The 63,886-nt window shown below is 32.2% G+C and overlaps 3 protein-coding genes across 3 annotated transcripts; all 3 read right to left on the bottom strand.

Moving 5' to 3' along the window:
* Window positions 1-30,077: 30,077 nt before the first annotated feature.
* LOC100805368 (probable carboxylesterase 15) lies at window positions 30,078-35,232 on the bottom strand. The gene is made up of 2 exons (XM_003518974.4): window positions 34,381-35,232; window positions 30,078-30,602 (listed from the first exon to the last, which is right to left on the bottom strand). The coding sequence occupies exons 1-2, from the start codon at window positions 35,070-35,072 to the stop codon at window positions 30,296-30,298; spliced, it is 999 nt and encodes a 332-aa protein (XP_003519022.1). The 5' UTR covers window positions 35,073-35,232; the 3' UTR covers window positions 30,078-30,295.
* A 3,869-nt stretch (window positions 35,233-39,101) lies between these two features.
* Window positions 39,102-47,040, bottom strand: LOC112997613 (uncharacterized). Its single transcript, XM_026125726.2, has 3 exons — window positions 46,652-47,040; window positions 39,638-40,410; window positions 39,102-39,559 (listed from the first exon to the last, which is right to left on the bottom strand). Exons 2-3 carry the CDS (start codon window positions 40,407-40,409, stop codon window positions 39,102-39,104), a joined length of 1,230 nt encoding a protein of 409 aa, XP_025981511.1. The 5' UTR covers window position 40,410; window positions 46,652-47,040.
* Window positions 40,497-46,623, bottom strand: LOC100803756 (L10-interacting MYB domain-containing protein). The gene is made up of 2 exons (XM_026125727.2): window positions 46,246-46,623; window positions 40,497-41,162 (listed from the first exon to the last, which is right to left on the bottom strand). The coding sequence occupies exons 1-2, from the start codon at window positions 46,576-46,578 to the stop codon at window positions 40,626-40,628; spliced, it is 870 nt and encodes a 289-aa protein (XP_025981512.1). The 5' UTR covers window positions 46,579-46,623; the 3' UTR covers window positions 40,497-40,625.
* Window positions 47,041-63,886: the final 16,846 nt, after the last annotated feature.

A 63,886-nucleotide genomic window follows, 5' to 3' on the forward strand; every position in this document is an offset into this window, starting at 1 on the left:
CCACAAGAGATGTATCCTCTCTTGTTCTCAGTCAAACCCAAGTAGATGTACCCTCTACTTGTACCACAAAGGATGTACCCTCCAATGTGTTAAGACAAAGATCTCAGGCTGTTAAACCTTTGATACTTTGTGAATGAGGATACAAAAGAATTCTCAGGCGGTTAGTCCTTTGAACACTTTTGTATTAGGGAAAGGGAAGAATCAAAAGAATTCTCAGACTGTGTCGTTTTGAATTCTTTGACAAGGGAGAAGGGAGACACAAAAGAATTCAGGCGGTTAGTCCTTCGTTCTTTTGGAAAAGGGAGAAGAGAGACACAAAAAGAATTCAGGCGGTTAGTCCTTGGTGAATTCTTTTAGGCAAAGGGAGAAGGGAATGAAAAAGATGAATAGCACAAGTTTTCAAGGTTTAGAAAACCAGAAAAACTTTGGAAAGCTTTTGGCACAAAGCGGAAGAAGAAGAAGAAGAAGAAGAAGAAGAAGTTCAAAGAGATTCAAGGCTTGTAAAGAATTGTAATAGATTGATTGGAAAAGTATATTGAAAAGCAAATCAAAGCCTTGCTTTTATAGACTCTTCATGTCTGGCCAAGAGGACCATTTAGAAGAGTTATAACTTTTAGAAAAACTTAAAACCAATTTGAAAAATTCAAAAACCTTTTGAAGGGTTACATCTTTTGATTTATTCAGAAACAATCACTGGTAATCGATTACCAAATCAGTGTAATCGATTACACAAAGCTTTTATGTGAAAGGATGTGACTCTTCACATTTGAATTTGAATTTCAATGTTCAAAGGTACTGGTAATCGATTACCAAAGCATTGTAATCGATTACAGCTTTTTGAAATTAATTGGAACGTTGTAAATTCAATTTGAAAACTTTTTCAAAACAATTTTGCTACTGGTAATCGATTACAGCAATCTGGTAATCGATTACCAAAGAGTAAAAACTCTTTGGTAAACATGTTTTGTGACAAATTCATGTGCTACTCAGTTTTTGAAAAATCCTTTTCATACTTATCTTGATTAAGTCTTCTCTTGATTCTTGAATCTTGAATCTTGATCTTGATTCTTGAAGCTTGATCCTTGAATCTTGATTCTTGAATTCATCCTTATTCTTGAATCTTGAAGTGTTCTTCAACTTTTCCTCTTGAGTCTTGAATTGTTCTTGATTCCTTCTTGAACATCTTGAACTCATCCTTTGATTGACCTTTGAGCTTTTTGTCATCACTTTTGTCATCACTTTTTGTCATCATTTTTTGTCATCACTTTTGTCATCATTTTTTGTTATCATCTTTGTAAGACTCTTGATTCACCATGAAGCTTTGCTTCTACAATTTCAGCCAGCAATTCAATCCACAAAACTCAAATTCACAATAGACACAATCATAAGGAAACCTAAAAGTTCAAGAAAAGGTTCACAATCAAAGACTCTCTAAGAATTTTGCATGAACATCTTAAGGACTAATTAACATGAAAGATTTGACTCAAATCAAATAATAGGCTAAAAGAATTTCATACACTCATGAACAAATGAGTTAGACAAAGAAACAAGAAAATAAAATTCAGCACAACATAAGAAATCTTATGTGACAAGTTTCATGACTAGACATGACTTCTATGACAAAACTACAATAGGTGAACAAGTCAATCTAGATTTTTTAGGTTTTTTCTACTTTAATATTTTTGTAAGAATTTTATGGTTTAGGTTTCAGCCACAAAAAATAACAACACAAAACTCAAAGGAACCTAAACTCAACACAATTCATGGTTCAAGAACAAGAACGTGAAATTTGAACCATAGAAAATCAAATCTAGCTTCTATAGCAAGTTTAATCGGTGGAAACTCTAAAGAATCATGTTAAAAACATTTAGCACAAGACATGTGAGGAGATACATGGAGAAAAATGAAGAAATAACAATAGAAGAGAAGGTAAAGCAAAAAATTAATGGAGGTTTAAGGAGCACCTACTTGAAGCTCTTGTGCTCTGATTACCACTTGATGGAATCTTGATTGTGGGGATTCTATGGAGGCTGGATCTTTGAGCTTCAATGAGGTCCTTTAATGGTGATTTTCCACCATGGAGATGCAGTAGAAGACAAAGGAGAAGAGGTGAGAGGAGGTGCCAACCACTAGGGAATAAGCCATGGAAGAAGGAGCTTCACCACCAAGATGAGCCTTGGATAAGAAGCTTGGAGAGGATGCTTCAATAGAGGAAAAGAAAGAGAGAGGGGGGAGCACGAAATTGAAGGAAGAAAAAAGGGAGAGAAGTTGAACTTTGAGTTGTGTCTCACAAGACTCTCATTCATCAAAGTTACAACAAGTGTTGCACATGCTTCTATTTATAGACTAGGTAGCTTCCTTGAGAAGCTTTCTTGAGAAAACTTCCTTGAGAATCTTCTTTGAGAAAACTTCCTTGAGAAGCTAGAGCTTAGCTACACACACCCCTCTCATAACTAAGCTCACCCCCTTGAGAAGCTTCCTTAAGAAGATTCCTAAAGAAGCTAGAACTTAGCTACACATACCCTCTAATAGCTAAGCTCACCTCCTTGAGATGAGAAGCTAGAGCTTAGCTACACCCCCTATAATAGCTAAGCTCACCCCCATGACAAAATACAAAAAAAATCCCTACTACAAAGACTACTCAAAATGCCTTGAAATACTAGGCTAAAACCCTATACTACTAGAATGGCCAAAATACAAGGTCCAAATGAAGGAAAAACCTATTCTAATATTTACAAAGATAAGTGGGCTCATACTTAGCCCATGAGCTCGAAATCTACCCTAAGGCTCATGAGAACCCTAGGGTCTTCCCTTGGATCTCTGGCCCAATCTACTTAGAGTCTTCTATCCAATACCCTTGCGGGGTAGGATTGCATCAGTCACAGTGTTTTGTGAGAATGCTCCAACCATATAGGATCAACATAGGCTTAAAGGAGCACTCAAACGGGGTGACCCCCAAGGCCTACACTCCAAAGAGTCCGTCAGGGCCTCTCCGTCCTGATCAGGTCCAACCCAGAAAACATTTTAGCACACAGACTCTATCTATGAACTATACAAAACACACGACTCCTCAATTGTTCTAAAATATTTTTAACTTGTCGCCCTTTAAGGGTCTTAGCATTAACTCGTCGCCCTTAAAGGGTCTTAACATTAACTCGTCGTCCTTAAAGGGACTTATCACTAACTCGTCACCCTTAAAGGGTCTTATAGTCATGTGATTGTACAATCCACAGTTTACAACTCAATGCACACAACATCTCAATCACGTGCATACTCAATTTATCACATACACTCGATCTCAATTACAATGGTATAATCTCAAAATATCATGTTATCACACCTCATGAATCATATTCACTTTACCTATGAACTATGCAATACACACAACTACTCAATTATTTTCAAAATCATTTTAACTCGTCGCGCTTGTGATTAAACTCATCAGGTTCCCACAATGGATCTCATCACAATATTTGTCGCGCAAAACTCGTCGCTCTTAAAGAGTCTTACAGTTGTATGATTACACAATTCATAGCTCACAACACAATACACATCTCAATATACATGTATTCCATCATTCATCACATGCTCAATTCACCACATACTCACAATTTGAATCATCATTTCATATCCTCAATATAACAATTTATACAAAAGACTATCACAACCTGGGGACTAAAACCCCTCAAATAATATTACACAATTATATCAAAATCCTAGGTCAAAATATACAAATATCAAGAGCACAATTTATCAAGCAATTCTCATTAGAACATCAATATTTTATTTATAATCATAAAGGAAAATTTGTAATTTAATAAACATTCCAAAATAAAACCTCAATTTAATCCTCTAAGGATCCCTACACATGTTCTCACTAACTCTCAATTGTAAATAACTCATCATTCAACTCTAAGTGCACGCACTCATGTGTCTTCCGACAGCGATAGTAGCATCTCTAACAATTCCCTAAGATTTTTCCAGTTTTTCATGCGACTGTTTCAATAGAGTTCTCAAACGTCAGCGAGACGGAGAAGGGATTGAAGCCTCCATATATACTGTCTTTGTGCGATTCCTTTTTGTCTCTCTATGAATATTATATAACAAATCCCAACGGTTAAGCTATGTGGAATTGAATCTTTAACCATATATCAAAATTTCATGAAAATCCAACGGTTAACGAAACCAAGATCGTAGTTTTACTTAGACCATTCTGGGTTTCTACGGGAAAAGAGAAAGCTACGGTGTGAACGGTATTTCTCTTAGCTCTGAGATATTTTTGCAATTCCCAACGGTTAGAATGCTGGGAGTTGGGTTGCTAACATGGTACTCAAATTTCACGACGATCCAACGGTGAATGAAACCAAGATCGTTGTTTTTATGAGATAGGTTTGGTGGGCTGTGGGAAAAAGAAAGGGTTTTGAGAGGAAAAAGGGAAAAACGAAAATGAGGGAAAGAAGAGGCATCGTCAGTGTGAAAACTGACCTAACGCTATTTATAGCTAGGTTTACTATATTTACTTTTTAATTATTTTATAAAAAAAACTCTATTTTATTATCTATCAAACAAATAAATGAAATACCCTTTTTATTTTCTCTCAAATCATTATTTTAATTAATAATTATATCTCATTATTTATTTATTTATAAAATATCATCATTTTTCTAAAACTCTATTTATTTATAAATAATTATTATTATTTTTAAAAATTAGCTTACGAAAAATGGGATGTTACACTTAAAATTGGTGTTGTGTGTGCTTAGGAAGGAACAATTGTATGCTAACCTTGAAAAATGCATTTTTTGGAAAGACCATGTTGTGTTTCTTGGTTTTGTAGTGAGTTCCAAAGGGGTTTAAGTTGATGAATAAAAGGTCAAGGCTATCCAAGAGTGGCCTACACCTAAAATTGTGACCGAGGTGAGAAGTTTTCATGGCCTAACAAGTTTTTATAGGCGATTTGTGAAGGATTTTAGTACCTTGGCAGCACCTTTGAATGAGGTAATTAAAAAAAATGTTGTTTTCAAATGGGGGGAGAAACAAGAAGAAGCTTTCAATGCTCTTAAGCAAAAGTTAACCAATGCCCTCATACTTGCTTTGCCAAATTTTTCAAAATCTTATGAAATTAAATGTGATGCTTCAAATGTTGGGATTGGGGTTGTATTGTTACAAGAAGATCATCCAATTGCTTATTTTAGTGAAAAATTAAGTGGCCCTACCCTTAACTATTCTACATATGATAAGGAGTTGTATGCCTTAGTGAGAGTGTTGAAAACGTGGTAACACTATCTTTATCCCAAGGAGTTTGTGATCCATAGTGACCATGAGTCCCTAAAATACTTAAAGGGACAAGGCAAGCTAAACAAAAGGCATGCGAAATGGGTGGAATTTGTTGAGCAATTCCCTTATGTTATTAAAAATAAAAAGAGAAAAGGAAATATTTTTGCGGATGCCTTGTCAAGGAGGCACTTTTTGCTTGCTATGCTTGAAACAAAAATGATTGGATTTGATTGCTTGAAAGAAATGTATGAAGGAGATGACACCTTTGGTGAAATCTTCAAAAATGGTGAAAAGTTTTCTAAAGATGATTTTTATAGATATGAGGGCTATCTTTTCAAAGAAAATAAATTATGTGTGCCCAAGTGTTCTACTATAAACTTGCTTGTGTGTGAAGCCCATGAAGGTGGGTTGATGGGGCATTTTGGGGTCCAAAAGACCTTAGATACATTGAAAGAGCATTTTTATAGGCCTAACATGAAAAAAGATGTGCAGAATTTTTGTGAGTGTTGTATTGTTTGCAAAAAGGTCAAGTCAAAGGTAATGCCTCATGGTTTGCATACCCCTTTACCAATTCCGGATTCTCCATGAATTGATTTATCAATGGACTTTGTTTTAGGGCTGCCTAGAATAAGTAATGGTAAGGATTCCATATTTGTTGTTGTTGATAGGTTTTCTAAAATGACTAATTTTATTCCTTGTAAGAAATTTGATGATGTTAATATGTGGCGGACTTGTTCTTCAAAGAAGTGGTGAAACTCCATGGATTACCAATATGCATTGTTAGTGATAGGGACTTCAAGTTCCTAAGCCATTTTTGGAGGGAAAGTTGAGTACTAAGTTACTATTTTCTACTACTTGTCACCCTCAAACGGATGGACAAACGAAGGTCGTGAATAAGACTTTGGGTACCCTTCTAAGAACTGTCACTACTACAAAAAACACTTTCTACATCGGTTATTCGAGTCATTCTACATCGGTTTTCAACCGTCGTCATAGGGGACGTCGTAAAAAAGGAAAATCTTTTCTACGACAGTTGTGAACGACCGTCTTAGAATGTTGAACATTCTACATCAATTATGTGAGGAACGATGTAGAATGATAATCATTCTAAGATGGTAATTTGGCGAAGACCGTCTTAGAATTATTAGCATTCTACATCGGTCGTCCGATAACCGATGCAAAATGTTCAACATTCCAATACAGTCTTCGATACATGACTGTCTTAGAATCATTAGCATTCTACATTGGTCGTCTCAGAACCGATGTAGAATTCATTTTTGTAAATAGAATTACAGATGCACAAACTGATAATACAAGAGAAACCAACAAACAATACTTTCTTAAATAGAATATTACATTAGGAAAATATGAAACTTGCACACACCAACAGGTTAGATAATTAGATACTGGTCACTGGGCAAATAAATTTAACATAATAATAGCTTAATATTAACAATTCATTTATTTCCAAGAAAATTTAAAAGGTTAAACAAGCTACATTATTAATGCCTTCCATCCATAATTTTCCAGTTTTCCCCCAAAGGAAGCCAACTTTAGAATTCAAATCATCTGGTAGTTAAGGTTATCATGCAAAATGAACTAAATAAAATATAGAGAAATATTTGAATTTTCATGTTTCTGTCAAATTATAATGTAAAGAATTGATTCAATGATAAACGCAAAATAGATAACAAGTTCATCTGGATGATATTTTACAATGGAACTAAATAAACAAAGGTCAAGTAAACAGAAATTTGATATATGCAACTAGATTCCTAAGAGCCAAGTATGTGTGTTCTTGCCTTTAGTTTAGCCGTGGTGCTATCTAAGATATCCTTTCATCTTCTAGGAGTGCGTAAGGGTCCACATATTGTGGAGGTGATATAGCCATCTTGCTTGCATCATGGACAAATGTTGGTCCAAAATACTACAACAGTAAACTAAGGATCAAATTCAAAGTCATCTCTCAAACATTAAAGGCATCATTCACTACAAGGAGACTCAATTCAAAAGTGAGGCTTTAATGAATGAAAATTTATACTGCTTGCTTTGGAGACTAGCTCAAATCATAATTGCAAAAAAAAAAATCATATTTATTTAAAAGAAAATTCATTGTATCCTATATTAACTTAGAAGAAAACAATCACATTTTTTAAGAAATAAATATGATAAAAAATAGAAATTAAGAAAACAAATAGAAGCAATGTTCATCAAGTAAAAGACTAGTATTTTTTGCTAAACTTAGAGTGAGAGAAAACTTCATACCATGTCCAAATCGTATAAAAAATAAGAAGACACTCCCAATAATTATGCATATTAAGGAACACCTGCAAACATCTTAAATTGATTTTGACACATTAATCATTTAAACAATTAAAATTATTTTTTCCAGTAATCAACACTCTAAAAATAATTAGACCTTTAATGTGTCAATTATTATATTCTTTAGTACTAAAATGAATACGCCATGTGTTTCTCCAAACTGCTACCACTAATTAATCCTATATTAATGTGTCAAGAAGTGAGATATTTGAATCTGTACGTAAAAAAAAATTGAGATATTATTTAAGATCAATTTTTGTTGTTGTCAAAATCTAAGATCGATCATTTTAACGCTGGAAACAAAATGTCATTCATGGGAAATACAAAATATAATTATTTAAATAAATATTTTATTTAATAAATATAATACATTATTTATTATTTATATAAATAATTATTAATTTTGAATTGAGAACAAGGAGCACTTGCATCAGCATTTTTTTGGTGGTATTGTTGCCAAGCATTTTCGTTCTCTTCTTCATGTAATCTTGTTGAGGTTGGAATAATTCAAGGCCAAATAATATAATTATTTTGAATGGTGAAATTTATAAAAGGAGTAGTGATATGTGAACAATTTATTGTTCAAAAATAATTTATTATTTCAAATAAATTAACAAGGATAAAAATAAAAGTAAATAACTAGTTGCTTATAATAAGAATAGGGGATCGAATATAGTAAGATAAGAATACTAATAAATTATTTTTGAACAATAATTAGTTGAAACTCATAACTAGTTGATTTTATTAAATAAAATATTTATTTAAATAATTATATTTTGTATTTTCAAATATAAAAATATTATTAAATATTTTTATTGAATCAACTAGCTAGCTTATAAATTTTTATTATTTCAGCTCTTATGAGTTTCAACTAATTTATAAGTTTAATTTTCAACTAGCTTGTAAATTTGTTTTGACAAATACTCTCGTATCAACTATTTTCTATTTTTATCTCAGTATGACCTAGAGAGAAAGTAACTACCAATATTTATTGTTAAAAAATAGAGTAGGGTGAATTTATAAGCAGCTAGATAACGTTGTAGTAATATTTTAAAAACAAATAATAATTATAACTAACCTTTCATGTGTTTAGTTACTAGTATCGTCCATGTTATCACTCTAATTGGTATATTGGACAGAGTTAGCAAAATACATAAACAGTAAAATAAATCATAGTCAGATAACATCAGTGCAACAACCATAAAATAAGCGGTGTTCAGCTATCTGAAACATAATCCTTGGAGTATGCTTTTATTGATATGATATATATTGTTTTAAAATATTTGAAACAAATAAAAAAGTTTGGACACACCAGTAGAATAGTCTTGTTAAAAAAATAGTTCTGGAATGCAAAAGTTTAAAAAGAGTGTGAAACTCAACCTAGAGCAAGTTCACATTCTTTATGAAAGATTCATTTATTAGAAAGAAAAGAAGAAGAATAAAAGTAAAAAAAGAACTCTCCAACATATCCCTTCATTGCAAACCAACATTCTTCAGAAAGATATCTTAATGTTGTGTGGATTTTTGAGCTTTTTTTCTTGGTTAGTAAGTATGTCCTTGGTTAATAAAAATATGATCAATTTCAAAAGCACTATTCCTATAGTTGCATTTCACAGGCAGGTAGGGTCATACAAATCCAACATATCATTGAGATGTTGACGGAGCAGAGTTCAACTTGATTTAGTTAGAAAGCCTAATATTTACAGTGCACAGACAAAAAATGGAAATGCTAAGTATATAGTTTAACTATAGAGACTAAGTATATAGTTTAACTAAAAATGGAAATGTTAATAAGGAATTAATTACCTTAGAATTCCAAGAGCGAAGTAATATGCGTTGTCCACAAGTGAGATGGCATTCGTGTTGATGACACAGTGATAACAAAGCATAGTGAGATCATACAACCTGCAAATGAGAAGGATTATATGTCATTCATGCTGAAGATATGGAGATGATAATTGAGTACCTTTTCTAAGTTCTAATTACAAAGAAGGTATATAAGATTACCAATTGTTGAGTCCAGCGTCAATTTCTGCTAGTCCATAAGCAAACAAGGTAATCACACTGAAGACAAACATTACAGCAACATAGTTGTGGAAAGATGGTCTTGCTGCAAAGATGAAAGAAAATTTAAAGTCAGAATATGAATCCATTTAGAACACAACTGCCAACAGAATTAGAAGTGACACTCACGAGGCAGCTTCTCTCTCCATTTGGAGAAATTTGCAGATAAAATGAAGCCATATGCTGCAGCAAGCAATAATTTATGTATTATCCACAAACTCCACTTGATCGTATGAGTGCTTCCAACATTGTGATTGAACAATGGGATCCCAACTCCAAAAACATATATTGCCTGATAAGGAAATGCTTAATTAGCAAAAGGCGAACCAAGCAATCATGCATAAAATGTGATGCCAGTTAAAAGAAATTTAAAAGAGTAATTAACATCTAAAGAACATAAACATTGTGGCATTGTGCCTTATATGCAATGAGAAATAGCCATGAAAAGAAAACCATTTCAAGTTGAACATAAAAGGAAAAATTGAAATTCATATTGAAAAGAAAAGAAAAATTACAAATCAAGGATAAGTTGTCCTCAAAAGAAATGAGAGAAAATCAAATTATCACCATTTGCAAATATCCTAAATTAAATGACCAAGTCAAATTAACACAAAAACATTTTGAAGTAAGCTTACAAAAAGGAGGTGGCGATAACTCTACATGGCCTTTGGAATTTTAGATCATGGACATTCACTTTAGAAAGAGATTACATAGAAGTAATCGCCATAAACTTGCGAACACATACTAGAAACATACAATCACTACCAAAACAAAATCGGTCATCATTTCATAGGTAAAATTTGTTTAACATCATGTTTGATACTGCATAAGTTTCTTAAAAAAGGGAAAGAAAAAAAAAAAGAACCTTGGCGGGTGTATCAGTGACTCTGTAAGCATCCGCAGTTATCCCTACTAACCATAAGCCAAGGAACACACTCTAGAATAAAAAAAATGAAAAAAAAAATTAGAAAAAAATGATGAAGGAAGATGGAAGAGAGGTAGCGGCATCGAATTTCCCTGCTAACAAAAACTAGCAAATATCATTTGCCAATAAAAAAAAATAAAAAGCATGAAAAGGTTGAAAGGAGAGAAAAAGTGAGGGAAGTGAATAGAAGCAGGCAGGCGTACATGCATTTGTTTCTGGACATTCTTGGGCTGCTTCCTAGGCCGGCGAGCGGGCTTAGGGCTCGTCATGACGAAGATGTCTTCTTTGATCTCTTCACATGAGAGAGCAATCCAGAATTTCCTCTTCTCTTTCTTCACACTGCACAGCATGTCTTAGAACCCGCGAGGCCGCAGCGACTTCGATGCGGGGTTGTTGTTGTCGCTGCTGCCGCCGTCGTGGAATGCTCCATTGTTGGTGGCGTGGTGGTGGTTTTTGGGAAGGTCCAATGCCGATCTTGAGTGTGGCCTTGGGGATTAGCGTGGGCTTGCAAAGGCGCAGGTTCCATGGCTTCTGCATGGCGTCGTCTGCGTCATCGTGTGCGGCTTCGTGCAGTTGTGGTGGTGGTGGTGGCAGTGGTTTGAGAGGGAGTGAGAATCAATTGCGCGCGGTTCTGGATCCGAGGTGGTGGGGGCGGGAGTCAGGGTTGGAGGAGTCGAGTTCAGAGGCATGATCAGAGGGGTGGTGGAAGCGGTGGTGGTGAGCGACAGTGGTGGTGGCGTTGTTCTTGCCGCTGGCGCCCCATTTCAAGAAAGAGAGGGCGAAGTTGTGTAGAGCCTGCAACTTCACCGGAGCATGAGCTGGTGCGGTTGCTATTCAAAAAACATAAAACCTCTCTGAGCAGCTTTGGAAGCTCGAGGAAGCTTTGGTAATGGTCGCTTCGAAACGGTGTCGTAGAGAATGAGAGAGAGAATGAAGAAGCTACGTAGCTTAAGGTGGAGGAAGGAGTGTGGTATGGTATGGATTCTAGGGTTTGCGACGATACGGGAATCCTTATAATTTTTTAATTTATTGCTTTTAAAATTAACAAAGGCGGTTTGCTAAACACACCCATCGTAGAAGGAACTATAAAAATTACGAAAACACCATCGCGTCAAAGATGGGTGTTGAAGACCGTCGTAGTTAGTTACGCCTTAATTACAAAAATGCTACCGAAGCACATTCTAAGACGGTTCTAGGGAACCGCCTCAGAATGTGCGTCGTAAAAAAGTTATTTTTTAGTAGTGCATTTTGAAAAAGAATCTTAAAAATTGGGAAGTTTGCTTACCTCACATTGAATTTGCTTATAATAGGGTTGTGCATAGCACCACTAGTTGTTCTTCTTTTGAGGTTGTTTATGGTTTCAATCCACTAACTCCTCTTGATTTGTTGCCAATGACTAATATTTTAGTTTTTAAGCATAAGGAAGGACAAGCCAAAGCGGACTATGTGAAAAAGCTCCATGAAATAGTCAAGGCCCAAATTGAAAAGAGGAATGAGAGATATGCTAGACAAGCAAACAAAGGGCACAAAAAGGTTGTTTTCCAACCCGAAGATTGGGTTTGGGTTCACATGAGAAAGGGGAGGTTTCCAGAGCAAAGGAAATCCAAGCTTCAACCAAGAGGGGATGGTCCATTTCAAGTACTTGAAAGGATAAATGACAATGCATACAAGATTGAATTTCCTGGTGAGTATAATGTGAGTACTACATTTAATATGTCTAACTTAACTCTTTTTGATGTAGATGGAGAAGCCGATTTTAGGACAAATCCTTTTGAAGAGGGAGAGAATGATGAGGACATGACAAGGACTAAGGGAAAGGAACCTTTAGAAGGACTTGGAGGACCTATGGCAAAGGCTAGAACAAAGAAGGTCAAGGAAGCTCTTCAACAAGTGTTAACCACGCTATTTGAATTTAGGCCCAAGTTACAAGTGGAGAAGCTTCGGATTGTCAATTGCACCATGTTCCAAGAAGAGTAGAGGGTGCCACCTTTGTTTAGTGGTTTTATTAGCATTTTGTTAGTTGAAATAAAGGCCCAAACTTGTGGTAAAGTGGCTGTCAATTCTCTTTGGATTTGCATCACCTATGGGCTTGTTTTAATTTGAAGAAATTAAGGTTTAATAAGGTGGAAACTCTAGGCTTGTGGTTGTCTCTTGGCTGACTAGGAGTTGCATATTTTTCCACATGTTTTTGTGTCTTAATTCTAGTTTTAATTAGGTATAATGACACCATCAATTATTGTTATTGGTGATCATTTGTCTTAATTCTAGTTTTAATTAGGTATAATGACACCATCAATTATTGTTATTGGTGATCATTTCATCTTCTCACTTTTGTAACCAACTTGATGTCATTCCTATTTATGGGCTACGCATTTTCTAATAAAGGACAGACCTTGAATTGAGTTTTAATGACCTTCTAAAGTGTGAGAGTGAATCTCCTTAGTTACTTGAGTGATTCAAGAAATTGTCTTATCAAGGAACACCACCTTGTGTGTGACACCAATTCTGGAGGAGTGATTCTTCCAACCACCTTCTTCATTTTCCTTATCCATTCCATTTTCTGAATTTCATACAAGTAAAAAAAAAAAAAGAAAAACCTTTGAAGATCCATCCTCAACCCTTGTGCAAATGGGTTTACATCACATGAGTTCAACAGTGGTGAGAAGCTGCTGAATCACCCACTTTGAGCTTGGGTACAAGATATGTAAAACGTGTGGAGAGAGAGCTTTGGTTAGGAATCAGCATATTGGTCTGCCACAGTTCAGACTGCAGAATTGTTACCAGTATGGATGATGTCATCAACATCTACTAACACATAGGCAGTTGCAGTCCCTTTGGCAAAACTGAACTACTATAGTCGTAACAGTGTAGATTTTAGCCTGTCAAACCAGGCGCCCGGGGCTTGTTTCAGCCCATAAATCGTCTTGTGTTGTCTTCACATGAGAGACTTGTCATGAGATTCAAAGCTAGGAGGCTTAGTCATATAGACTTTCTCCTCAAGGATCTCATTAAGGAAAGCATTGTTGAAATCGAGTTGCTTTAGGGGCTAGCCATGAGTGTTTGCCAAAGTGAGAATGAGACGAACAATAATAGGTTTGCTAACTAGAGAAAAGGTCTTAGTATAATCACTACTAAACTGTTGGTTAAAGCCCTTGGCAAAAAGGTGGGGCTATGCCGGCTGACCATGCTTTTGGGATTTTCTTTTACTTTAAACACCAATTTGCAGCCAATTGGAATGCAGCCAGGGGGTAAAGACAAAGGACTGTAACAAAAAAAATCTATGTTATGAGGGACTGAAAGTATTTAAGCCAAAATTTATATAACAATTACTTCTAGAGTATGTGTGTTAATGCTAATGAGAGAAAAATATTTAATGAAAACAAAAGCAATTATTATGTTCAAAACACAAATTACTTAATACTTGCTTTATTAGGTGATTGAAAGCATTTTAGTTGGATGTGTTACATGTTCTTTTACAAGTGTCCTAATTAGCAGAACCTTGTATTGGGTTGAACTTCAGATCTTGCTTTCTTCCTCCTCTTTCTGGCATACTTTTTTTCTTAATACCATTTGTGGTTTTGGCATAATCTAAAGGTGAAGATAATTCATCCTAGATTCCTGATAATTGGAAAGCAGGAAAATATGAAGCCAGAGTTTCCTGCGTGCTTAAAAAAGAGGACATATGCAGTACTAAGTGATGTGTATGCTAATCCTAACATCATGTCTAACACATTCTTTTTGTTTCCAGAGGTCAGTGTTGAATCTTTTCCATTTAAGTTGTGTATTTGTAAAAAAGGAAGACACAAAATTACAGAAGCATATTTAGACTCAAACCATGTGTCTTAAGGCTCCATGGAAAGGTTTATATAGGCTTATTGTATTAATTACAAATAAATATAGGAGATTTTTTTCCTCTAAATCAAATATTAAGTTGCCTATAAACCTCTATACATTAAATGCAAATATCCTTTCCTGATTTTTCAACAAAATGTTATTCTAATTTGGCTCCTGTTGGTCACATGATTTACACTTCCTTTTAGGGCACGTCAATTCAAGGTGAAGCACCCTTCTTGTGGCCTCTTTGGTTTAGGGCTGTTGTTCCTAGTGATATATCACTTTACATGAGCATATATTATGAGATGGGAGATGCATCAAGTGTCATCAAATATCGTACACTTCACTTGCATTACAATCTGCAGGTTAGCATAATGAATATTGAAAGAAACTTTTGGGTTATTATGTGTTTGGGAAATACATCTTAGTACTCATTATTACAATTTTTCAAGAAAACGGTTTTGCTAACTTAGGAAAATGATTAAGGAATAAGAAAATATTATTTTTATTAAAAAAATGGTAGAATGTGTATTAATAGTATTAAATGTTATAATTTTTAGTAAAAATAGTTTAAATTTTTTAACCATTACCATATTAGAGCAATGTAAAGCTGAAGTACTATTTGTTTGTTTATATTAAAATAAATTCTTCACATTCATTTTTTTATGAGTATTTTAATTGGCATGTGTTATTAGTGTAAAATTTTTCACACATCGATCAAGGGGCATGGATTATTATATGATGAGTTTCTCTTTAAATGATTCTAGCTATAATATTTTTCTTTCTTTGTCATTTTTTTGTGCTGAAATATTATTCAATTGGAGGGACATGAATATATATAGGAAAAGTGGACAACCAATTGTAAGGATAAGCCAAATTTCTTGACCTACAAAAAGATGAAAAATTCACCTTTGCCATGTCTTAATGGGAGCTTATTGTGATCTGTATTTTCCTTAGGAAACAAGAATATTCACTGTAGAGGGACAACCATGAAATTCTGTTCAGCACTTCTTTGGAGAAAAAAAAAAGTATCATGAAAGAAAGCACAATAATGAACAAATATTGACTTTTGCAAAGTACACAACCCATGTCATTCTTATGGGAATCTTCATATATTATGTGACACTAAGGGTATCCACGTCTCTTTCAATGGACCTAACCTTGTACAAAGCACAATGCCACCTCAAGATCCTATAATTGTTGTTGCTAGCTAATGTTGTATTTTTCTTAAAGTGACAAACAAAAAGGAAATGAAAAGGAGTAGAAGTTTTTCCTTACTCTTTTACCTGTACTTGTTGGTGATTGTCTTTTCTACCTTCTCTATAGTTTCCGTGGAAGCAAGGAAGACTAACACCAAGAAAAAACTTCACAAACCTCACAAAGGTGGTCACACTCGAGGGTCACATTCTCCATGTCCAATTCTAGCCCCTCAAGGGAGCACCTTTGATGTTTTGGCTTTTGGCGCCAAGGGAAATGGAGTTTCTGATGATTCAGAGGTAAATAAAGAAAGAAAGAACATATTAAGAATTTAAAGACAAAAATTAGTGTGTTTTAATTGCTAAAGTTATATAACATTGTCCGAAATGTTTATATAAATCAGGCACTTCTAGCTGCATGGAATCGTGCATGTAAAGTTGCTGGTGCTACAGTTAAAATTCCAGCACAACTCAAGTTCCTCATGAAACATGCTACTTTACAAGGTCCATGTATACCCGACCTTACTCTTCATGTTCTCTTTCACTTCTCACTCTTTTATTGGTTTTAAGTAGGTTTTGTTTGAATAAATTTATCTATATTCTTTTTTAATTCATAGGAACAAAAAATATGTGTTAAAGAATTTACAACACTCACACATCATGTTTAATTAGATGGGCTAGTTAGACTCCTTGATTATCTATAAGTATTTATAGAAGAAAAAATAAAATAAAATTCTTTCAAAAATTAAAATTAACTTATTCATAAGAGTATATAGTTTTAAGAAATTAATGTGTCTTTCTATTTGCAGAGGCATTGAGGCTAACACTATTAGAAAAATACACTTTCAACATCGGTTATTTACGGCATTCTACGTCGGTTTTAAAATCGATGTTGAAAGTACTGATGTTGAATGTATTATTGTTAACATTGGTTTTGAAAAACCGATGTTAACATAAAAATACAAACATCAGTTTTTCAAATAACTGATGTTATATATAAAGAACTATAGCAAAATAAGTGTATGCATAATGAACGTTGACATCGATTTTCTAGAAAAACCGATGCTAGTATAATCGTTAACATCAGTTTTCTAGAAAAACCGATGTTAATATATTACTTAACATCGGTTTGTTAGAAAAACCAATGTAAATGTTAAGTAATATATTAACATCAGTTTTTGTAGAAAACCGATGTCAACGTCCATCATCTATACACTTATTTTTCTGTAGTTAGTTATATATAACATCGATTATTTATAAATAATCGATGTTAACGTTTGTATGTTAACATCGGTTATGTATAAATAACCAATGTTATTAGAAATAACCAACATCGGTTTATTGAAAAACCAATGTTAAGGTGCATGTTGACATCGGTTTTTGTAAATAACCGATGTTGTTTACTATATTAACATCGGTTTTTATTAATAACCGATGTTGTTTTCAAGTTTTTTTTGTATAAACTTTCTGTTTTTACAATAAATCCAAAATTGTACCTATAAAATGCAATTTCAGACCCAATTTACAGCAAATAAACATTTTATTATGCTTTCAAGCAGTTTTAATCACAATAAACATTGAATAATTGATTTATTATTAACAACTACTTGCTAATGAATTCAATGTTCAAATTACATAGGAAATGACAAAAATGTTAAACCAAAGTAAACTAAGCTAAACTTAATCTATCTAAATCCTAGCTTTGAGCTCTACTCGAAGATAATATTGTGCCCACTAGATCTGCAACGCCTTTAATCTCTCTGGCTCCAATGGTCTAGGATCGTTAAAATACTGGATCATGAAATAAATGATAATAAGTTAATAATGTAATACAAATTATAAAAAAAATTAAATTTGTTTGAAATAAACGTACTGCTTCCCAGTTATTCCTGAAACTTCCTAAAATGATGATGGACATCTAGTGCATGGCATAATAGCCGCACTCAGTACTTCCTTTTTGTCTATTACACTAAATACATAATGACATTTGGATATTAATTAAACAATTAGTGTACAGACACATAAGAAGTATATATAAGTAGAAGTTTTATGTAAATGACATACCTTGACGACAATCTACCTAGCAGGAGCCTTTGATTTAGGCTATGGAGCATCATCAAGACCTTTTAAAGCACTGTTCCAGATGAATGACCATTAAAAAGTGGTGTTGTTGAGGTATTTGAATGCAAATGCATTGAAAAGAACATTGACCTGTTAATTATCCCCTTAAGGTAGTTGTCTGGCCTATTATGCAATGAACAAAACCAAACAACTAGGTGTTCCTTGGGCACGATGACCACCATCTGCCAGTGTCTGCTGCAGCGGGGATGAATAAGGGTTAGTATATTAGTAAAAATTAATTAAATTTAGTTATTTTGTGTGAATTACCCATTCAGGTAGGCTCCAAGGTAGACATCGCGTTTTGAACTCTGCATCCAACTATTTATGTGACTTTCAGTCTCAAAATGCGATTGCCCAGACCTCTGAATGGACTGTGGCTCGAAGAATCCATAGATATCAGAATTCCCCGCTCGCATACTTGTTTCAGTCAGATGTTTGTTTATGTTAAGTCAAAGTTAAATATTTATGAATTGAAAGCAATAACTTAGGTAATTAAAAGTAATCTAAAATAACCTACAGAATCCATAACTATAGCATTGATATGCTGAGACATTGACCACCGTGTGCTATTTCGGAGAGGTCTTCGTGCTTTATGTAGAGCGGAAAGTCTAGATTAAAGACCCCGAACACGATGGCATCCTATGTAACCTAGTAAGGCCTCAAGAAAAGCTCTAGGATGGTCAATTTCATTAGATAAAGCGGATCATCGACCTTCGGATCTGACTTTTGAGGTGGTTTTGCCGGAGACACAACAGGTTGTTCATGAAACAAAGTTAAATGGCCTAATTTGAGGCACGCTGAATGAATTAATTCAAAAAGAAGAAACATATAGTAAGAGTAAAGTACCTGTTGTGATAAAGACTTGACCAGATGTGTCGGCCAAGCAAGGAAGGTGTGAATTGTTTGGCCCACTAAGGAAACCTCATTAATGGGTACAGGAACAGGAGCATCTAGATCTTTAACCTCTTCCACACCCACCTTTACTTGGCCAGGCAACAAAGGAGTGTTATGAACAACAGTGGATCCCTCATAAACTCTCCCCAGGGCAACCAGGCAGGCAAGATTTGCTTCGATGTACAAGCTGCATCTATCTGAGTCACCCTTCTCAAGATCGTTTCCTGAGGGATCAATACAACTCTCCTTTGTGCTTACTCGAGGACCTGAGGGACCTACCAGAGGCTCCAGAGGCAGTGCAAGTCCCTGAGATTGCATCTGGGACTGAAACTGGGACTACATCTAGCTGAATGATGCCTTGAGCTATCGAGTCACTTTTTCTATGATCGACTCCTCTAGCTGGTCCCTGATTTGCTGGGTCAGCTGCTGCAATTCTTCAAGAGGCAGCAAGGAAGAGCTGCGGGATGTCCGTGGAGCCGATCCAAAGTATTGCTTGATAGTGACACCGACTCTAGCAGCACGGACGCGTCCAGGGTGCTCTGGACGTCCAATAGCAGCGGTGAGAACATCCTGACGTCCATGGGGGACGAAGGATCCCTGTGTCACCTGCTCCTCAAAGGAATCCTGCACAGAAAAGACACAGTTGTACGTGGCATTCACAAAATATTGAAATATAATTCTAATGGTTAGTTGAAAATGACTTACGATCTTCTCAACGATTTCCTTTGCAGCCTCAGTCGTCATCTCCCCTGTTTTCTTGGTGCGGGCCATCTTCCACTTCACGTGGTATCTAACGGGGAATGGAGGGTCGATGACACCATCAATGCTTCCTAATTGTGCAGCTTCCTCCAGCTTCTTCTTCGTCATCCTCCAGCTTCTGCTCCAAATATTCATAACCCCACAAGACAAAACATGGGGGGCAGTGTTCTATTTCTGGATGGCCTGTGCCTTTTTTCGCACATCCTGCAAAAATAAAACAATAATGCTTCAAATTGCTAGAATGAATTATAACAAGTTAATGTTTTTTGAAAAACAACTTAAATGGCAAGGTACACACCTCCCAAGAAGGGTCTCTGAGAGTCGGGCAAAACAAGGGCTCATTTCCTCGTGAGGTATGATTTAAACTGCCTCCATCTCTCGCCGACAGTCTGAAGTAACTTCTTTTTCATCCTACTGTCAAAAGCCTCTGGGATTTCAAATTCCGCCTGACAATAACAAATAAGGTTTATTTGTTACAATAATGTATTTTTTGGCTATTAATTAAAGAACATCAAATAAGAAAAGAAAAATACATGAATATCCTCCCAAATCAAGTCCTTTTGAGCAATAGGGACCTCCTTCCAGTTCTCGTACGTCACGTCCACCTTATCACGCGCCACAAACCCCAAATATGTTCTTAATTTCTTCCTGTGGGGACTGTTGGCCTTGCCGGTAGCAGGATCAACGTGGACCATTGGTCTCTCAACACTAGGTGGTCTAGTAGACAAGGATTGTAGACGTGAGGCTTTTCGTGTCCGCTTCACAGCAGACAGGGAAGCTGATGCGTCGGGAGGAGGAAGAGGAGGAGAAGGAGAAGAAGAAGAAGGAGGCGAGGCAGGTGGAGAAACCATGCTCCTACATACAAAAAAACCAGGGTTAATAAACATTACAAAAAACAACTATATGACTTATGTAACTGAATCTAGCAAAATCAAATATATCAATAGAAAATTACATTAGACGATGTTAATTAATTCTTCTTCATCATGATCATTACGATTAGCATGAACGTTGTCAACTTCTTCTTCTCCGACAACGTTAGGAGCGATTTGTGTGGACAAAGGACTAACATAGGTGTCCATGTATGAATCATCATCTTCTACATTAACACCAATTGTTTTTCCCTGTAGAACCACGCACCACCTTTTATCACAAGGGTCTTGCACATAAAATACTTGTCTAGCTTGTTCTGTCATGATGAAAGGGTCATTGTGGTAACCAAGTTTCTTTAGGTCTACCAACGTAAATCCTATATCATTAGTGCGCACACCGGTGTTGCTGTCAACCCATTTACATTTAAAAACACAAACAGTAAATTTCACATATTTAAGCTCCCAAATTTCATCAATGAACCCAAATTAAGGGATGGAAGCTACACAGGGATTGGCGTCATCCACACTTGCAAAGTATTGAGATTCAGCCCTTAGGGTGACCCCGCTGTTCTGCATTGTACTTTTGTCGTCTTGTGCTTTTGTTTAAAATGAATACTTGTTTATGTCGTATCCTTGCCAAGTTATAACATTTCTTTTAGGCCCATCTACTAGCTTTCTTAATGTTTCTGAAGCAGTTTCATCTGCAAAGATTGTATCTTTAAACCAATCACAGAAAGTCTTGTTATGCTTTTTCAATACCCAATTCTTTGACATTTTTGCATTATTCTATTTGACTAAAGCTTCATGCTTAAGTATGTATGGCAAAACTTCATTATTGTTGTTCAAGACATACAAGTGAGCTTGTAACAAATCTTCTAGACTTGGAGTGATCACATGCAGTCCTCTTGAGTCCTTACCACCCACTCTGTCATCATGTCGAGACTCGGGAAGTCCAATAGGTTTAGCCTTCTCAATGTATTCTAAAAAAAATTCAATGGCTTCTTCTGCAATGTACCTCTCAACAATAGATGCTTCTAGACGATATAGATTCTTTGTATACCCTTTTAAGATCTTCATGTATTGCTCAATCGGGTACATCCACCGCAAATAAATAGGACCACAACATTTGATTTCTCTTACCAGATGCACAATCAAGTGAATCATGATGTCAAAGAAAGCAGGGGGAAAATACATCTCCAACTGGCACAGTATAACTGTGGCCTCATTTTCCAGCTCATCAAACTTGACAGGATCAACGACTTTACTACATATATGGCATGGAAGAAAAAGCACAGGTGAGTTATGGCTAACCTGACTTTGTTTGGTAAGATGTCTCGTATAGCCACGGCTAACAATTGTTGCATCAACACATGGCAATCGTGAGACTTTAACCCTACAAGCTTAAGCTCCTTCAACTGCACAAGGCTTTTAATATTTGAAGAGTATCCTTGTGGAACCTTCACCCGACGAAGACACTGACAAAAACTTATCTTCTCCTTTTTGGACAAAGTATGACAAGCAGGGGGCAAGTAAATTTTCTTCCCATCAGACCTTGGATGCAAGTGTGATCGTATCCCCATCTCATCTAGATCTTGACGGGTATTCAAGTCATCCTTCATCTTGCCTTGAATGTTAAGGAGCATCCCAATCACATTGTCACATACATTTTTCTCCACATGCATAACATCAATACAATGTCTAACGTCTAGATTAGACCAGTCCGAAAGATCAAAGAAAATGGACCTCTTCTTCCATATGCAAGTCTTACTTTTATCCTTCTTTTGGGTCTTTCCAAATACAGTATTTAGGTGTTGAACCCACTGGTATACTTGCTCACCAGTCAAGTTTACAACCTGAGTTTTGTTGTGGCTGAGTTTTTGTCAAGGACTGAGCATGGCCATCATGTAATCAGCAATAGGAGCAACCTGAGGCTGTGGGTTTTAATTAAGGTTAGGAGTTGTGGATTTAAGGCTGTGGTGGCCAAGACTAGGTAGTTTTGGTGTAGTGGTGCTTGAGAGTGTAAGTGGACTTAAGGCTGTGGATTTTAGGCAACCTGAGGTACTATTGGTAAAGAAGGTTCATCAATTTGAGGTGACAAAAAGCCCACTTGAGGCATTAGCAGATATGGGACTAAATGGAGAGTACAATTTGAAGGAGTTAATGACATTGGTAAGCTTAGGAGCTGAACATGGGAGAGAACATGGAGAGCAGGGAAGATTGGAGAGAAACAAATACTTGGTCTTTCAACAATAATTGACAGCAACAATATGTAGCAACAAACCATTTTGGAAACAACAAAAACATAGCATGCAGAATAACCAATCAAGGCAGAACGAAGAAGGCAGAATAAGCAAGCAAGAACACACCATAAACACTCTGAAGTAAGGATGTGGTGGCACTAACCTTCTAGAAGCATTTTGTCTTCGGTAGCAATTTGTTTTCAAATTTTTTTCTTTCCTCCAAGGAACTACCTGCCAAAAGCTATTAAGAAGTTCATTCTGCGTCAATAAAGAGGATTCTTGAGATTTAACATTAGGGAAAAGTAGAAAAGGAAGGGATTTAGAAATGAGAGAAAGGAGGGGATGATAGAGTCTAGTTCAAACAAATCACAAAACCTAAAAATTATGTTTGGTTGTGTTTGTTCTCTCTATTATTTTTCACTCTATTTCTTTCATTTCCATTTTCTGTCTTGTACAAATGAAAAACTTGTTAAATATGATAGTTTAATTTTCTAAGTGGTGTTGATTTAAAGAATATGATAATTATCTGTATAACTATAGCAATGGTATTTTCGCACCTGGGCTTTAAGGCAATTTCTGATAGTGCTAAGATCACTGATGGCTTTAATAAATACCTATTACAAAAGAAACAACTAGTAACTATTTTTTCTAAAAATGTCACTCAATGAAAATGGTGTTATCAAAAGTAAAATCAATGAAAAAAAGGCACTTCTGAACAAAGCTTTCAAGCAGAAAATTGTATTCCAATATCAATAATCATTTTGAGAGTTTAGCAGTTGTTTCACTTAACAGATAATAAAGATTGATAATTAGCCATCTTGACATGTGATCAGGTGTCTGGGAGGATAACTTATTATGGCCATGAGCTACATGAAAATGGTGTTATCAGGCAGTGCATGTATCCACGCTCGTCACACGCACCGCTAATGATAAGTCCTCCGATTCGTTGGCGCTGCTAATGAAACTGACGAGTTATCATGAGCGACGGGTGTGACGAAATTCGATACCTCCAGCATTTGTTGCGGTAACTCCGCAACCATACTCCAATTAGCCACAATCTATTTAAAAAAACCATACTCAGCAAGTGGCGCTATTAGAGAAAGCAATAACCTATCAATTCTCAACCAAAGTTGCGCCTGCACTTCTACTAATTGTAGGTGGTGGCATGCTTTCAAATTCAAAGGGAAGAAGAAGAAGCAGAGAAGTTTCCATGGCACATTCAATTTGTGGAAAAAATGTATGACTTTTTCCAAAACTCTTACTATATTTTCGAATTTTGTCTCTCAAGTCCAAAGTCTTGAAAACCTTGTTTTATACACTTCTTCACGAGTACTTGTAAAATATTAGATGAGATAACTTCTATAAAAAGTTAAGTGCCTAAGTTAATTTTAGTTTATAAGAGAAACTCATTTCATTTTACTTTCTTATTTTGTTCTTCTATAAAAAAAATTAGTTTATTCACAGAACATAACATAAATTTCTTAGATACTATTAGAAGGTGCAAGGTTGCTTAAGTTTACTTGAGTTGAGTGGTGCTGAATATTGATGCATGGGTGCTTTGTTCTCTTAAAGCCGTATGAATTCATAGTGGGAGCTCCACCGGGAAAGGAAAGGAAGCATGAATTTGTTGACAACCCAAATGGTTTATTCTCTGCTCAAGCAGCACCAAAACCTCCAACCTCCAGTTGCTATGTATGCAATACTGGAAGGAATGCATGGTTCAAATTACGGGTGTGAAAAAAATTAGTTTCTAAAAAAATTAAAACCAAACTTAATCAGTTTTTAATCTAAATATAAGAATGAACTGATTTTAGGAATTCAACTGGTTGTCAAACTACTTTTTTTTATTTAAAAAAAAATGATTTTCATAATGATTAATTAATTAATAATGAAAATGACATTTCCAGCTCCAAATCAATGGTTTTCATCAACAAAGACATAAGAGCATACCAATCTAGGTCTGTGTGCTGAAAGAGATGTACACAAATTGCCTATGCTCTTTTTGTAGTATGGGCAGCAATAATTTCCCCCAGCTTACCAAACTGTATTCTGCATATTAAGGTTTCTAACGATTTTTATCCTTACATAATAAATATCCTTTTTTAACCAATAATATAAATAATGACAATGTTATTTATTACAACTAGCTAATTATAATGACACATGATACATCAAATAATATAATCTAATCCTATTCGTTCCTAATTCCATGCATTTACTTATCACTATTAATGAATGAAATACAAAGGAATTCACCTCAAGCTCTAATAAGAATGAAATGAAAGGTTACATGGATTAAAAGAGAAGTTTCCCATGAAAACAAATAAGGAAGGAAGCACAGTGGAAACAATGGGAAAGAAGAGACTACTTAGGTGTTCATCCACAGAAACAACATGGCCTAAGCTATGTTGGGATTCATATTCCAGTTGATGGACAAGCTATCATGTAATGCCACAAAATCAGTCACACAATTACACTCACATTATGAGAGTTTTTCACTTGAAATTGTGGTGCTAATGGGCGGCTACAATAGTAAAATTTTAATAAATACTCATAGCATATTTCCTAATGGCAGGTCCCTTAATTATTAAGTCAAGTTCAAATTTTATGGTTGGTATTTATTCTAAGCCTAGCTTTAAATAAACTTATTGTTGTCATAATTAATTTAGTTTTACAAGTGAAAGGATTGATTTCAGCTCTTTTTACAAATGAAGTGAAGAAGACATCAAACCATCTGATTTGAATATTAGTTTGGGCAGTATTATATGCAGAATAATTGTCCTTCTTTGCATGGCCTAGCAGCTTATATATATAATCCATGCACAGTGTTTCAAGCTTACAGACATTTTGATCGATAATATAGGTAACTGATTGATACATTTCCTAGGTTGTTCCTCCTGAGGCATCCTACCTTCATGTTCATGGATAAAGATGCTAATTCAAAAATCCAACTCCCTCCTGGATTTAGATTCCACCCTTCTGATGAGGAGCTAATTGTTCACTAACTGAGAAATAAAGTGACATCATTACCCCTTCCTGCTTCATTCATAGCAGAAATAGATCTTTACAACTATAATCCATGGGAGCTCCCAAGTCTGTTTTAGCAATTGCACTGTTTTAGTTTGTGATTCATTCTTTTCTTGAAGTATTTACTCAATGGGATAAAGCTTTTGTTGTTATTGTTGTTGTTATTGTCTTGAAGTAGTAATTACTAAAGGAATGATAGCTTTTCATTTTGAACAAGCAAAGCTTTGTTTAGGGAGGATGAGTGGTATTTCTTTACTCCTAGAGACAAGAAGTATCCCAATGGAGTGAGGCCTAATAAAGCAGCTGCTTCTGGTTATTGGAAGGCTATTGGGACTGACAAACCCATTTTCACTTCTTGTGGGATGAAGAGCATTACTGTCAAGAAGGCACTCGTGTTCTACAAGGGTCGTCCACCAAAGGGATCGAAAACCGACTGGATCATGCATGAGTATAGATTGCATGATTCCACGATCTCCAATTCAAAGCAAGAAGGGTCCATGAGAGTAGGCCAATTTCATGAGTTCAATTTTTCAATTTGGTGGTTTTTAATGACCAATAGAGTAAATTATTGAGGAAATTCTCAATTGCATTTCATTGATATTGTATAGTACACTTATAGAGTCTATGTACAACTGATTGACAAGAGATCCAATCTATCTTAATCTAAACTAAGTTGTAACTAATAGACAAGATCTTCATTTAAATTACAAGATCAAATAATAGATAAGATACTAGTACATAAGATTAAGATTACAGCATCATGTTGATCCATTGGAGTGATAGTATGTAAGTTTTATCTGCACAATCCATACTTGTTACCGTAAGAATGCTAGCAATCACACCTCCAAACATTTGTATACACAATCAGTATGACAAACCAAACTCACAAGGCATATCAGTCGAATAACAGAACATAACAATTTCATATTTTACTAAAATAAAAAATGCTATAAATATTGATGTTAGCTCTCTAGAACACATACACAAGGTTTATCTTCTCATAGTGAACCAAAATGTAATAAATAATGATAAAAACAACTACACCCAAATTTTGAATATTGCCAGAGACTTACAAAGAAGGTATAATATTGATAAAAAGAACTATTTCCAACAACCTTACAACAAAGAGTCGCGAAGCGTACCTTCAATGGAGAAAAACAAAGCGCGAACAAGAACATTCAATGGAGAACAACAGAGCACAAAGAACAACCTTAGATGGTGAACAACAGAGCACAAAGAACAACCTTAGATGGAGAACAAAAGTCGTGATTAGGTTGCAAAAACAAACATTTTAAAATAGGGAAGAAGAAGAACAACCTTCGATGGAGTACAACGCGAGTAGTTGCGAAGAAGAAGAAAACCACTTGTGACAAAGAAGAAGAACACTTGCGCAGAAGAAGAACAGTTGAGAAGATGAAGAAACTTCGACGGAGAAGAATAAAGCGCGAGCAAAATAGGGCTCACAATCTAATATTTTAAAATGTAAGTACAACATCGGTTATCAATACAAAACCGATGTTAACTAAATGATGTTAACATTAACATCGGTTTTCTGTAACAAACCGATGTTAACCTATCTTATGTTAACTTCGGTTTTTTAGAAAACCGATGTTAACATACTGACTTTAACATCAGTTATTCAAAAACCGATGTTACCAGTTTCATGTTAACATCGGTTTTTAAACCACCGATGTTACCAATTTAATGTTAACATCAGTTTTTAAACAACTGATGTTAACGTAAGCTAATTAACATTGATTTTCTAAAAAACCAATGATAACAACTTCACATTAATTACAATTATGCCACCACATTAACGTTAACATCGGATTTGAGGAAAACCGATGTTAAACGTACGGTGTTAAATGTGCTTTTTGTAGTAGTGTAAGCATCCCAACTCTGCCATTCATAAGTGTGTCAGGGTTCAACTTATCAAGAATTGGAAGAAGATTGTCGCTTTTGTCCCTAATGATGGTTGCTTGAACTACATTGAAGAGAATGTGAGTGCTTGTCCATGTTTGCTAGTTTCATTATCTTTTTTATACTCCTGGAAACAACTTGAGTTTCTTTGATAAATTGTTATTTGTATCCATTGTGTAACTTTGGGTGTGGCCCATGGTTGTTTAGGACGAAGTCTTGATTATTGTTTTCAATAGTTTCTCTCAAGTATTATGAATTTTGTTTTGAGGTGAATGAGTTTTATAAACAATTTTCTATCTTTTCTAGTTATTTTGCTGAACTTCATTTAACATTTTTAGTAACAGAGATAGGGGTTTATATAATTGTTATAGACTTGTAGTGGATTTTAATTCATAGGTTTAGGCAATATGGGTTATGGGAGAGATATTTTTTTTAAACTAGCATAAAAGTAGACATTGTCATTCTTGTTTGTGCTTTTTATTTTTTTAAAATTAACTTTTTTGTATATGTAGTTAGTGTGATATTTTTTATCAATGTATAATGACATATTGAAATAAAATAATAAGTTGTTTACATTACAATAATAATTAAAAGATAAAAAAATATTAAAAACAGTGAAAAAGGTAATTTTTTTTGTAAAATGATATTCTAAGACGATTTTTAGGTCAAAATCCTTAGAATCTTTAATTTTTTAAATTAATATTTAAAAAACATATTCTAAGACGGTTATCTGAAAAACCATTTTTAAGATAATTTTTGTGAAAACCGTCTTAGAATCTAGTATTTTTTTAACTTTTTTTTGTTTGTAAAAAATGCATTCTAAAATTGTTCTCTAAAAAATCGTCTTAAAAATTCTATCATTCTAATTAAAAATCGTTTTGGATTCTAAAATGGTTTTTAGTTAAAAATAGTTTTAAAAGAGCTAAAAATCGTCTTAGAAATATTTATAAAATCATCATATATGACAATGATGACGACGGTTAATAAATGTCATCATATATATAAATTAATCGATATAGGATGCATTTTTTTGATACTGGATATGCTGTAAGAACTCATGCCTTTCAAGGATTAATACACTATGAAAAAGAAAAAGAAAAGACCTCGCTAGTTTTCTTAGTCAACCATGTCCAACTCCTATCCTTTTATGAGGTCATATGTGACTCTAGCAAAGTCCACGTGTTCGTTTTTCTTTCGTTAATGCTTTTGATAAGATTCTCTCAATTAAGTACATTATATTACAAAAGATATTGGAGCTTGTACCGTCTATAATATATGTGAAGTCCCAAACTTGAATTGCAAATTTACAAGAGAACAAACAAATGAGAAGTGCTCTATCTCAAGATTCTTTAGAGCAGATATCAGACAGTGATGACTCATCTCCATTGAGAACAATTTTTTTTTTTTTTTTTGCCTAGATTAATTTTTGAATCAAAGTGGTACTCTATCCAACACCACGAACCAAGCAAAGGAATATTTTCCATAATTTTGTTTTAGCATGCATATTGAATGTACTTCTTTTTTTATTTATTCATAATATTTGATATAAAAGACCTTGTCCCCTCATTTCAAGCGATGAGAAAAAATGTATGTCCTCTCAAACCAACGAAAATGATTGAGAAATTGACTATAATGTGTGTGGGAAGAATGTAATATCAAGACCCAAAAATTTTGACATATTCAAATTCAATTTTGTGGAATGGATGACATGTTACGCGTGCTACCTTTAATTATGGTTGGACCAACTGTGTAAATGATATGAGAAGTCAAATTTAATAATATGACATCTCTCATAACATTTCTTTTATATATCAAAACTGAATTTTATCAATCCAACTATTGATTTGTGTAATATTATCATTGTGAAGATACACAAGTTTACACAATTTAAATATTCAAATATATATAAGAAAAAGTTATATGTATATATTTTTTTAAACATTATATATATATATATATATATATATATATATATATATATAAATATATATATATATATATATATATATATATATATATATATATATATATATATATATATATATATATATATATATATATATATATATATATATATATATATAATATGAATGAAACGCCAAAGTCGTTGAATTCATATAATCCGTCCACATTACTTTCATTGCGCATATTCAGCTGATCATTATGAATGATCATGTGGATGAATTGACTTTAAATTTAATTAATGTTTCAAAATTATGTTTTAGGTGTACATTTGTGTTAAAATACTTGGAGAGAAAATTTTATGATTTATAATATTTCTCCTGAAGAAAATTATTTTCCGTAAAGAATATGTGGTTTGTAAAAAATCAATTGGTAATTATAAAAAAACATTTAATAATGTTTTATTGTTTGATTTGCTAAGATTATTGTAGATATTTTTTAAATAATATAATAGTTTTTTGTGAAATCATTGTAATTTACAATAAGAATATAATAAAATATTATACTAACATTATAATATACGGTGATCATATATATTAATTTTCTACACAAATATAATTATCTATTAGTATTTAACAAGTATGATATCTTATACTATATATTAGTATTCATAATTTTTGTTAAATAAGTTATATACCAAAATCAAACTTAAGACAAAAATGATTACTACGTAAATTAACTTTTTTTAGAATATTAGTACAAAAAATCAAACGATAGCAATTAAAATTTTACAATGCAGCATTTTCAATTCCATGTGCAACCTACGTACATTTTATTACCCATTTTACCAAACTAGAAAACATGGATTAACTTTAAATCACTACATATGAAAAGCCTAATCCCCTTTGATGATCTTCAGTGTTTCACACATATATATTCTAATTAATGAGAATTTTCAAGCATGAATCGTTTAATGATTTGCACGACCTCTTCCGCAGCCTCTGAGTGCGAATCATGAGTGAGAAAGCCATGTTCCTTCCCCTTAAACTCAATGTATTCAATGTTCTTCCCTAGTTCTTTTAACCTTGTTGCATAGTCCACTGCTCTGTCCTTCAGCAATTCATTGCCACCAACTATCACTAAGATAGGGTCAAGCTTCACATGTCCAAGGTTTGGACTGTTAGCTCCAAATGGGTTCGCCAATGGGTGATCTCTTGTCTCTCCAATAGGTATTGACAGCCTCCAAAATCTGTTTGAAGGAAGAGATAAACCCTATCAACGCATATAGAACAGTTCTAATGCTATATATAAAGAACAATGATAAATGTTCATTCCACATTTTGGAGTGAATTAAAGTGAAAAAGAGAGATGAGAAGAAAGAAGAAAAGGTAGAAAGAAAGTGATAGATAGATGTGAGGATACAAGGAAGAATGATTGAGATGAAAAATGAAATAGAAGAATATGTGAATGTATGTTAAGTATATTCCATAAACGGAGTTATAACAATATAGGTTCTTACACATTTTTTTTTGTGACCACTAACGATACTAAGAATTGAATCTAAAAATTCATGCATATTATTCAAACTTTTTACTACTAAGTTGATCCTAATTAGTAGGTGATCACCAACACATTCTTTTATTAGATACATTTTTTTATTATTTGAAATTTATTAAAAATTATAAAATTATGAGTAAAACTTATTAAATAAGAAATGAGACCCACCAAATTTTATGTTTTTCAATAAATTTTAACCAATAATAAAAAAATATATTTAAGAAAGAATGTTGCTCTCATTTTTCTATTTCATAATTGATGGAGAACAAATCTTAATCAAAATTTTGAGAATTATTTTCGCGTGTAATTGTAAAAATAATTTTTTTACCATATATAGTTATATATAAATAGTTAAATTAAAATTAAATAAACTAATCTTAATTATTTTTATATAATATATATAATTAAAATTTGTTATTTTTATAAAAATTAGTGTGAACAATTCTCATATGCTTACTTGAATTACCCAACTCTCTAAAAAGTGGATTGCCTTGTTAAAAATTTGTAAATAATTTTATTGTTTGAGAATATGACAACAGAATTGAATTTTAAGTGATTCTCCACATGCTAAATAATTTTTCTTTTGGTGTAGTACACATATTCACCACTTTCTCATTGTGTACCCACATCTTTCATAGGTATTAGGTATTTTCCAAATAAGAAAAAGTTTTACTTTGCACGTGGAATATCATAATTAATTAAAATTTTAAAATGTTACTAACCTAGAAGACAAGTAAATATAACTAAAATGGTGTACTTTAAATAATATAGAGGAATAGTTTTTCTTTTCAGAGACACGTAAGTATTTGTCATTATAACATTTAATATGCATGCTGATCTAATATTAGAATATTCAACTCAAATATTTGATAGCGAAGGCTATACATATATCACGTTTATTATTTGCGAAACATGATACGGCAAGTGAAACTTTTTATTTAAAAATATTTTTTATGTGAAAATAAAAATTATTATTTATTTTTAAGTAATTAAAAATATTTATTAAAATAAATTAAATATTTTTTAATCAATATTTTTAATACGTTCATTAACTTAATTTAAAAATATAATACAATATAGAAAGACTTACTGCGTTTTAGGCATCTCCTAAAAAGCTAATTACTTCACTAGATAAAACTTCCCAAATTATTTTGTTCATTCAGGATGAAAACTGATCGACTTTAAAGTGGGTTGATTACAAAGAAATTCACTTTTTTTCTCAGTACTATTTTAATAAAAAAAAATTTACGTTTGGAGTATCTATTCGAATATTTCTCATTCACACATCAATTTTAATGAAGTAAAATTGTAATTTTGGTTCTCCTAGTTATTTTAATTTTGTTTTTGGTCTCCCTATAAAATTATTAACGCATTTAGTCCTCGAATTATGTTCAACCACGTAAATGTAATCCCCAAGTTTAGATTTAGACATTAACTTGTTATAAGGAATGTTGACTGTCACGAGACATATTTTGATTGGACGATGACTGTCACGTGTCACGTTCTGATTGAACATTGACAACAATACATTTTCATCGTCTATAGAGTCAACATCCAATCAGAACATAACATGTGGCAGTCATCGTTCAACCAAAATGGGATACGTGATAGTCAACATTCATTTGTAACAGTCAACCTTTAAATCTGGACTTAGGGACCACATTTATGGGGTGAAACATGACTGGAGTTGAAGAAGTAAATGATGCATCAATAATTTTAAAAAAAGACCAAAATCAAAATTAGAAACAACTAAAAGGACAAAATACAATTTTACCTTGTAATTAATACCGTTTGATGTTTAGCTGTATAACTTTTAAAAGATGATATATTATTTTATATTTTGATTTATCAATCCTTTTCTTGTTCTGCTTGTAAAGTTATGTATGTATAGCATTATATTAAGGAAACTTAACATGTATAGCATTATAAAAAATTAATTATATTATGTTCCCATTATAAACGTTTCTTTAAATAATTTTTAATCATTTGTTAATTTTTTTATCAGTAATTTTAGTTTTTTTAAAAAAATTATTTATTTATATTTGAGATTATTTTTGAGTAATAAAAATAAGTGAGGAATGAATAAAAAGTTTTAAAGCGATTAAAAATGATAATGAGAAATTAATGTACTATAAGTTAGCAAAAATTTTGAGAGATAAAAATATAATATGAAAAAATTGTGAGACTACAAAATTTAATTAACCCTGAATAAAATTATAATAACAAATATCTAAATCAAACTATTAGTACAAGTTCCGTTAGTATGAGCCATTCAAACTGGAAATAATAATTACGACAGCATATGAATTTTGAAAGCAATGAATGGATAAAATCATAAATCAATGATCATTTGGCAAATAGCTGAGGTGTAAAAAATACATGATACAGGTCATGTGATAGAAACAAAAATACTAAAATATATATAAAGTTAATGTAATAACTGAGGTGTAAAAAAATTAAAATAAAAACAAATATAATGAAAAGTAAAAAATATAAAAAAAAAGTTTATGACAATCACGTTTCTCTTTCTCAATATTTGTTGAACGTGGACCCGGTGGCACCCAGATGTGACATAAAGAAGTGGAAGACGACTTTATAGCAAATGTTCCTATGGCTTTGGGAATGACATGTTTGAATTTTGGCCTTTCGAACCATGATTAATATTTTGATTTGCTCACGTTCCCGAAACTAAATAAAACAAAATCATTATATAATTTCAGATTGTTTTAGAGATTAGACTTAGACATTATGTATGTAAGATACATTGAATGTCTAATAGTCTTTTTTTTCTTTTTTTGAATTAGTCTTGGTCCAAATGAAAGTAACATGATGAAATAAATTCATAAAATAACTGTATATTAAATTCGTTTTAAATTTCACAATTTTTTAATTATCATTTTAGTTTACCTAAAATAAATGAGTATTTTACATTCTAAATGCTTAAAACTAGTATTAAAAAAAACTAAACATGCATGGTGGAAAAGAATTATCAAAGTTGTTATTCATTCACAGTAATATAAACGAAAATTTATTTAAATTATTTGCTTTTTTCTTCTTCTTTTTTTGCACCGGTATCTTAAAAAAAATCTTATAACCCTGTTTAAAATTTAGTCATAATTAAAATTTTTCATTCCTTTTCAAGTGTGTTTTGTATGTATATATCAAATCTGTATCTAGTTCCACAAATTCAGCCGACATTGTTGATAGAGTCACACCTTGAGTTGCCAATAAAATAAATAAAATATGAAGATTATATTACTTGTCATATATGTGTATTTTATACATTATATATTTTGTACTTATCTAATTACAAATATAGTGAATAAAAATACACTTTTAGCTAAAAGAAAAAAGATACCGTTGAAAAGTTAAAACTTCACTCTTTATACTTCCATATATGATCGTGAGATAAGAATAATTTTTTTTTCTCAAACTTTTAGGAAAAGCGTAGTTAAATTTTCAACCCTTACCTGTCGAGCAACTCAAGGGTCAGCATTTGTTCCGGTGGGCCCACCTCCGACCTGGTCCGAACCACCCCACTGAAAAACGGGCCCAGCAGAACGTAACCTCGTACGCGAACCGGATCCATCTCCCTCGAACCGGGTCCGAGCTGAACCGCCAAGTGGTGCGCAATGTTCCCGCCAGAGGAGTCACCGAGGATGAAAGCACGGTCAAAGTCAACGCCCCGGGTCACCCACTCATCCCCGCCGTGGTGGCCCTGTCGCTGGAGCCACCGCAGGGCTTCCACGCCGTCATCCACTGCGGCGGGAAGGCGGTGCTCTGGAGCGAGGCGGTAGTCCGGGGTCACCACGGCGGCATGGAGGCTCGTAGCTAGGCGCACACAGCACGAATGAATGTGTGGCCACACTCTCGAGCCGAAGCAGAAGCCGCCGCCGTGGAGGAACATCACCACGGGCAACGACTTATTGTTGTTGTTCTTGTCGTCATCATTATTAATGTTGTCGTCAAATTTAGGTTTGTAGAGACGGAGGTGGAGGTTGAATTTTTTGTGGAAGAGGAAGTCTTTGAATTGTACGAGGTTGTCGTGTTGGGTGGGTTGAGGTTGTTCTTGGAAGTTGATGTTGGAACGCAAAACGGTGCCGTCGCTCAAGAGTGTGAGGAGGCCCATGCAATCCTCTACTACGTGGGGAGGGAAAGCCATTTTAGTGAAGAAGAAAACGTTGTTTTGGTGAGGGAAAGTGAGAGTGGTGATGAGGGCTATAAATACAAACACCTAAGAGGCGAATATGGCGCTACGTTGGTGACTTTGTTAGTGGGATACGTACGAGAATGGAGGGTTTTGGTATCACTGTGGTGTGGAACTGTCAAAGTCCAGCGTTTGTTAAGGCCATAAATTAATTAGGTGAAAAGATAAAAACAAAATTGATTATTAGCGGACACCCTAGTTGACACTTTTGTTGTTTAGTAAAAAAAAAACAAAGAAAATAGAGTGAATGAATATAAGAATGATGAATAAAATATAAGAAATAGAATGGATGAAAAATAAGGACGATGAATGAAATATTTGATAAATAAAATAAAAATCAAGATGTTTAATTTAAGATAAATAGGAAAGAGATAAATAGATAAATGAAAATAAGTGAGAAATAAAATAAAAATAATTAATGGGTTTTTATTTCTCTCATTTCTCATTTACTTCTACTAGACACACTTATCTTTTTTATTTTTCACCTTTTTTTACTCTTCGCCCTATTTGTTATTTCTCCTTCACCAAGTTAATAATGGTGCAATATGATAGGTGAGATATATACCACGATGTGTATTAAGAGAAGAGAGATAGAGCCATTAAAAAGAGAGAGAAGAGAGATAGAACCATTAAGTGTTTTTAGTTCCCCGGCTTATTCTCTAATTTTTGCACTAAGAGAGATTAAAAACATATATTTTATTAAAGTTTAGAGACTAAATTACACGAAAGTTTAGAAACTAAAAATAAAATTCAATCAAAATATAAGGTCTAAAATTGTATTTTATCTTAATTTTAAAAATAATTATTGTAAAAGTTAATAAATTTATGATATATAATAATATGTAATTATATGAAAATGTAAAATTATTTTTTATTTTGTATACCCTCTTTTTAATTTCATGAATTAACTTGGTGTGCTTGACCATCTTTTATTTTAGAAAATGGAAAATAAAAAACGGAAGTAATACAAATCACTTCAGCTCTGCATCCCAGAAAATATGCAAATTATTCAACATTATTAATTTGGAAGCCTTAAAATCAGGGCAAAGGAAGCCTTAAAATCGTCATCCTCTCTAACAAAGTATTAATAACATGATCGCGGAGGTTTCTATTCAAGTGGACCAAAAGGCAAAAGTTTCATTCACTCCCAAAAAGCCAAAGGACTAAAGAATAATGCACAAATACGAAGAAAAAGGTTCCATTCAAGGATTACTACATCACTATATATAAGAAATGGTAATTTAAATTTAAGGCGGCAATAACATCGACTAATAGTGGAATGGCTAGTTGGAAACTTGGAGTATTACCAGAAGAATCAAAAGAGTCTGCTCAACGGGCTTTACAAGATGAAGCTCAGTAACGGAATGCCGTTTCAGTTGAATGATTTTGATCAATCAGAATTCTGAACTGGGTCTGTTCAACCGGCTGGTCCGGCTCTACTTGATGAAGCGGACTAACGAATGCCGTTTCAATGAAATGATTTTTTTTTTTTTTTTACTATGTTATTGATGCAAAGTTGTGATTAATTTTTGTAGAAGAATATTGTTGATCATTTTTAACAGAGTCTTTCTTTCTAATGAATTTATTTTTTTTTCATTCACATACTCATGATTAACAAAATAGAGTCCAATTTCACTTATTGGTTCAATCAAATTATTTTTGCCTTTTTGTTTTATCATTTTAGAGAATAAAATAAAAATTATACATTCCAATATATTTTATATTTATTTGTTTACCAAATTAATTGGAAAAGTCGTGGACGGTCGTGGACGGATCCAAGAAACTTTACTAGTGGGGCAAGAAAGTAGTATATAATATTTTTACAATAACAAATTATATATTTTTATAAATACATAATCTTACGATAAATAAAATTCTAATTACTTAAATTTTTACAAATTACAATTGATTCAAGATATATAAACGACAATATAATACTCTAACCAGTATAACAATATTTTTTTGTCATGGATCAAAGATACACTGGCAATGCATAACTGTCACTAATCCAAGTAACGAATTTTCATACTAAATACATTAGTTATTCCTTTATACATGAACACAATCAGATTTTACACATAACTAGTCATAAATATGTAAATAGTCAATTTTATCTAAAAAAAAGTGGATTGCTCTTAAAATTGTTACTCTCGTCACTTTAGTTAATGGAATTAAAAAAAATTAAAAATATTTTAAAATTGTAATTTGTCAATCAATTAAATTTTCTATCAAGTGAGATTCATATTCTTTAATGAAAGGAGTGATCGGATACGATGATGGTTAACATTAAATACGACAAAAATAATTAAAATTTATATATATATATATATATATAAATTCAAGATATAATATAATTTTTTTTACTTATATTTAAGATAAAAGTAAAGGAGTAACCAAATTTTAACTAAGTTAACTCTATTTAATTTTATTATTTTAAAAATACCCTCAAATTAGTTTGAGTTTTATTTTCCAAGAGAATGGCATGCTCCCAATAAATAAGTTCCAGGAGAATATATATGACATGCTAAACAAACATGGATAATAGTATAAAGGGTCTTTTTGCCTCTACTTAGGGATGGAAATGAATCGAACAACTTGTGAAAGGTCTTTGACTTGGCCTATATAAAACTTGGTTCGACTTCACTTGTTTATTATAAAGGTCAAGTTCAGGCTTTTTAAAAAGTCATAAAAATACCAAATCCAATCTATAAAAAAAACTTATTAATCTTAACAAGTCGGTCTGTTTAATTAATAATAATAATAATAACTACTATTATTATTAAATAAAAAAATTTTAAAACTCTTCATATTCTTATAAAATAATAAATAGAAAATAAAAATATTTTTAATAATAATAACCCGTAGGCATTTCACTTTTACACATGTCTCTTTGCATTCTCACATTCTTAATTCATTTTTCTTTACGAAGTCTCTCACCAGTCACCACTGTCCACCCGCTACTGCACTCCTACATACTCCATCAAACCATCACAAGGTATTTGTTTTGTTTTGCTAAAATTTCTTACGCTGTTATTTGCTCCCTTTTCAATAGATTAAATTATTTTTCCTGCAACTTCTTTTTAACTCATTCTATATACTTATGGTCGTACTCCGTGCAGGCGTGCAACTATTGTTGTTGATCCTGCAGAGCCTACCCAAAGGTTCAGGCCAGATTGTAGGGAGTGGGCCATACGTTTTTGTATTTCTATGAGAAGCTCTACGTTAGTGGTTAGTCGAAACTTCCTATTCATTGCAACTACTTTTAGACTAGCAACAAGCCAGAAGTAAAAGAATACGAGTCTGTTTGGATGCACTATTGTAAAAGATCTTATAGAGAAAGAACTTATCCGAGAAGTTCTTATCTGAAAAGATACTTTTTCATAAGTTAATTTGATGTTTGGATGAAAAATTCTTAAGTGCTTATTTAAATTAATATGGTGTTTGAATAAAATTGTAGAAGATCTTTTGCATAATTAAAATTACCAAAAAGGATATTATATACTTTGACATTATTAAAACTAATAATTAAATACTTAAACATTATTATATAATTATTAAATGTCTTAAATAATTAAATATTATTAAAAATAATAAAAATTATTTTCTTCTTCTATTTCATTTATAAAAATATTTTAACTTTATCATTATATTTAAAATATTGTTATATATTTTCTAGAAATTTTGATTAAAAAATAATTATTTTTATAAAAATAAAATAAATGTATCTCATAAAAATATAGTTATACACCTTTCTACATAATTACTTTTCATATTTAAAATCTAATTAATTTATTGTTTTAGTAATGTTGTCACATACATTCTAGTTTATAATTTAATTATTATCTATGTAATTATAATTTATAACAAAATATAAAATATCATTAACTTGGTGATAATACGATCAATAATGTCTTTCAATATAAAATTGTTCAAATGTACCCATACCATAAACATGCAACCTTGTAGTATTAAAAAATAAAGAAATTAAATACGTGTTGGAAACATATTCTTCAAAGATTCTCTAAATCGTTCCATTTGTAGAGTATTTTGAGCATTCGGTTCTTCCCATGTTGTAATACTAGGACCAACTTCACTTTCATCCTCATCACTATCTATATCTTCATCTAGCGAATCAAATTCTCCATCACTCTTGTCATTTCTTTGAATAAAGTTATGTATAGCCATGCAAGCAACAATGATTTGGTTTTGTGTCTTCAAAGCAAAAGGTGACATATTACCCAATATCTTCCATCTTGCTTTACATAAACCAAATGCACGTTCAATTGTACTTCGAAGACTGGAATGATAATAATTAAAAACTTCAACTCTTCCCCTGATTCTAGGCCCAATTCTAAATTGCGGGAGATGATACCTAGTTTTCTTGTACGGTCCTAGAAAACCCATAAAAGTAGGGTAACCAGAATCAACAAGATAATATTTACCTAAAGAATAAAATAATAGAGCATGTTAGGACACAAAATTATAATGATACATATTTATAATATATAAATTTTAAGTACCTTGAGGAGGATGTGAAAAATGCAATGCAGGCTTACGTAAAGCCTCCATAAATATCTTAGTATCATGTGCAGAACCTTCCCAACCTGCCCAAACAAAAGTGAAACACATGCTAAAGTCACAAACAACCATGACATTAGTGGTAGTGTAGCCTTTCCGACCAATATAGACTCCTTGTAGATGAGAGGGAACACAAACTCGTATGTGAGTACCATCTATTGCACCAATACAATCCCTAAAGTAAGGGCGATATCTGGCATCTTTTAGAATCTCATCAGGAGCATCCCTAAATGATGGATCAATAGGCTTAATTATATCCTTTGCAAACATACACACAGCTTCTAAGACATTATGGAAATGTCTAGATATTGTTTCACCTGAATGTTGAAATCTTTCCTCACAATTACAAACAGAACCTGGTTGACTCAACATGTATAAAAATAAGCCAACTTGCTCATAAATGCTGACATTTCGAGTTTTCTTTAAGTTGTACTTGGTTTCCAAGATATCACATAATTCAAGAAAGACAAGTTTCTTCATTCTAAACATCTGATAACAACGTATTGGATGACCATTTAGAATTTCAGATACCCAACGATGGCCTGTCATGCTTGAATCTCTACATGGATTTTTCACAACATATTTCATGAAGTAATTGGTAACATTAGCTACAACAAACATCAACACTTTGTTCTTCGTAATGTGATCTTCATCGTCAGATGAAGAATCATTTGATGATAGTGATGAGTCATTTGATGATAATGATGAAGACATCCTGTAGAAGGAAAAAAAATCATAACACAACTGAAAATAAAAAAATCAAGAGCCAAACCATAACTAATATCCATAACATAGCCAAAATTAAAATCAAAGATCCATGACATAACTGAAATTAAAAACTAAGATCCATAACACAACCAAGGTTCATAACCAAGCAAAACTAGCAAGTGTCAATGATATCAAATAGAGGAGAAACTAAGGAATTTGTGCTTAAGTTTCAGACTTGATCCATCCAAGTTGTAGCTCAGGCCCTTCTAAAGCAACAAAGGTGATCCTGTTTGCCCTTTTTTTCATAAGTTTAGTGGCTTTGTAAAATAGTTCACTCCCACGCTCAAGTCCTGGTAGATCTTTCAACTTTGCTACACATGCAGTAATGCTAGTTGGGTCTTGAGCAGATACACTAGATTCAAATGTTTGAATAATACGATCTAATTGTGAGGAAAGCTTGGCAGCAACCCCAATTCTTTTATCACCCTCTCTTCCTCTCTTCCTCTGTCCATTTTCCTTTGCCGAAGACGTGTTCTGAGTTGTCGTGTCTATCTCAGGCTCATTCACTTCCATGTCAGTGTTATCATCAATGTTATCATTTGTCTCTTCTGTTCTTGTGTTGAATCCTTCATATTGTCTTGAATCTTCAGATGGTGCATATGCTGCAAAACCAGTAGCAATAGTACCTTTAAAAAGGAATTCCATCTCAGGTAAGAATTTGAGGCCTTGCTCTCTAAACTTTGCTACTTCAGGATCCTCCTATAAAATAAAAAATAAGAATTATAATATATATTTGGCATGAGAATTAAGAGATAAAAATCAATCTCATTATAATATATTTGGTAAGATTGACATTCCTATATAATTTAAATTAAGCAAAACCAACTTTTTAGCTGGCAGAACTTGTGTTATCACGAATAATCAATTTGGTGACCTTCGAGTGTTATCACGAATAATCACTATTAAAGAAAAGGACAAGTTGAATTGACCAAAAGAATAAAAGAATAAGAAATGGAGAGGAGTCACTAGTCAGTACAAGTAAGCAAAATAATTTAATTAGGTGCAACAATAAATGTTATAAACTTTTTCTTTTTTTTCTATAACGTGTTAGGAAATCTCCCAAAGCATACATCACTACCACCATCATGCCTAGATGCAGATTGATTGGCCTGTGGGACACAATATTATAAGAGGTCAACTTGACAAACCACCCAAGAAATAGTCCAAATTGTGCAAGCAGTGAAATTTGCAATGTAAAGAAAATTAGACAACGTGATGACCAAACTAGATCTGGTGTCTTAATAAGCAACGTAAAGAAAACTAGACAACGTTACAAGCTTAGCAACAACCTTAATAAAGCAAGCAGTGAAATTTGCATTTATATTATTGTTCTCTGCATTGACATTAAGTAACCAGTGACTCAACGAACTTAGTGGAGGGTGAACTAACTACCTGCCAAATACCACCAATAAAAACGTGAAAGGCAATGCTATCTAATACTAATATGCTAATATAAAATATTTGGTTTATCTTTTAGTTTTTTTCTTTATATGAAGTTAGACCAAAAAATTTTTTAAAAATTATTCTAAAAGTAAAGGTAACTTTTTAATAAATAATTTTTTTATAAAACTTTAAAAGAGAGACAGAAACTAAAAAAAAAGTTAAACATTGCAGAAGTTCCTACTCCAGAAGCAGAGTGGAATACTGAAAATATGCATATAATTCAAGACCAAACAAATTAGCAACTTGCCTCTGCAACATACAAGAGGCTCAACATGACATAATAAATCGAAAAACCTCCTTGAGTGCCTCACCGAGTCAAAAGAATCATGCATATATAGTAGTATAAAAACAAGGAGATCAAAGAAAAATATGACAATCAATGCATATAAATATGTAATAAATTAAACAATCATTAAAATCTGGCAATGCAGAGGCTACAATATCACACAATGATATTATGAACCTAGACAATGAAAGGGTAAAGTATATTCACTCCAGGCTCTCTAAGAATTTGGGTCGAGAAAATAGTGTGAAGGAATTGGATTCAACTACCCTACCCACCAAGTCTGATAGCCATTTTGGGTCTAGAAACTATTTTGTTGTTGTTGGTCTTGGTAAACCCAAGAGGGACTTGTCACTCATTTTTGACACAGGTAGTAATCTTACATGGACTCAGTGTGAACCCTGTGCTGGTTCTTGCTACAAGCAGCAAGATGCAATCTTTGATCCATCAATGTCAAGGAGTTTCCTTGTTGGTTTTGTAGAAGGTCTAGTTCTTGCTGTTCTGATTCAAGCTCAGGACCAATCAGGTTTGATAACAAATTAAAACATGAACTTCAATATAGAAATATTTAATTTAAATTTTAGGTGAGGCCTCAAATCCCATGCATATATATACATTTCTATGTGTTTAGGATTCATCAGCATAGACTGCAGATCTCCTGCAGATTTAAACTACACTGAGTCAACAACAGGCATAAATTATACTTCAGATGCAAATTTCATAAATACTGGTGTGAGTGGGACAATAGTATCTGAACTTAGAAATGAGGCTCTAAATATCTGATCAAGGCTGGTTTTTTGTATGGAAACTATGATGGCCCCCCAACCCAAATCCTTGCTCTTTATTTCCCAAGAAAATGGATTTTCAGTTTTTACCACTTTCAATTTTGGGTTTTGATTGGGCATTGGGATTGTTGGCCTTTTGGATGCTTTCAATTGAGTACAAGTCACAATTTTCAAACTAGTGTGTAAAGATTGTGTTACTTGGGCTCCTGATTTTTGGTTTTCTTTATCTATACCACTCTTTCCTTACAAGATCCTGGAGGACTCAACCAACTGTCAATACCTCCCTTTATTCCCAATTTGAAAATTTAATTTTGGGATTAGCATTGCATTTTGCATTAGTTCTTCACGTGTTTTGCTAGTCTCTAGGTTCTAAAACTGCAGTGTGTTAGGTATATTTTAGCAAATAGTTTCTGAACGTGCTTGTCAATAAATTCATTCTGCCATTTCAATTTTGAGCCTTCTCTTCTTGCTGTTAGTTGGATACAGCCTTATGGTGTGATCTGTTCTATTGTATGCCTGCAATTCAGCTTTCAAAAGCTAATCCTATATATCTTTCTTTTTATAATTTCTGCCAATAAATTGTTCATTATACATGATTTTTCTGGTTTTCCTGTATCTTGCTTGTGAAGAAAATGTTTCTTCTATTTGACTTAGTAATGTTGTACTGATTCTTTAACTGCAAAAAGCTTAACAAACATGCCATAACTCATAAATTGTACTGATTCTTTAACTGCAAAAAGCTTAACAAACATGCCATAACTCATAAGTTTGTTGACATAGTAACAAGATCTGCTAGTGTTCAATTCATTAGGAACCTAACAGAGGAATAGTAATTCAGAGAGTGTAAAGATAATTTGTGTCTTTATATAAAGCAAAGAGTCTACATAGGCTTTTACCCCAGAAATAGAGGCTTGACAGAACAAAACATCAAACTACCAGTTGCTGATTGTTCAGGTATAAAAAGCAGGAAATAATTGATAATTATGTCCCCATTATTCAAGTTAAGGATCTTGTCATACAGAGATTGAGGTTTAGCTTTTATAGTACAAGCTAAGACCTTTCAAATTATAAGACCTTCGATCTACGTCTCTTAGGAATTCCAAATTACAGCTATTAAGCACAAAACACAATTTGCTCGAAAGCAAATTACAAGGAAACAACGCCTAAAACATTATTCTTGACTCGTACTAACCCGAGTCGTTAAGGTTCTGTTTGGACAATTATTCTATTTCATTTCATACCACTATTTTATTCCAACCTTTCATTTCACCCACCTTCAGTTATTCAAACATAGCCTAAGAATCCTTGGCCTTACAATTAAGAAACTTAAATACATAACACTAATCTAAATTGTAATGTACCTATAAACAGAAGCCACAAAAATTAACTGATAATTTTAATCATCTTTTCTACTGCTTCTGCATCAATATCTTTCCGGTACCTTTTGCTGGAGTTATCAATTATGGGTGAGTTTACGATTCAGATTAGCAATGACCTTGTTAACCAGCTTGTTAATGATATGGTGCCGAAGAAAAAAACTAGAAAGACTAGACGGAAGGTGGCAAGAGAGACTGAAAAGCCCTAATCTAATGAAACTATAAAGCCCGACAGTGCAGTTACTCCAGGGTGGCCAGTGCAGTTCCCTTTATTTCTACCTACAACATTGCCTGTACAACCTTCCCATTCAGAGTTAGAAGGTATTCAGTCTATGCTTCAGGAAAAGAATATTACCACCTCTCTTTCTCCAACTAATCATGCCTTGACTACATCGGTATTGGCCTCTTCTCCTATTACCAACGCCAACACCACCATGACACCTCAAACACCCAACTTGCATCTTCTTCAACACCCCAATATTCTGATAATATTCCCTTCTTTAGCATATCCTACAAGACTGGGAATCTGAAGACACTTTTGCTTCATGGGGGACAGGAATCAAAGTTTGAGTCTGCAATGAGGAGAAGAATAATGAAGTTCCTCAACATTTCTGACAATGACTACTTCATGGTTTTCACAGCAAACAGAACCTCAGCTTATGACTATGAGAATGAGGCAGTGGAAGCAATGATTAGTTGCTCAGAGAAGAGAGGAGCCAAGGCACATAGCGGCACCTGCAAAACCAAAAGAAGGTTCTGGAAGTGTGGAAGCAAAAGGACCAGTTGATAGCCTTCAAAGTAAGAAAGCACAAGATAGTGGTGAGAATGGGGGGTTTAACATTGAGTGCAGGTGTTTGGATCAAGTGGACTCTTTGGGATTGATAATGATCACCAATAGAATGAGGTACCTTATAAATTGGCTGGTGAACTCCATGATGAAGCTGAAGCACCCTAATGCAGAAGGGGTTCCCCTAGTCAAGATTTATGGTCCTAAGGTGAAATTTGATAGGGGACTTGCTTTGGCTTTCAATGTGTTTGATTGGAAAGGTGAAAAGGTTGAGCCTGTCCTTGTACAGAAGCTTGCTGATAGGAACAATATATCTCTCAGCTATGGATTTTTCCATCATGTTTGGTTTGCAGATAAGTATGCAGAAGACAAGGGGAAAGTTCTACAGACCAAAGAAGGAAGAGTCCAAGGAGTTACCACCAACAAGAAGAAAGATAGAGATGAGCTAGGAGTAACTGTGGTTACTGCTGCATTAAGCTTCCTGGCTAATTTTGAAGATGTATATAAACTATGGACTTTTGTTGCCAGGTTCCTTGATGCTGATTTTGTGGAGAAGGAGAGATGGAGATACACAACTCTCAATCAGAAAACAATTGAAGTTTAATACAATAAATTTCACCTCATTCTTCTGGATTGTGGAACACAGAAGACTCAAGAGTGTGGATCCAGATGAGGATTTCAAGAGGAGAAAATAGTTTACTTATCCAATCATTTTGTTGATTAGTTCATAAGTCATATAGACAATTCATCAGTCAAATATATTTGATTTTACTTGCTTCTTCTATTTTGTCCTTGCATACATATTCAGGCAAAGAAATCACAGCTAGAAAATTGAATATACCCTTCTATTTATTCCCAAACTGACAAAAGTGTAAGTTCCAGCACTAGTATATTGAGCAACTATTCTTCAATGATATGTATGTCTATTTAACAAAAATAAAAATAAATAATAGGCGAGGTTGGTTCTACCTCAGTTTTCTTGTCACTACACTGGTTGCAATGGTTTTCGTTGAATAACACATAAAAATCAAAATCAAAATCAAGAATCACACATAAAAAACAAAAGAACAAAAGAAGGCTGCAATGGTTTTCGTTGAATAACACATACCTGAATTTTGGCTTCCCACCATTCATCACTAGCTGCAATGGTTTTCTTCTCCCCATCCCAGCCAAGACCTGTGTCCTTCCCAATAAGCTTGGCCCATAATTGCCATTCCTTTTTCAAAGAATCCAACCTATTTCTGAATTGCTTATATTCATATCTCAAATTTGTTGTCTTATTGAACTTTTCTGCAATATTTGCCCAACCAAGCTTAGTGAAGTGGTTGTGAGGTTTATTTCCAACATTCACCTCTTCTATGCACACTTTCAACATAATCTTAGTATTTTTATCACACCATTCTGCTTTCTTTCTTTTCACAGGAACTTGATTGAGAGACATTTCACAAGCTTAACGAAACAAACAAAAGCATACAAAGGAAGAAGAAAAAGTGACGAAGGAAGAAGAAAAAAACCTGTGATGCTAACAAAGGAAGAAGAAAAAATGACGAAGGATGATTGGAAGAGATGACCAAGGATGATCGGAAGAGATGACGAAGGAGATCGGAAGCATGGGAGAAAAATTTCGAGGAAGGCACAGCACGACCGTTCTCAGGAACGAGAGAAAATTTTAGGGTTCAGAAAAATGAGGAGGGTATGCTTGTCATTTTGAAATTTTCTTGAGGACATTATTGTCCAAGCCTTATTTTGGGATCAACTTCCCGAAAAGGAGATTTGAGAAGCTGGAAATCAGAGCTTAAGAAAAAGATCTGCTAAGAGCTTTTGCTTTTGTAAAAGCTAAAAAATAAAAAATAACCAAACACTCTTAAAAAATAAAAAAGATCTTTTTTCAGTAGATAAGATGATAAAAGATCTTTTGGGCCACATCCAAATGGGCCCTACGTCCACTATTCATCTTTTCTACCGAATCAAATCAAAGTATAAACAATTTAGACTAAAATAATCACTCTATATTTTACAGGAAAATAACTATACTACTCTATGGTTGCTTTTCGACAAAATTAGACTAGTACAACAAAGTTTGGATTCTTATAAATTAGTATGAAATGACATTATGAGCTAATAATTCATAATGAGTAATTTTTTAAAAATTATTGGACTTTTTTATGTTGAATATGTTGTTGCCCAGAAAAGGGGAAAAACACAAGCTGGTATATGCACCTAAAAAACAAAACATAAGACAATTACACAACAAATTAAATCTCTCTTATTTTATTACACAAATATCTTATAATATAGTATATAAGATATGACTTGAGTAGACTAAGATGAAATTATGGTAGATATATTATTTTTAAAAATATTTAATATAATTATATATTCAAAAATTGGATTAAAAATTGTTAATTTAACTAATAATAACTTAAAATGATACACTCATTTTTTATCAGCTAGTTTTTTTTATATCAAAATATACTCGTTTGATGGTGTTTAACTTCAATTTAATGTCACTTTTTCCTTACACTACTAAAATAAATTATTTTTCTTTTATTGGTGGATATTTTCTTCTCAACATAATACTCAAGGGCGAATTATGAATCAAACTTTAGATTACTTGTGATAGCGTGCGAAAAGAGGTAAAAATAAAAGTATGAAAATGTATAATAAAATAAGTTGATTTCCTTTTCTATTATATGTTATTTTTTATTGTCATAGTATTGGGTTCTTTTACTTTTTAAATATTGATATAAATATGTTATTAATTTACTTTCTACATTTTACTTTTTGATGAGTAGTGAAATGTCTGCATCTACTCCTATGGCTGGTGGCAATGAGGATAACAAAGGTAATGATGCTGGAAAAAAATAAAGAACTAGGAGCAGAGGCAGTTATTAAGAAGAAAAGGCAAAAAACATCAACAGTTTGGAATGACTTTGATGAAGTTGAAATTCCTGGAGTGGAAAAAAAAGGTTGTGTGCAGGTATTGCAAAGATAAATTATCTATAGGTAGCAAGGGTGGAAAGGGAGGTAGCACAAGTCATTTACGGAGACATTCAGAAAGTTGCTTAATAAGGAGGCTACAACTGTCTAAAGAAAAGAAGCAACCTATCATCCCCTTCCAGCCTTCTAATCCAACAAACCCATTTCTAGTTCCTGGAATAAGATACTCCAATGAGAGGATGAGAGAAATAATTGCTATTGTCGTGATGGTTCATGAGCTACCTTTCAGCATTGTCGAGGATGAAGTATGGATGTGGGCATTACAATATGCAAATTCTGAATTTCAAAAAATAAGTCGAAAAATAGTGAGAAGTGATTGTTTAACATTATATGAAGCAGAGAAGAAACAATTGAAGACCTTGCTGAAAATTGTTAGCAATATTAGTTTAACAACTGATATGTGGAAATCTAGTCACCAAGTTGTTGAGTACATGGTTATTACAGGTCATTTTATGGATGCAGGTTGGAATCTTCAAAAAAAAGTCTTGAGTTTTGTGAAGGTGCCTGCTCCACGCGAGGAATTGATGTGGTTGATGTCATTTTCAAGTGCTTAATGGCATGGGAGATTGAAGACAAAGTGTTTTATGTGTCTATCGATAACGCTTCTTACAATGACTCATGTTTGAAGAATCTTAAAGAAAACTTATCATTGAGCAGAAAGCTGGTTTTGAATGGTGATCTGTTTCATGTCAGATGTTGCACACACATATTAAACTTATTGGTGCAAGATGGCCTCAGTAAGATTAAGGATATCATTCAGAATGTTCGTGAAAGTGTGAAGTATATTAACCATAATGATTCAAGACTAAAGGCATTTTGTGATGTTGTAGAACAAAAACATCTAAAAGAAAGAAAGCTCATCATTGATTGTCCCACTAGGTGGAATTCCACATTTCAAATGTTGTCAACAACATTGAAGTTCAAAACTGCAATTTCAGCCTATAGTGAAAGAGATCCACACTATACTTATGCACCTTCACATGAGGATTAGGAAAAAGTGCAAAAGGTTTGTACACTTTTAGAAGTTTTTAATGTAGCTACACATATAATCTAAGGTAGTGAGTATCCTACTGCTAATTTATATCTTGCAGAAGTTTGGAGGGTTAAGCAAGTAATAGACAATGCATTAGAGGATACATCTTTTTTCATGAGAGAAATGGCAGGTTCAATGAAGGTAAAGTTTGACAAATATTGGGGAGAATGCAATATGTTGATGTCCATTGCAAGTTCCATGTTGTTAACATATGTTTTCCATTGATATACAAGTCTGAAGAAATTGCAAAGGAGAATATAGAGAAGGTACAAAACTCACTTCAACAATTATATGATGAGTATGTGACTTTGAGTATCAATGAATTATCCTTAAATGAAATGAATGATACTGGCATAAATTCTTCAACTACCTCTGCATCTAAATCTTCTATTGTCACTGGATTTGATCAAATAATGAACATTGTGCGTGCAAATGAAGCCATCCCTCCAATGAGATCAGAATTAGAGGATTATCTTAAGGAGAATGTTTATATTCCTGAAACTAGTAACTCTTCTTTTACAGTGTTAGAGTGGTGGAGGAACAATAGCCTAAAATACAAGGTTTTATCAAAGATGGCGGATGACATACTAGCTATTCCAATATCAACAGTAGCTTTAGAGTCTACATTTAGTGTTGGGGGTAGGGTAGTTGATGAGTATCATTCTAAACTAAATGAAGAATCTATTGAAGCGCTCATTTTCCCTTATTGTGAAGGTGAATGAAAAGCTTGAAGAAATCATCTTGAAGATAACTTGATTGCAGATGATTTGTAAATGTAAGTTCATTGTTGAAGTCGCATTATAATTTTTAGTTGTATGTGTTTTAGTGACATCTTGGCTCATATTTTTGTTGCTACTACGCAAGTTTATCTAGTTTATGTATTTAAACATTTTAATAGATACTTAACTATGTCAAATTCAATTATTGTTATAATTCTAGTGCTGTCAAAATGTTAAACATCATGTTTGTGGTAGAAGTCTGCACTTTAATTTATTGGATTAAGGGTGTATATCTTGAATTATATTTTGTTTGCTAGCTTTATAGCAACTGACAGATTAACGATGATTATCTATACCATTTTTATGGTATTATGAATGACAGGATGAAGTGACATATAAAGTGCTTAGAGAGTTCATGTGTATGTGGAAAATTTTCAAAAAGAAAAAGACTCAAGCTAAAAGGATATTGCAACCAGATTAATACTTTCAAGGAAAAGAATGTTTTATAAAGACATTTTCACACAATTTAAATATTTTTGTTTGGCTATATTAGTATAAATCATCTCTAATCCATACATTTTTTTTAATATTATGCTCTTTTTTTTATTTTCTTTTGATATACTTTGTGTTTTAACGACTTGAATTCAATATGATTTTGTTTATTAATTATTTTTGGATTTGTACATTACTTATACAAAATTTTATAAGTTTCTTTTTTTTTAGTTAGTATTTCACCAGGTTTTAAAATAATTAATTGATCAAAGACGTCTTTAAGCAAGCTTTTAAATAGGCTCGTAGGTCAAACCAGACTTTTATGTAAGCCGAGCCGAGCCTTTAAAAAAAGGCTATGGCAGGTAATGAACCAAGCTCAAGCCTTGTGTATTCAACTCAAGCCGAGCTCAAGCCTAGTAAAGCCTGGCTTGACTAGGCTCATTTCCACCCCTATGACTGCACACTTCAAATATAAACTCATTCATAAATATAAAGTGTGTTAGGAATACATTTTATAATATATTCATATTAATACATATTTTTTTATTGGTTTAAATTTATTCAAAATTATGAGAAAAAGTTATTAAATATTTTTGTGCAATTTCCAAGAATTTTGTGTAATTTTCAAGAATTTTAACCAATCAAATAACACATGTTTAAAAAAGTGCATTAGAAAATATGTTACTAACATTTCTCTTACAAATATTTTTAAGTGGAAAATTAAAGATAAAAGACACTCAAAAGTAGATTGGGACCTCTCGAAGAGGAAGACATAATGTCATGGATATATTTTGTCGTGTAGGTGAACTGTTAGCTCCTATTTTCTTTCCATTTAGATTTTTAATATTAAATGATATCAACTAACTTTTTAATAAGTGTAAAAATAATTATTTTTGTTTATATAGATGTCAAGAGAGAGTATTATTTTTCCAAATTTTCCCTTAAAATTAAGGGGAACCTATTCATTTTCTCCAATCTTCATAAGAGAGAAAAAATGACAATTCAAAATAACATTTATTATAGATAAAAACAAATAAGAGTATTTTAGTTAATAAATAATTAATGCATGAGAGAGATGAAATAAAATCGTATAATAAGGGACAAAAAAATTATTAAATATGTCTTATAAACAATGAAAATTCCTTTTTATGTGTGGTTTAATGTTGTTAACTTGTCATGTAGAAAAAAAATTATTGATTATAATAAAATGGTTATAGAATTTCCTTTTTTATCCATTTTTTCTCACTCCACAATAAATACATATATAAAATAATAAAATATTAAAAACCAAGTAAGAATATACTCCTTCCCGTATTAGATTATATGATACTTAAGATTTTAACATAACTACTAAAAAATATAATTAATTTGTTGAATTTCAACGAAAACATAAAGTAAATTTCTAATATATTTTTTATCTCTCTAATTAATGACTTATTTTTTTTATATAATACTCTTAGTAAGTATTGATTAAGAATAATTTAAAAAAATATTTAATGCGGGTTTGATTTTGTAAAACAATATTTAAACAATTTTTTTCTCTAAAGGAGGTAGTAATTAATAAGAATACTAGTTGAATGCCCGTGCGATGCAAGGGGTGGCATTTTACTGTAAGTGACATAAACATTATGTAGACTGTTTGTAAAAAGGATTGATTGTGTTGTAACTTTTAAAAATTGTAGGAAATAATATGAAACAAACCTAGAAAATAGATAAAAAATTGAAAACAAAGATGACCATCAAAAGAGATAGATTCAAACAATAAATATAAAAAGTTATAAAAAATGTTTTTTGATGTATAAACCAAGTTTGAGTGTATATTAAAAGTTTCAATCATCAATTGTATTGTTAAACAACAATCAATAGAATGAATGTGTAAAGATAAGCCCCGTGCGAACGCTCTGACTGACATTTTACTGTAAGTAGTATAAATATTGTGTAGATAGTTTTTTTTAAAGGATTGAGTGTGATTGTAATTACAACAGAGAATATATCAGATGCTTATTAAGAACAAATTTTAAATAACATAAGGAGATAGTTAATATATTGTTGGATACGCATATCAAATGTTGTTATCATGATCCCATGCAAATAACGTGGCAGGTAGTGCGGGTTTAAAAATGATGTTGTTTGCTTTACCATCTTTAACTTTTTTATATACTGGTTGCACTTGCACTATGTTCTTGGCCGAGAATAGCAAACAATCCGAGAACGACAACTGTAAAAAAGAATGCCAATCATAGGTATCCGTCAACAGTAACTACAGGTGTAGCACACGGATAATTGAACAAAACATGTTAACATCAAAGTTTAGGTGTTATCTGCATTTGGAATAGGGAAAAGAAGAAATGCTTAGAAGCGTGAATGCTGACATTGTCAGCACAGAATGCTGCCATAAATCGCATTCTTGCCATCCAATGTGATGGGCCCTATAGAAAGAGATTTAATGTAATCAGTAATAGAAAAATATAGGGAGTAAATTATTTATAAATATGTAGACAAAGATGCACCCCCAAAAACTGCCAAACCATCAAAGTTTGCCCATAGCCGTATTTGTTGTGTAAAGAGGATGCCTTTAGGGGAAAAATTCCAATTAATAGTACCGTCAAAGATCAATGATACAGGATAAGAGCAAATATTGGAAGGAGGAAAGTGGAATATATACTAATGTTCCTAAGATTAAAATCAAGTATGGCAAAGTGAAAGATACTTACAGTGATAGAGGAACATCTTGATGTACTCATCTTATTTTTTGGAAGTTTAAGGTTGCACAGAAATGACTTAACAAATGCTTTGATAATCAGTTTTAAAGAATAAGTAATATAATATTAAATATAAATATATAGAAAATAAGTGGGGCGATGTGGTTGGGATGTAACTGGCACAACAATTAGTAATGGAAAGACACGAATTAAATTATGACCCCTCGAAGCCTGTTCCAAAGTTCAATGGTTAATAGTCACAACGAATAGTTATTAATGTTGGGTTGAGTGTTTGGCTTTTACACTTCCGTAAATTGTTTAAATTAATTATTTTGTATTATCAGTGCATATTAATGAATGGTAATGATGATATTTCCTCGGTTTAGGTTTATGATTAGACACAATAGATGGTAGCATTGGGAATCAAAGGTCGACAATCATGGAGGATATTAATCAAATCGGTTGTCATGTCTAGAAGTATAATAATTACTATGTACTGTTATGGGCACACCATGGTAAAAATGCAGCGAGAAATAAGCAGGGAGATTTAGATTTGCACAGTCATGGGGGGAAAGTCGAACAAAGGAGATCCGTAGGCACATAAATCATAAAATGTTTGGTGCAAAATAAAAAAAAGACACAGAGCATGTAATACATACCCACAGAGAATGGACAGACCATAATTGAAATAGCCTCAACAGGAAAATTCCATAACTGAAAAATAAAGGGTCAATAGATTGGCCATGTGATACCATATCAATTGAAACATGGGCCAACAATTTTTTAAAGTATAATGATTGTGATCATAAAGCATATTTTTGATTCAATGATATTGTTTTCATCTAGCACATGATTCACGGTGTAAATGTATAAAGTTTCTAACGACATCGTTCATGCCAGACACTATGGAATACATACCCACAGAGGTCAACAGAACCCCCCAAAAAAGCCACAAACAGAGAACTGTATAAGTAAACAAAAGAAGGAAATGGACATGCCAGAAATTGAAATGGTCTCAACAGGAAAAATCGATAATTGAAAAACAAAGGGTTAATAGATTGACCATCTGATAACGTATCAATTGAAACTTGACCACAATTTTTTAAGCATAATGACTGGGGTCATAAAGTATATTTTTTATTCAATGAAATTGGTGATGGCAGACATTGGCAAACAAAAAAAAAAGAAGGTGTAACATAACGACAAAAACAAATACAAATAAATATGCTAATTAATTAAACGTTAATAAATTGATGATCATAATAGCAAAAAAAAAATAAAATACAAAATTCAAGCTGATTTGAATAATATGTTAAAATTGATAGTGCAATATTTTAAATTGATTGTTAAGTGCCTACTAATTAGGAACAAATCAATGCCTAAATTCCCATCATTTTGATATCCTAACAGAATATGATCATTAATTTGAAAATTATGATAATTTTCATATCCTAACAGAATATTTAAAATTGATTGTTAAGCACCTGTTAATTTGAAATCAAAACTAATAAAAATATGAATAAAATATGTTTGTTAATTGGATGTCAGTCAATTAGCGCAAAATTAATATTGAGTTGCATGTAAGGAATAAAGTATGATTTTAAGGTTGTCATGGAATTTGTGATAGAAATCACATGTACCTAATTTTATTATTATTTATCACTCCTCTATTTGTTTACCCCTTTGAAAATCACATGCACCTGAGCCTTTTTTTTATTTTAAAAATAGCAGTTTTTTATTCTTTGAAATTAGTACAAAGTCTCCTAAAATATTAGGATGAATGTAAATGTTTCAAACAAACATATTTTAAAAAATACCATTTGCAACTAAAATTATTAAAATTAATTTAGAGAGTATACATGGATTAATAATAGTATTTGCTTTTAATTAGAGGATGAAGAGCCTGCTTGTTTAGTATTTGTATATATTTCTATTAAAGTTCTTAAAGTTACGTCTAACTTTTTGGAAAAACAACCGAAGTCTTGTTATTATAAAATTAAAATTTAATGTGCAAATGAATTTTTAGAGGTGATCAAACCGCTGGTTAGAAGGATAAATGATGAATTTGATTTTTTTTAATCTGACTATTTATCTTTTCTAAATAATCTATTTTAGTTATTCATTTGATTTGAAAGTTTCAAAATCATTAATATTTAAACGATTCATATTGGTGACTCATATTATCTAAAGTATTTAAAATAATAATTTGATTATTTGAATATATTTAAAATGTTCTTTAATTCAAGTATTTTCAAATTATAAAATTGAATATGTTTAAACAATTGAAGGATTATTCTTAATTTTAAAATAAGGCCACACAAAGATGTCGACTTTCTAACCCAGCAACGAAAATTCTTAACTAAACGTTAACAAATTGACCATGATTACCGCAAAATCAAATACATAATTAAAGGTGATTTTAATAATATATTAAAATTGATTGTTAAGTATTTACTAAGTAGGAATAAGTCAATGTCTAAGTTATCATTATTTTCATATCTTAACAGAATATGTTTATTAGTTTGAAAATTGTGGTTATTTCCCTATCATAACAGAATATTTACAATTGATTGCTAAACACTTGTTATTTCGAAATGAAAATTAACAAAAACACAAATAAAATATGCTTTTTTAATTAAATGTTAATAAATTGACCGCGGCTGTGGCAGCAACAAATACAAAATTGGAGCTGGTTTTAATAATATTCATTAATATTAAATAATAAAGGTGAAATAAAATCAATAAAATTCATTAATATTTACAATTGTAATAATTATTTTCTACTTATTTTCTAGAATGGAACAAATTGATGTCTGTATGTCATTTTTTATCTTTGGCTGACAACTGTACTTCAAATTAAATGAAAATTAACAAAAATATGAATAAAATACACTTACTAATTAAATGTCAATAAATTGAATATGATTATGGTAAAAAAAAATACAAAATTAAAGTTGGTTTTAATAACATGTTAAAATTGATAGTGTAATAATTAAAATTAATTTTTAAGTATATACTAATTAGGAATAAGTTAACGTCTAAGTTACCATTATTTTCATGTGCTAACAGAAGAATATGACTATTAATTTAAAAATTATGATTATTTCCATATCTTAACAGCATACCATTTAAAATTGATTGTTAAGTAGCTATTAATTTGAAATAAAAAATAACAAAAATACTAATAAAATATGCTTATTAATTAAATGTTAATAAATTGGCCGTGATTACGGGGAACACAACAACAAAATTGAAGTTGGTTTTAATAATATATTTAATATTGATTACTAAGTACCTATTAATTTGGATTGAAGTTGGTTTACTATAATTCTTTATCAAAATAATTATTTGGTTAATTCGAATAAACTGAATTCTAAAAGTCTGAGTTTAATCTTTGATATATTTATATTATACTTTTTTTCGTGTTTGAAACATTAATTTTATGTTAATATTCCAATTTTAAAATTATTCATTAATTATAATGATTTGTTTGATTAAAGAAAAAATAGATACATAATTAGGAAAACGAAATTGAAGTTGGTTTTAATAATATATTAAAATTGACAGTATAATATTTAAAGTTGATTGTTAAGTAATTAAATATTATGATTATTTTCATATCCTAACGGAATATTCTTATTAATTTGAAGATCATGACCATTTTCATACTCCAACATAGTATGTAAAATTAATTGTCAAATACCTATTAATGGAAAGATTTTTCATTTTTTCTAAGTTTTTGTTTCATTTTTAGTGAGCTGAGTTTTATCTAAACAAATGGATTTGTAGTAAGAGTCAAATCGTTTATTACGAATTATCAATAATTACTTTAACCAAAAATATTCTTTCATATCTATAATCTAGGTATGCTATTGGTTATGGACTCAAATTGAATAATAGACTTAGGATTTCTCAATTGGCAAAACCTAGATGATGAGAATCAAATCGCAATAAGTGAATGTTCTTTTTTCTCCCAAAGTTGTCAAAGTTATTCATAGTAAGATATTGACCACAATTAAAAAGATTTTATCAATAAAATTTTAATTTATTCGAGATCTAGACATAGGTAAAAATCCATCCTATAATTTAATGAATTATCATGTGAGAAATAAATCCCACAAATAAAGGAATTGTAAATATAGTGTGAAATAATGTAAAAATAGACTCATTAATTTAATCAATAATCAAATTTGCTATTAATTTTAGATATGGGTTGATTGCTTAGAGGAATTTTAATGGGATATTTACATGAGTTGTTTAATGTTGAATAAAGTTGTTAAATTTTTTTTATTTATTATTGAAGTATATAATATGAAGTAATTGCTTATATAATAACAATTGCTTATAAGCAATCATTACACGCTTAATAATATTATTATACCATAAATAATATATTTTAAAGTATATGATCCAGAAAATTAATTTAAACACTTACTTTAGTAATCTTAGCATAGGAGTGAATTTTTATTTAAAATATTTAAATTTATATGAAAATATAATACCTACAAAATTATAATAACTAACTCAAATAAATAATTATGTAATGTAATGGTCTTAGGAATCTATTCTTTAAAAAAATAAAGACGTTGTTGCACTAACATTAGTTTAATATTAATAACCCAAACTTCTTAGTTGATCATTATAATTTTTTTTGAATGATTGAAAATGAAAATTAAAACGTGAACACATCATCCTAACATTTTTTTTATTTCTCTAAAATTTATTTATTAATTCAATAATTTTTTTGTTATACATGTTTCCGCTAAAGTAACGTGAACACTACTCTTTCTACAATATATAGTAAAATTGTATATATATGGAATCCAACTCTGTCTATTTTGACAATGTTGAATACATTATTAATAAAATTACTGGAAACATAATTATTAAATTACAACTTTAAACTGTTAAAACTAAGTAACATAAAATTTCTTCATCAATCAAATGGGGTCATCATCACTCCAAATTTGCTGCTTTCCGATTATGAGCTACCCTATCACCGGAGTCAGTTGATTTTCTGCGCAAAAATGTAACGCAAACAAATATATTGAACCTTTACACCCCCAACAAAAGGAAGAAAGCACAAAGGTGGAGATGGGTCAGGAACACATAGTAATTAATAAATATGAGGTTAATTAATAACAATTGTTTTTATATAACTACAAAATTATCTATATTAATAATAATGAATAAATAAAATTATATAAAATTAAATAAAGTAAAAACTGACCATGAGTAATAAAAATTATCTAAAACCTAACAATGAGAAATAAAAATTAAGTATATTACTAATAATCAATAAATATAATAAAATAATATTAAATTAAGTAAAACCTAACAATGAGTAATAAAAATTATCTACTTCCAGGTCCATATATTTTATTTATGGTATTCAAATGTTTTTTGCTGGAAAGTATCAAATCAAAATACAAATTTAGATAATAATAATAATAATAATAATAATAATAATAATAATAATAATAATAATAATAATAATAATTAAACAAATAAAAGCACTGGGTAGCATTACCCACACATCCTTACCCCATAGCTGCAATTCTACAAATTGCTCACAACATCTAGACAAAACAAAGAAAATATATAATAGATAATAGCATTCAGAAGGGAAAGTATGAACTTTGATGACAATGATTTAACAAAATACCACAAAAATCAGATACCATAAAAATGGAGATACCATAAAAATATAGCAACTCTGCCTTGAAAATGTCTTTAGCATCACCGTTGTCACTTTAGTAGCAAAAATAAATCAGCAACAACTCTTGCCGCAAAAATGATAGAATATAATTTAATAAAAAAGGGGAAAAAAATATAAAAATGACACCTTTATTCTTCAACACATTCAGCATCGTCGTTAGCTTGTCCCGAAAATCAAACAACACAAAATCATTACACAAAAAATTAGACAAAAAGAAACAAGCAAAAAATAGATAAAATATGGAACCTTTATTCATCAACACCGCCCTGTGAATCATATTGTTGCAAAAAATCAGCAACAACTCTTGTAGCAAAAATGGTAGAAGATCATTTAAAAAAAAAATGAAAAAGAACAAAAGAGAAACAAAAAGAAATTAGCAACAACTCTTGTAGCAAAAATGACAGAAGATATTTTTTTAAAAAAAGGAAATCAAGAAAAAAAGGAAAAAGTTGACACCTTTATTCTTCAACACCTTCAGCACTACCGTTCGCCTATCCCAAAAATCAAACCACAAAATCATAACTCTTGTAGCAAAAATGGTAGAAGATAATTTTTTAAAAAAGGAAATCAGGAAAAAAAAGGAAAAAAATTACAACTTTATTCTTCAACACCTTCAACACTGTCCCAAAAATCAAACAACAAAAAATTAGACAAAAAAATGGTAAAAATAGATAAAAAAAAATGGAATCTTTATTCTTTAATACTGCTCTGTGAATCGTATTGTTGCAAAAAAATCAGCAACAACTCTTGTAGCAAAAAAGGCAGAAGATCTTTTTAAAAAAAAAACGGAAAAGAATAGAAGAGAAACAAAAAGAAATCAGCAATAGCTCATGTAGCAAAAATGACAGAAGATAAATTTTTTATAAAAAGGAAATTAGGAAAAAAAATGACACCTTTACTCTTCAACACCTTCAGCAGTGTCGTTACAAACCTATACTCATGTAGAAAACAAAATAAAGGCAGAACACCCAAAAATAAATTAAGCTTTTGTGTTTACAAACCTGTACTCATGAAGTTTTTGAGATAAAAATCGAAACTTTAATGTGTTTTTCCACCTTCTCTGCATACAACATGCCAAAAAATATATTGAACCATTAACCACCAAAAAAGGACGAAAACAAAAAAGCTGGGTATAGGAAGCAATGAGCACAGTGGAGAAGGTTCAGAACACAAAAAATTTAAACTTTTGTATTGCGAGAAGTCAGAAAACAAAATAAAGGCATAACACCCAAAAAATTTAAGCTTTTGTGTTTTGAACCTGTATCATGGAGTTTTTGAGATAAAAATGCAGCTTTATGTGTTCTTCCACCTTCTCTACATATAAAATACAACATGCCAAAAAATATATTGAACCATTAACCACCAAAAAAGGACGAAAACATAAAAAGTTGGGCATAGGAAACAATGAGCACGTGGAGAAGGTCAGTAACACAAAAAATGTAAACTTTTGTATTGCGAGAAGTCAGAAAACAAATAAAGGCAGAACACCAAAAAAATTTAAGCTTTTGTGTTTCGAACTTGTATCATGGAGTTTTTGAGATAAAAATGCAGCTTTAGTGTGTTCTTCCACCTTCTCTACATATAAAAAAATCAACATGCCAAAAAATATATTGAACCATTAACCACCAAAAAAGGACGAAAACATAAAAAGTTGGGTATATGAAGCAATGAGCACGTGGAGAAGGTCAGGAACACAAAAAATTTAAACTTTTGTATTGCCAGAAGTCAAAAACAAAATAAAGGCAGAACACCCAAAAAATTTAAGCTTTTGTGTTTCGAACTGTATCATGGAGTTTTTAGATAAAAATGCAGCTTTATGTGTTCTTCCACCTTCTCTGCATCATAAAAAAAATCAACATGCCAAAAAATATATTGAACCATTAGACCACCAAAAAAGGACGAAAACACAAAAAGTGGGTATAGGAAACAATGAGCACAGTGGAGAAGGTCAGAACACAAAAAAATTTAAACTTTTGTATTGCGAGAAGTCAGAAAACAAAATAAAGGCAGAACACCCAAAAAAATTTAAGCTTTTGTGTTTCGAACCTGTACTCATGGAGTTTTTGAGATAAAAATCGCAGCTTTAGTGTGTTCTTCCACCTTCTCTGCATACAACATGCCAAAAAATATATTGAACCATTACACAACCAAAAAAGGACGAAAATACAAAAAAGATGGGCATGTGAAGCAATGAGCACGTTGGAGAAAGCTCAGGAACACAAAAAAATTTAAACTTTTGTATTGCAAGAAGTCAGAAAACAAAATAAAGGCAGAACACCCAAAAAAATTTAAGCTTTTGTGTTTATGAACCTGTACTCATGGAGTTTTTGAGATAAAAATCGTTGCTTTAATGTGTTCTTCTACCTTCTCTACATACAACATGCCAAAAAATATATTGAACCATTACACAACAAAAAAAGGACGAAAACACAAAAAGTTGGGCATAAGAAGCAATGAGCACGTTGAAGAAGGCTCAGGAACACAAAAAAATGTAAACTTTTGTATTGCGAGAAGCCAAAATAAAAAATAAAGGCAGAAGTCCCAAAAAATTTAAGCTTTTGTGTTTACGAACCCGTACTCTTGGAGTTTTTGAGATAAAAATCGCAACTTTAATGTGTTCTTCTACCTTCTTTGCATAAATAAACACACGTCTTCTACCATTGTAATTCAAGAGGGAAAAAGAGAAGAACAAAAGAAGAAGAAGAAGAAGAAGAAGAAGAAGAAGAAGTGAGAAGTGAGAGAAAGGGATCAGCGCACAAATGAAATAAAAAATACAGGTTTGACGGTATAAAGGAGCAATAAGGAAGTAGAAAGGAAGTACCTTGTAGAGGAAACACACGTCTTCTACCATTGTAGTTCAAGAGAGAGTAAGAAAAGAATAAAGGAAGAAGAAGAAATGATGAGTGAGAGAAAGGGATCAGAAGAAAATGGGAAAGGGTGAACAGAGTGAGAATGGGAATGGGAAAAGAAGAGATGTAAAAAACCGGGCAGGACACGTGGAGGGAGGGGCAAAATAATGGGAAGGGGAAAAGAAAAAAATGTAAAAACGGACAGGACACGTAAATTGAAGTAGAAAAATAAGGATTGGGGGGTTTATTATTTTTTTATTGGACAGGTGTCAGCATGAGATACAACAGACAGTTAGAGCCTTATTTGTATATAAGATAGAGATAGAGATAGAGATGTTACAAGAACACGAGTAACTAGACGAGACATCTAGTCAACATGAAAAGCATCATTGGTAATCAAATATGCCAATCATGCATATTCTTAATCAACAAAGGAGTAATAATGTGGTGGGGGATCTCCACCTATATAGAATAGATCAAAGGAAAATCGAATCCCTCAAGAATCTCTCCCACCTTGTGCAATATTCTTGTTTCCTTATTCGTTTTCTTCGTAGCATATACCTTAGCCTTTAAAACCTAGATTGACACAAACCGAATCCTAATCTTGTCATACCCACATCATCCTCATCATGGTGTTTCCATTCTATTAGTTAACATGCATGCATGCTAATGCCTTTGCCACCAATACAATGATAGTTTAATTTCCATTCACCGCAAACTTGAACAAAGGTTAAAAGGGAGAGGAGGCTCTTTGTTGTGTCATATATATACATCCCCTAAGATACCTTTTCTATCATTTTCATGAGGATTATCTAAGAAATGAAAAGAACATATGAATGTTGATATTGGACCGAAATGGAAGGAGATAACGACGATGGAATCCAGTGAATGTTGTTGAGCATGATATTCTTAGTTAAAGGTCAAATTAGTTATTACTTATTAGCTGTATGAGTAGGAATGTCCAAATCGCCAAAGAATATTCATATGCATAGTGGCTCTAGTCTTATCATACCATGCTATGGGGGTGACTAAGGAATGGTGGGGTCACCTTTGTGCAACGAGTCACCAAAGAATCCATCCCTCTTACAATAATTTGCATGACTAAATAGTAATTTTTCACGCACCAGCACATATCCCCCCTAGAACATATTGTACGAATCTATGATTTTTGTTATAAGTTTAGTAACATACTAAATTAAAGTGTGTATAGATATCAATTTAGTACAATTAAACCCATGTTAGCCAAATAATTAATTGGTTTGAGTGGTACAAAGTTCTAAGTCTCTTTAAATAAAATTTTGATTCAAGCTTTGTGAATGAAACAAACCTAATTAAAAATGGAGATTCCATTAAATATAGTCAGCTAGCTAGTTTCTCTAGCAAAACCTTCTACGTGCAAGTATTAAAAAGTGTAAAACTCTCATTTAACGCTAATGAACCAGGTTTTCAAACACACCCTTAGTCTTTAAAATTACGAGTAACAAGCAATTCAGTTCCTTGAATTACAAAATGTTATATTAGTTTCTGCTACTTGTAATTTCAGAACTTAAATAGGCATATTAATCTTTTAAGTTCTGGCGCAAAATGTTAATGAAGCACAAGTATAACAGTACTCTGTATCATTCTACCGACCAGAGGAATGTTATACGTTGTTCTGTAGCTAGTTCATATCCTTGCATTACAATTACACTATATTTGTACAGTGTGGTGCAATTCTAAATTTGTCGAGCATGTATAACTTTGCCCCAGTTTAACAAGAGTAAAATAATTTAAATGGTCTGAAGCTTTTCTAGAACAAATGAAGTGGTGCACTATATCTTTACCTTTATATGGCACAAAAAGAATTCTTCAGACATGGCCCGAGGTTTGAAACAGTAGTAGCATGTTCTTCAAAATCATGGTGATTACCTCAAAACCACATTGTCATCATGATCTTTTCAAACCAATTACCTGTTGTTTCACGCATGCTTATCCATGTTCTAACACAGTTGCTGTATTGCACACGAGCTACTTGGGATAAAGATACTACTGAAAACAGACATGGGGAGGAATGATTAGTGGAAAAAGATTGTTTGATGTTGGTTAATTTGAAAATCGAGATGATACTAGATAAATCTGAAGTCGTGTATAACACTTTCAGATTGAATCAAATTTCGGGGTTCAACCAAAATTGTTCAATAGGATAAAATCAGAAGATTATAATTCAAGAGTTTTATTTTGGTCTTGTATCTTTTG

The sequence above is a fragment of the Glycine max genome, chromosome 2 (assembly GCF_000004515.6).
Source record: "Glycine max cultivar Williams 82 chromosome 2, Glycine_max_v4.0, whole genome shotgun sequence".
NCBI classification, from domain to species: Eukaryota; Viridiplantae; Streptophyta; class Magnoliopsida; order Fabales; family Fabaceae; genus Glycine; species Glycine max.

Coding starts and splice junctions, on each gene's coding strand:
- LOC112997613 (XM_026125726.2), bottom strand. CDS start 40,409: ATGTCTTCATCATTATCATCAAATGACTCATCACTATCATCAAATGAT. Junction 39,560..39,637: donor TTTTTCACATCCTCCTCAAG/GTACTTAAAATT, acceptor TTTATTCTTTAG/GTAAATATTATCTTGTTGAT.
- LOC100805368 (XM_003518974.4), bottom strand. CDS start 35,072: ATGGCTTTCCCTCCCCACGTAGTAGAGGATTGCATGGGCCTCCTCACA. Junction 30,603..34,380: donor ACCCTTGAGTTGCTCGACAG/GTAAGGGTTGAA, acceptor TCCTTCAAACAG/ATTTTGGAGGCTGTCAATAC.
- LOC100803756 (XM_026125727.2), bottom strand. CDS start 46,578: ATGTCTCTCAATCAAGTTCCTGTGAAAAGAAAGAAAGCAGAATGGTGT. Junction 41,163..46,245: donor GGTGGGAAGCCAAAATTCAG/GTATGTGTTATT, acceptor TTTATTTTATAG/GAGGATCCTGAAGTAGCAAA.